Source organism: Primulina eburnea, chromosome 9, assembly GCF_022965805.1.
Source record: "Primulina eburnea isolate SZY01 chromosome 9, ASM2296580v1, whole genome shotgun sequence".
NCBI lineage: Eukaryota > Viridiplantae > Streptophyta > Magnoliopsida > Lamiales > Gesneriaceae > Primulina > Primulina eburnea.
Window position 1 is genome coordinate 7,478,744 of NC_133109.1, and position 72,089 is coordinate 7,550,832.

The 72,089-nt window shown below is 37.4% G+C and overlaps 2 protein-coding genes and 1 long non-coding RNA gene across 4 annotated transcripts; all 3 read left to right on the plus strand.

Moving 5' to 3' along the window:
- Positions 1 to 44,251: 44,251 nt before the first annotated feature.
- On the plus strand, positions 44,252 to 46,225 carry LOC140841258 (cytochrome P450 71AP13-like). Its single transcript, XM_073208537.1, has 2 exons — positions 44,252 to 45,239; positions 45,501 to 46,225. Exons 1-2 carry the CDS (start codon positions 44,313 to 44,315, stop codon positions 46,116 to 46,118), a joined length of 1,545 nt encoding a protein of 514 aa, XP_073064638.1. The 5' UTR covers positions 44,252 to 44,312; the 3' UTR covers positions 46,119 to 46,225.
- A 3,532-nt stretch (positions 46,226 to 49,757) lies between these two features.
- LOC140840420 (uncharacterized) lies at positions 49,758 to 51,108 on the plus strand. Of its 2 annotated transcripts, XR_012119969.1 has the most exons (4): positions 49,758 to 50,032; positions 50,138 to 50,255; positions 50,429 to 50,785; positions 50,862 to 51,108. It is a non-coding gene; the product is annotated as an uncharacterized lncRNA (long non-coding RNA). The 2 variants fall into 2 exon arrangements; XR_012119968.1 differs by having other exon boundaries at positions 50,429 to 51,108.
- Positions 51,109 to 52,773: 1,665 nt separating this feature from the next.
- Positions 52,774 to 55,104, plus strand: LOC140840707 (uncharacterized). The gene is made up of 3 exons (XM_073207881.1): positions 52,774 to 53,116; positions 53,379 to 53,584; positions 54,856 to 55,104. Exons 1-3 carry the CDS (start codon positions 52,774 to 52,776, stop codon positions 55,102 to 55,104), a joined length of 798 nt encoding a protein of 265 aa, XP_073063982.1.
- Positions 55,105 to 72,089: the final 16,985 nt, after the last annotated feature.

The window sequence follows — 72,089 nt, forward strand, 5'->3', positions numbered from 1 at the left end:
CCGATCGTGAAAGCTAGAGAGGAATTTTGTGCAAGAACCAGACAAAGCGATGGGGTCACTTGCTGTGGATGATGAAAACGATGGAAGTAATGAATTCTGAGAGTGTGTCGGCTGGTTGGTGGAGTAAAAGACTAGGTTTAGGGTTAAATGGGTGATTAGGGGTCTAATTATATAGATAATAAATTAATTTATGGGCCAAAATTGTTCAATTTAACTATAAACTCAAAAGTAGGTCCAAACAATTTAAAAGTAGGCCCATTAAATTCAAACATGCTCCCGAAAAATATTTCGTGTTGGAAAGATTTTGAAAATATTACCCGAACCATTAAAAAGTCCACCGATTGGGTAAAATTTACGCACCGTAAAAATTAAAGATTCTGCGAGTAAAAATATCCAAAAATTCTCATTTTTGACAAATACCCTTAGAAATGTTTTAACTTAATTTATAAAAATAAAGCATGTAATAAAATAATTTTCCTGAACTTTCTCCAGTCTCCGGTCCTCGTTCGAACGTGAAATGCACCTAAAAACCCTAATGCGTGAACTTTAAAGATTTCAGAATTAAATCCTATCATGCGTGAATTATGCATAAAATGCATAAAATAATTAAGCACACATTTAAAAATAAAAAATCCTAGATTGCATGCACTTAGATTACGCGAATTAAATTTCTGGACCTTACAGAAAATAAGCTCAAGTGGCTAAAAGTTGGGAGTACACCGATCATTTTCATTGTGCAATCGTAAGACTTTTCGTCTGACTTTCTTCGTCTCCTTACATCTCCAACTTTTAGCCTAGGAATAGAATTTCATTCCTTTTATTTCGGCTCCCCCTCACCTTACATCTCCTTCTTTTTTTTTTTTAATATTTTTTTAATTGCACAATTTTCACACATGTACTCCCTAGGCTAAGAATATAATACTTTGGATCACGGCTGGTTAGGTGTATGACATTGTAATTCAGTGCAATGGAAAAGAGGTAAATGTAAAGTTCAAGGCAAATCAAATTTTCTCATTCAAGGTCCCAATTAGCGACTTGTTTTCACGAGTTTACATGCCAAATCAACTCATAAATGGTGCCGTTCAAGCTAACCTCACAAAATTTTCAAATTTCACCCTTATTCCTACAAAGTTCTAGTCCCCACACATGTGTGCTTAAAAGGTTCAAATTTTGTACCAAAATTCATGCTTTAACAATCAAGAGTATCATTCACGACATGACCCAATCAACTCTTTTGTAGCCTATCAATTCAAATCATCATTGGCTCATAAACGATGGCTTCTCACCATAAACGACACCCAACAAAAGAAACCAACATAAACGACATCAAACAACAGAAATGCAACGAAACTAAACCAATTAACTAAACAATCAAAACAATAACCAATTAACTAAACAACCAAAACAATCGACCCACCCCCTCATACTAGAGTTGTGTCATGCCCTCATAGCACAAAACGAAACAAAGACTAAAAACATAAAAACGAATGAATGCAAATGCAATGACAAAACAAACAAAATAAAAATAAAAAGAAAGGGGAAACAGTGAACTCCCCTGATCAGAACTCCTCATCCTCGTCATGCTCAGGTGGTGGGACTCCCTCGTCAGCTGGTGGCGGCATAGGATAATGGTACTGGAACTGGAAGGGTGGCGGGTATGCGGGTGGTGGTGGCAGGCCGGATGTGTCGATGCCCAAATGCGTTGAGATCCCCTGTACCAAGTACTCGACGTTCTGAATATGAGCTTGATTGACGGCCTGATACTCAGTCTGGTAAGTGGCCCAAGCGCCCAATTCGTTGATGCGATCTCGCATGGCACGGCGGCGTGGCTGCGGAGGAGGCAGTGCATGTCCTAAAGCCGGAGGTGGTTGAGCTGCGCCCCCATACTCGAAAAATACATCCTCGGGCAGCTCTGCCTGCCTCTTCTCCCTCTTGGATCGATAAAGAGCGTCATCAATAGCTCTCATCGGTGGTAGCCACTCATCATCATCGGCAAATATCACCCCCGCTCGGGCACATAACTCAGTCACGATCGTCGGAAAATAAAACGCCAAATTGCTGCTGTGTATGCACATGTTGAGCTGTCCAAAGATGAGTCTGCCCACATCAATCGCCATCCCAGTCTGGATGGCATACAGAACAACCGCCCGCTCACGCTGGACATCACTCGTATGCCCGACCAGCATCAATCTCTTAGATAGAAACGCATACCACATTGCCGCGTCCACTCTCAAAAATTTTTCAAGAAAAACCGTATACGTCCCCGGCTGTTTCCACGTGGTGCCCGGATAGCAGAGCGTGCGAATAATTAAATCATAGTCCGGGTTGAGCACCCACGCCTGAAACTCAGAGTCATCGACCGACGGTAAACCCAGCAAGTCATTGATAGTTCTCGAATCATACGGGACTAGACGCCCCCGCACAGATGCCTTAGGCTCACTCAGCTCCGGAGCATTGGCATAGAATTCACGCACAACCGGAATCACCGCGGCATTCGGTTGTGCTAAGAAATTACTCCACCCTCGTCCCTCTACTAAGACTTCCGGAAAATCACTAATAACAGATGTAGTAAACCCTCGCTCAGGGATTGGTTTTCTATGTAGTTTAGCATGCTCAAACCGCTCCCGAGCTTTCTCATTAACAAAATTAGACGGAGTCGAGCGAGAACTAGAGGCACCGTGAGTTACCTTAGACCGTTTAGGTGCCATGTCGAGATGGGAGTGCAAAGAGTCTGAAGTCGCCGGAAAATTTTCGAAGTTCGCCGGAAAAGCTCGCCGGAATCCTTGGAAGATGACCGGAGTAGAAGAAATTGTAGTGTAAATGCGTCCCGGTGGAGTGTAGCAACCAAGATCGAGTCTTTTCCTGAAAATATCACAAAACAAGAAGATTTGAGCTTCAAAGACGGAGGAGGCGCCGAAAATCGAGAAGGGAGGCGAGGGTTTGCGAGTGGGAAAGAAAAAAACGCGATGCAGCTTTTTAAATATGCGCGACTCGCTAGGGCGGTCAAAAGTGTCCGCCCTAGCGAGTGGTTTTCGGTGACAGACTGTTTGAAAAATATGAGGGCGCGCTGGGGCGGTCAAAAGTGACCGCCCTAGCGAGGAGTGTTCGCCAGGAAAACCAATTTTTAAAAAAACTCACTCGCTGGGGCGGTCAAAAGTGACCGCCCTAGCGAGAAGTGTTCGTCAGGAAAACCAATTTTTTTTTAAAAAAATTCACTCGCTGGGGCGGTCAAAAGTGACCGCCCGAGCGAGGCTTTCTCGGTGGCTATGTTTTTGAAAAAAAACGACGTCTCGCTGGGGCGGTCGGTTTTTGACCGCCCTAGCGAGATACTCTCGAAAAAATAAATAAGAACAATGAATGCCATGCCATGCAACTACCTAAATGCAAATGATACGATGAAGGAATAAAGGAAAAAGAATAAAAAGGAGAAGAAGCAGTTCTCAATTTATAGTCTAGAGCTCGACTTTTCACCCGTGTCCTCAACGACTGTCATGGAGCCGAGTGACTCCAATTTGTGGCTCAATTGTGCCACCAATATAGTGCTTTAATCTTTGGGCGTTCACAGTAAACGTCCCTTCCTTGCCATCATGCAACACCACTGCACCTGATGGGAACACCTCGGCTATGATGAATGGTCCTGACCATCTGGACTTCAGCTTGCCCGGAAAAAGTCGCAAGCGAGAATTGTATAACAGCACCGCCTCACCCACTTTGAACTCCCTTCTTACAATGTGTTTATCATGGGCTCGTTTGGTGCGTTCCTTGTAAGATAGTGCAAGATCATACGCCTTTCCTCGAAACTCGTCTAACTGATTCAACTGCAGCAACCGTTTTTCACCTGCAAGAGCAAAATCAAAGTTTAGTGCCTTGGTCGCCCAGTATGCTCTATGCTCTAATTCTACGGGTAGATGACATGCTTTACCAAAAAGTAACCTATATGGTGTAGTGCCTATAGGTGTTTTAAAAGCAGTACGATAAGCCCACAAAGCATCATCTAACCGAATGGACCAGTCTTTTCTATTCACATTCACTGTCTTCTCTAGAATCCTCTTAATCTCTCGATTGGACACTTCAACTTGTCCACTAGTTTGGGGATGGTATGGAGTGGAAACTTTGTGGGTGACACCATATTTGCCCAATAGTTTATCAAAAATTTTATTGCAAAAGTGGGTGCCACCATCACTTATGATTGCACGTGGTGTACCAAATCGATTAAAAATGTGTTTCTTCAAAAATTTTAACACCACTTGTGCATCATTCGTGGCACAAGCCTCTGCCTCCACCCATTTCGACACATACTCCACTGTCACCAAAATAAATTTCTTTGCAAAAGAAGCAGGAAAAGGACCCATAAAATCAATCCCCCACACATCAAATATTTCACACTCAATAATATTATTCAAAGGCATCTCATGACGGTTAGAAATATTACCTGTGCGTTGGCATCTATCACAATTGAGAACATACAAACGAGCATCCTTAAAAAGAGTTGGCCAATAGAAGCCACATTCAAGTACCTTAGATGCCGTCCGTATGGGTCCAAAGTGACCACCTACCTCACGGTCATGGCAGTGGTTCAGAATTTGACTGGTTTCCTCCTCCGCTACACATCTCCTTATCATGGCATCTGCACAAATCTTAAACAAAAATGGTTCCTCCCAAAAATAATATTTCACGTCAGAAAAGAATTTCTTTCTTTGGTGAAACGATAAATTTGGGGGAGGTGTGCCAGTGACAAGAAAATTTGCAACATTGGCATACCAAGGGCACGCATTCACCTCAAACAATTGCTCATCAGGGAACCAGTCATCTATATCAGTATCAACGCCATTAATTCTAACATCCTCAAGCCTAGACAGATGATCAGCAACCACATTTTCTACACCCTTTTTATCTCGAATCTCGAGATCAAATTCTTGCAATAGTAAAATCCACCTAATTAACCTAGGTTTCGCATCTTTCTTAGCAAGCAAGTATTTTAGGGCAGAATGATCTGTATACACAATCACTTTAGACAGAACAAGGTATGAATGAAATTTCTCAAAAGCAAATACTATAGCAAGTAATTCCTTTTCAGTAGTAGCGTAATTCAATTGAGCATCATTTAAGGTCTTACTTGCATAATAGATGGTATGAAATACCTTGTTCTTCCTTTGACCTAGCACCACACCAACAGCTGTATCACTAGCATCGCACATCACCTCAAACGGTAACTCCCAATCAGGGGCAGTCAGAACAGGTGCTGTCACCAAGCTCTCCTTGAGTATTTCGAATGCCTGCAGACAAGTAGAATCTAACTTAAACTCAACATCTTTCATCAACAAAGAGGATAAAGGCTTAGCAATTTTAGAAAAATCCTTAATAAAACGCCTATAAAAACCCGCATGGCCTAGGAAACTTCTGACTCCCTTTATCGATGCAGGTGGTGGTAGATTTTTGATTACTTCCACCTTGGCCTTGTCTACCTCGATTCCATTCTCCGACACCTTGTGTCCTAACACAATCCCCTCTTGCACCATGAAATGACACTTCTCCCAATTTAACACCAGATTGCTTTCTTCACATCTAATAAGCACCAAGTTTAAATTCTCTAAACATTCATTAAATGAAGAGCCAAAAATGGAGAAATCATCCATAAAAACTTCAAGAAAATTCTCAATCATGTCATGAAAGATAGCGGTCATGCATCTTTGAAATGTAGCAGGTGCATTGCATAGACCAAAGGGCATACGTCTAAACGCAAAAGTACCATAAGGGCAAGTGAAAGTAGTTTTCTCTTGGTCCTCGGGTGCAATTGTGATTTGATTGTATCCCGAATATCCATCCAAAAAACAGTAAAATTCATGACCGGCTAATCGTTCAATCATTTGATCAATAAATGGCAACGGAAAGTGATCTTTACGGGTTGCATCATTTAATTTCCTATAATCCATGCACACACGCCAACCCGTAACAGTTCTAGTGGGAATCAACTCATTTTTTTCATTGGTAATAACAGTAATCCCACCCTTTTTCGGCACACATTGTACAGGACTTACCCACGCACTATCAGAGATAGGATAGATAATACCTGCATCCAGAAGTTTGATCGTTTCAGCTTTTACTACCTCTTGCATCTTTGGATTGAGTCTCCTTTGAGGTTGTGCTAGGGGTGAGTATTTATCCTCCATCAGAATTTTGTGCATGCAGATCGAAGGACTTATCCCCTTGATGTCCGCAACTTTCCAAGCGAATGCTCCTCTATGCTCCTTAAGGACTCCTAAGAGCTTACTCTCCATATCATCTGTCAAAGAAGAGGAAATAATAACAGGCAGTTTATTATTTTCTCCTAGATATACGTACTTGAGATGTGGAGGTAGTGGTTTGAGCTCCAAAGTAGGTGGCTCCTCTAGGCTCGACTTTTGAGGCATTAAATCTTTTCTGTCTCCCAATTCCTCTAGTCGAAGCCTCACTTGCTTTCTCCAAGGTGGAATGGCATTCAAGTGAGCTACCATCTCCATCTTTTCCTCGTCTAACTCGTCCTCCTGCTTTTCCGTAGTGAGAGTGGCCTCCAATGGCTCTTGCAATCCATCCTGCACAAAATCACAAACGAGAGAATCTAAGACATCAACACGAAAACAACTATCATTGTGCATTGTGTGCTTGAGAGTATTAAAGACATCAAAAATAATTTCTTCTTCTCCAACTCTCAGTCTCAATTTTCCCTCGTCAACATCAATCAGTGCTTTCCCTGTAGCCAGAAATGGTCTCCCTAGGATTAAAGGCATCTCTAAACCTTCCTTCATGTCAAGTACTACAAAATCTGCAGGAAAAATAAACTTATCCACTTTCACCAAGACATCTTCGATAATCCCACGTGGATACTTGACAGATCTGTCAGCCAGCTGCAATGACATCCTAGTTGGCTTGGGTTCACCCAATCCCAGTCTCCTAAACACAGAATAGGGCATCAAATTAATACTCGCACCAAGATCACATAGAGCTTTATGAAAATTAATATCACCAATAATGCAAGGTATAGAGAAACTCCCTGGATCTTTTTTCTTTGGAGGCATCTTGTTTTGAACTAAAGCGGAGCAATTTTCAGTCAAGTTCACAGTCATATGATCTTCTAGCTTCCGCTTATTCGCCAAAATATCTTTCAAGAATTTTGCATAACTTGGCATATTCAATAAAGCATCAGCAAACGGAATGTTAATATGCAGTTTTTTGAATATCTCAAGAAATTTACCAAATTGTGCATCTATCTTAGCTTTTTTCATTGCTGCAGGAAAAGGTGGGGGGATAACAATTTTATTCGGTGCAATAGGTGTAAATGTAGAGTTAGAAGACTTACCTCCTTGATGTTCCACCTCATCCTCACCTTGCTTGTTTTTTTTCTCATTAGACTCAAGTGCTTTTCCACTGCGCAATTCCACCGCCTTCACATGTTCCTTCGGGTTAGTTTCCGTGTTGCTTGGCAAAGCTCCTTGCTCCCTGTTAGCAATCAACTTAGCCAATTGCCCAATTTGAGTCTCTAACCCCTTTATGGATGCATCCTGGTTCTGAAATCTCGTCTCCGTCGCAGAAATGAATTTAGTCATCATTTGCTCTAAATTATATTTCTCCTCCCGAGGCGGTTCTTGCTTGAACCCTTGGTTCATCCCATATGGTGGACCTCTTTGCTGGCGATTCTGGTTGTTTTGACCTCCCCATGAAAAGTTTGGGTGATTCCTCCATCCCGGATTATATGTGTTTGAATACGGGTCATTTCTTGGACGGTTCTGGAATACCACTTGTTTTACCGGTGCTCCTTCAGGCACATAGAATGGATTTCCGTCTTGGCAATCCTGCACGTCATGCTCACCTCCACACTTATCACAGAAAATCTCTTGCAGACGCATAGCCGATCCACTCGCACTCATCCCATCAATCTTTCTGTTCAAAGCCTCTAACTGTGCTGACACCGCAGACAAATCAGTAACTTGATTAACTCCAGCACCTCGTCTCTGCCTATCAGACTGAGGCTGATAGCTACTAGCAGCCATCTCCTCTAATAACTCATATCCTTCCTCAGCCGTCTTTCTCAGTAAGTTACCACAGGCAGCAGCATCTATCATAGTACGGTTAGAAGTAAGCAGACCGTAGTAGAAAGTTTGAACAACTAACCCAAGAGGTAGCTCGTGGTGGGGACATCTCCTCAACAAGTCCTTATAGCGCTCCCATGCCTCGTAAAGTGACTCTAGCTCATATTGAGCAAAAGTAGTAATGTCGGCTCTCAGCTTCATAGTCTTCGACGGAGGAAAGTACTTGATCAGGAATGCCTTCGCCATATCCTCCCATGTAGTGATAGACCCTACAGGCAAACAGTTTAACCACGCCTTAGCTTTATCTCTTAGTGAAAATGGAAATAAACGCAAACGAACAGCATCATCAGACACAGCATTAAACTTAAAAGTATCGCAAATTTCAAGGAAATCAGCTATATGAGAATTAGGGTCGTCAAGTGCACTTCCCCCAAATTGAACAGTGTTTTGAATCATCTGAATGATAGCTGGCTTGATCTCAAACTGGTTAGCTCGGATGACTGGTCTCACGATGCTTGGACGTGCTCCATCAAGAGACGGTTGTGCATAATCCAACATTGGAATGCGCCGTGGTATCTCAACTTGTCTATTGTCACGCTGTTCCTCTCCACGTTCTTGCTCGTGTCTTTCCATCTGTTCTTTGAGTCTTTGTTGCTGTCTTCGCCTGCGGAAAGTTCTTTCGATTTCAGGGTCAAATTCAAGCTCCACGTCAAGTGATCTTGGCATGCACCACAAGAAAAATCTGCAACACAATGAGAGTATCAAATAATAATGAAATAAATAATACTAAAGAATTTAAATGAAAAATAAAAAATAAAAAATTGTGAATCAACAGTCCCCGGCAACGGAGCCAAAAACTTGATCGAGCAAAACTTGCACAGTGAATAGTCCCAAAATTTGTTTTATAAATGAAAGCTCGATTTAAAATATCGCAAGTGCACGATAGTCAAGTTATAATAAACGTAAGTGAATACGAGTATCGATCCACGAGGACTGCGTTACAATATCTTTATTTTCAAGTAAATTTCTTCAGCAACGATAGATTGAGTTGGTGATTAAACTAAAGTGAATTCAATAACTGAAATAATTAAAGTGCAAGAACAAATAATCAAGAAATCAATGATTAAATTGGATGAAAATCAAATGAGAGACGAATTTGTTGGGAATTATCAGTTCACCTACCACTCGTGTTTAAACAATTATACTCGACTTTTACTCGTGCCTTCGACGGAATTCCCTAGACTAATCAATATACTCTGTCGAGCTATATTAATACTAATCATAAACATGCATTAATCAAGTATCCTCAATTATTTAACAGTTCACGATTGCATTACGTTCTATGGAACCCGCTAGCTTTCATCCGGGTGAATTATCACTATCGACACGTATCCAATTCCGTATATCTACTAAAATTGTAAATCCGTGGTCTATACTATTCGATCCTATTGTCAATTATTCTATCGAAATCATCAACAACATGAAATAATCAAAGGAAGTTAGCTAGACTCCAATTGAAATAAGAGAGCACAAAAGCATAAACAAATCACTCATAAAAACGTCGCTAAATAATGTTCAACAACGAGTACGGGGTAGGATCCCCTCAAATCCCAACAAATCTAGAGTTTAGCCACTAAAATTCATGCTAGAAATCAACAACAATCTAAGAAATAAAAACTGAATAATTAAAATACTAAGGTTGACGATGGATGACGGCCACGACGCTTGGAAATCTCGATGTCTTCGAAATCTCTTTGCTCCTAGCCTTCCTCCCAAGAAAAGTGATGGAAAAATATGGTGTCCGACTGAAAAAACGGCGCCCAATCTCGTGTATTAGGTTAGGTGTAGAATAGAGTCCACAAAACTTGGAAACAAATCTTCTTTGATCTCGTCGCTCGCTAGGGCGACCACCTTTTACCGCTGGGGCGAGTGGTTCTCGAATTAAAATCCTTGGCCATGTCTTTGGTCTCGCTGGGGCGGTCACTTTTGACCGCCCTAGCGAGAGGTTCGCGCAAATGCTCCTCGGCTGGATTAAAATTCTCGCTGGGGCGGTCACTTTTGACCGCCCTAGCGAGATCTCTTCGCTGCTGTGCCAAATAAAATCCCACTTTTCGGTCCAATTCCTACAAAACAACTACAAAATACACGAAATCAGCCATATGCTAAATAATGATAGAAAAATGCTAAATTAAACTAAAACAAACTAATATGATGCATGAATGCGACTCGAAAACAACACTAAAAACACGTAAAAACGAGTCCTATCAATATGCCTTATTTGTTGATTGTTGTCGCATACATGACATTGAGATTGAGATATCGATGTATAAAATAAATGTTTTGTTAACACACATCATTTGATGCATACATCGATACATGACATGCACGTTGAGCTATGATCCTTGGATACCCTGATATGATTTTATTGGATTCTGGGGTTTGTGAACACAATTGCTATGCTGGTATTACATGACCCGTAAAGCATAGACATTTGTGGCCCCGATGATTGGATATGAGATTTGGGATTTGATGTCGCTTTGTCGACGCTATCATACGAGTATCCCTTATTGAGGTCGGTGTGTCAGCTCGAGCATTGATTTGATAGCGATTCGTTTGATTCTGACATGTGCTTAGTGGATGGGCATTTGACCTGATATCTCCACGACATACATGAATCGCATATCATATATCTTTATTTAGATATATGTGGTATATATGATTGGTTGTTCCATACGGAGCTTTGCTCACCCCCAAGGGGGGCTGTTGTTGTCTTTGTGTGTGGACAATGACATGTACTCCAGGATATCAGGAGACCGGAGAGGGTACTTCTGGAGGGAGCCACAACTTGGGCTGAGGTTTTATGTTTATGTCTTGTTCCCAGTATATATGTATATGTATCTATATACCGGGGCATGTCCCGAGAATATAAGATGTTTGTATGTGAATGGTTTTGATTACGTGTGGGCATGTCCCGAGAATATGAGATGTTTGTATGTGAATGGTTTTGATTACGTGTGGGCATGTTTATGACATGAGATGAGATACTATTTTTAGTATTCAAATAAAAAGATTCGGGCTCATCGCAAAGAAATTTTAAACTCGTTTTCCGCTGTAATTAGTTAACCCTAATCTGATTGTATTGTAATAACGATTAGGAGCTAAGAGCCCCGCACAGAGTGGTATCAGAGCATAGCTGGGAAGGCTCGAGTGAGTCTTGTGTACACTTGAATAAGCACAAATGAATTGTGCGTATGTGTTTGATTTATTTGTATTACTTGCTCCTACTTGATTTGATTTGAGTAATTATCTGATGAGGATTGATGATATGAGACGATGATGATGTGAAATTGATATGAAATTGTGATATTCATCTTTTGATTTGTAGATGGATCACACAAATGAAACTGCGAGTAGCAGTACTGAGAGGATAGTTGGACAATTTGAAGGATTGTCCATGGATGTTGTGATAGCTCGATTCCAGGATCTGAAACCACCGAGGTTCTTTGGAACTGAGAGTGCTGAAAGAGTTGAAGCCTGGTTAAAGGATATCGATCACTTATTTAATATTGTGGAGTATTCCAAGGCTCGGAGACTGAAACTTGCTTTGTATCAGCTGAAAGACCGAGCAAAATCTTGGTGGGAAGCCGCTGAGATTGGATTGAAAGAGGCCGGGATTGAAGTCACATGGGATGTCTTCAAGGTCCAGTTTTTGGAGCAGTATTCCCCTACTTCCTATTATACTGCCCAGGAGAATGAATTCAATAATCTGCAGCAGGGAACGATGTCTGTTGCAGAGTATGCTTCGAAGTTTTCCATTCTGTTGAATTATGCACCTCACATAGCTGGGAATGCAAGGGCAAAATATAACAGGTTTGTAAATGGATTACATCCTGCTTTATATACATATGTTGTTTCTGGATTGCCTACCAGCTACGCAGAGGTAGTTGAACGAGCTAAGGCAGCCGAGGCTGGACTTAGGCGAGGAGGTCCACAGTATACTCCTCCACCACCAGTGTCAGCTCAGCAGCCTGCATTGCGTCTAAGGGGTAAGAAGTTCAAGAAGACTGGTTCTGTTTCTTCGTCTTCTTCGAGTTCGAGTGGATCCCAGAGAGGGAGTCCTGTAATTGCTCCCTACTGTAGCCATTCTGGGGGTAAACATACTTTCGAGTAGTGTCGAGGTATGTTTGGCACTTGTTATCAGTGTGGGCAGGAAGGCCATTTCTCTCGAGTGTGTCCGAACAGGGGTACGACTTCTTCCCAACCCCAGCCAGGATTTAGAGGTGGCCCCAGTATGATGAGACCTGTTGTTCCTGTTCCATCCTTTCAGCAGTCGAGTGTCCCACGATATCGAGGACCGGGTGGTCAGAGTGCCCAAGTTCTACCTCAAGTGAGAGTATATGCCATGACTGAGGATCAGGCGAGGGAAGCTCCTGGTGGCGTGATTGCAGGTATTTGCACACTTTGCGATTATCCTGCACGTATTTTATTTGATACATGAGCATCTCATTCATTCATATCTCATGCATTTTTTGCATCTCACGATATCGAGTGTCCCATGTTGTATGATACTTTGTCGATAGCCACGCCAGCAGGGAAGATTATTATGTCTGAGAAAGTTGTGCATAATTGTGTATTGATATATGAGGATAATGTGATGTTCTTGAATTTGATTGTCCTCCCAATGCACGACTTTGATTGTATTGTTGGCATGGATATCTTGATGACGAATCGAGCTACTGTGGATTGCTGTCATGGAGTAGTTCGATTTCGATCGATTGATGGACCCAAGTGGAATTTTATGGCAAGGGTTCCCAAGCCAAAATTCCATTGGTATTTTCCTTGAAAATGTCTCGACTTTTGACTAGCGGAGATGAGGGTTATCTTATCTACGGTATTGATGTATCTAAGAAGGAGCCTTCTTTATCTGAGATTCCTGCAACGAAAGAATTCCCGGATGTATTTCCCGATGAGATTCCTGATTTTCCTCCTCATTGAGAAGTTGAGTTTAGTATTGATATTATGCCGGGGACTGCTCCTATATCGAAAGCTCCTTATCGCATGGCACCATTGGAATTGAAAGAACTGAAAGAACAATTACAAGATCTTCTCGATAAGGGATATATTCGACCGAGTGTATCACCTTGGAGAGCTCCAGTGTTATTTGTTCGAAAGAAAGATGGTACGATGCGAATGTGTATCGACTATAGGCAACTGAATCGGGCTACTGTGAACAACAAGTACCCACTTCCTCGTATTGATGATTTTTTTGATCGGCTTCAGGGTACTTCTGTATACTCGAAGATGGATCTTCTTTCAAGATATCATCAAGTACGAGTTCGAGATGAAGATGTGCCCAAAACTGCTTTTTGTACGAGGTATGGCCACTATGAATTCTTGGTCATGCCTTTTGCTCTCACGAATGCTCCTGCTATCTTTATGGACTTAATGAATCGTGTCTTCCGAGATTACTTTGACCGATTCATTATTGTATTTATCGATGAAATTCTTGCCTATTCGAAATCGAAAAAGGAGCATGCTGAACATCTGAGACTGGTACTTCAAACTCTTCGTACTAGTCATTTATATGCTAAATTGTCCAAATATGAATCTTGGATGGACAAAGTGATATTTTTAGGCCACGTCATTTCGAGACATGGCATATCTGTTGATCCTGTGAAGGTCGAAGCTGTATTGAATTGTCCAAGACCTACGAATGTTCCTGAGATCCGTAGCTTCATGGGTTTAGCTGGTTATTATCGTCGTTTTATTGAAGGATTTTCGAAGATAGCTAAACCTATTACTCAACTGACACAGAAGAATCAGCGATTCATTTGCTCAGATGAATGTGAAGCTAGTTTTCTTGAATTGAAGACGAGATTGACCACTGCACCAGTACTTACTATTCCCTCAGGTACCGGAGGATTTGTGGTATGTACAGATGCGTCTGGTAAAGGTTTGGGCTGTGTTCTGATGAAACCTGGCAAAGTGGTTGCTTATGCGTCTCGTCAATTGAAATCTCATGAAACACGTTATCCTGTTCATGATTTTGAATTGGCCGCCATTGTATTTGCTTTGAATATTTGGCGCCATTACTTGTACGGAGAAAAGTTTGTTATCTATTCGGACCATAAGAGTCTGAAATATCTCTTTTCTCAATCTGATTTGAATATGAGGCAACGCAGGTGGATGGATCTCCTGAAGGATTTTGATTGTGAGATTCAATATCACCCTGGATCGGTGAATGTTATTGCGGATGCACTGAGCCGTAAAGTTCATGATTCTGTATTAGCTTCTGTCAGTGTCGCCAAAGTACACGAGGATATATGTACTTCTGGCTGGACTTTTCACTCGAATTGGAATTCTGTCACTGTCTCAGCATTGCAAATTGAGCCGAATTTGATATCGAAAATACGAAAGGCCCAACGAAGCGATGCTCAGATCCAAAATTCGAAAGAACTTGTATCTGCTGGACATCAGTCTGGATTCCAGATTTCTTCTGATGGTTCTTTACGACTCAATGGTCGGCTGGTAGTTCCTAATGATTCTGATTTGAAATCTGCCCTTTTTCGAGAAGCGCATTGTAGCGAATACAGTATTCACCCTGGAGGCCGGAAGATGTATTTGACATTGAGACCTCAATTCTGGTGGAAAAGTATGAAGAAGGACATTGCTGAGTTTATTTCTAAATGTCTTGTCTACCAGCAAGTGAAAGCCGAGAGAATGAAATCGGGAGGATTGCTCCATAGTCTTGAAATCCCGAAATGGAATTGGGAACATATTGCTATGGATTTTGTGACTCATTTACCTCGTTCACCCAAGAGCTGTGATGCTATTTGGGTTATTATTGATCGGCTTTCGAAATCTGCGCATTTTATTCCGTATGAACGGACTTATCCCTATAAGAGAATGACCCGTTTATACATTGAGAATGTAGTGAAACTGCACGGTGTGCCAGTCTCAATTGTATCTGATCGTTATCCCAGATTTGCTTCTAAATTTTGGGGTAGTTTCCAAGAAGCAATGGGTACGCGTTTGGCTATGAGTACTGCTTATCATCCTCAAGCTGATGGTCATACTGAGCGTACGATTCAAACTTTAGAGGATATGTTGCGTGCGATGGTGATGCACTTCAGAATGGGATGGCAAAATGCCTTACCATTGGTTGAATTTTCTTATAATAATAGCTTTCATATGAGTATCAGTATGGCACCGTTTAAAGCTCTATATGGGAGACGATGTAGATCACCGTTATTCTGGGATGAAATTGGTTAGAGACAATTGACTGGACCTGAAATGATACAGGAAATGAACGATAAGGTTCAGTTGATTCGGCAGCGGATGAAAGCTGCTCAGGATCGTCAAACGAGTTATGCGAACAAACGAAGACGACCCTTGGAATTCCAGAAAGGTGACAGAGTGTTTTTGAAAATATCTCCCTTTAGAGGCACTGTTCGATTCGGCATACGAGGGAAGTTATCTCCTCGATATGTTGGTCGATATGAGATTCTTGATCGAGTTGGTGATCTTGCGTATCAATTGGAATTGCCACCAGCTCTGTCTGCCATTCACGATATGTTTTATGTTTCTATGCTGAGGAAATATGAACCAGATCCCTCACATGTACTTGCACCTGATGAAGTTGAACTTGATCCTTCTCTTTCCTATGTCGAACAACTTGTTCGTATTATGGATCGAAAGGAAAAGATATTGCGTAATAAATCAATTCCGTTGGTTCGAGTACAATGGACACGACATGGTGTGGAGGAATCGACGGGGGAATTGGAGAGCAAAATGCGAGATTCATATCCGCATTTATTTGATTCTCTTCCATCTGTTCCATTGTATTCAATGTATATTGATCTGTTTACTGATTTTAGTTTTGATATGTACTATAACTGGTGACATATTATATGTTTGCCAATGTTATGTATATATGGACACTTGAGATTTCGAGGACGAAATCTTTTAAGTGGGGGAGAAATGTAAGACCGTGTATTGTATTATCGTAAATCATATGGTGATTATCGATAATTCATGAATTTGTTGTGTGATTACGTGTATGATGTATATCATGACAATTAAAGTGAGAAAATAGGTTGTGATAATGAAAATTTATATTAGAAATTGATTTTTGTTTGAAACGTGTGCTGAACTGCGACAGAAAAATTACACATGTTACAGTTTTTAGCATAATTAATTGAGTATTGGTCCAAATGACATGAGGCCAATTTCATTGGAAAGCTAATACATTGTACTAAAACTTTCATGTTTTGAGTTTTGTCCAAATCCATATGGAAATAGGACAAAAAGCATCCCGAAGTGTATCGTGTGCGTTGCAGTTCCTATACTGACACAGTTTGGGAGAATGAGCATAACTATCGCATACGATATCCAAATTGAGTGAGGTTGGTGGCAAATGAAAGCTAATACATAGGCTACAACTTTCCTATTTACCACTTTTGCAAATTCGAAGTCTAAAATAGCATTTTGAACAGAAGAAGTCGCGCTAGGGCGTAGAAGTTTGCGCGCCCCAGCGCGAGGCCAAGCCAAAACGTGTTCGGCAGTACCAGACGCGCTAGAGCGCCCAAGTTTGACCACCCCAGCGTGGTTACCTCTACTACACAGTATTTAAGAATTATAAGGATGAGTTTAACGATTAAATTTCTCCCTTCTTCCTCTGAAATTCGAAAAAACACAAGAGAAATTGATTTCTTTTGTACGAATCAACCTCGAAACGTTGTCCAAACTTGGAACAAATTATATAACCGGAATCCTCGCGTCGAGAGCTTCCTTTTGAGGTAAGTTTATTCGAGTTTCAGCACCTTTAATTATTGAAGTACTTGAATAGCATGTATTTGAAAGGAACGATTTAGGGAGCACGAAAATAAGCAACGGAAGCATAAAATTTTAAAATTTTCGGCCCCTATACATTTGTGTAGCAAAAATACAATAAACACCAAAAACTCATTCATAGGGTGTTCAAGTGATTTACCTATCAACCCCTTAGAGTTGATGAATGGCACCAACTAAAGTGTAAACACTTTAGCTCTTGTATGGATGAAAAATCTACAAGCTTCCACCTCCAAAATTAAGCCCACCACAAGCTATGTAAATCCCTTCTTGCTTTGCACTAGAAAAGCAAGAAGATTTTTCAAGGAGAAGACTTTTATTCTTCAACACTTGAAGAACAAAATGAGAGAATATTTTGAGAGAATTTTTTTTAAAAAATTTCGGCCAACACTTGGAATGAGGGAGGGAAGATTAGTCTTGGTTATGCCAAAAGTTGATCCACATGCCATGCATTATTATATTAAAAAGTATTCAAGACCCTTCACCTCCCAAGCATGCAAAACCTAATGGGCTTGTAACCTTTACAAGGCCCATGGACTCTTTTAATTGTCTCAAACATTTTGGGCCCAATTAAACTTTACTTGATTTTACTCAAGCCCACTAGTTAAATAATTATTTCCAATTGGGCTCTACATGGCCCAATGTTATTTAATTAATCGAACACTTGAATTAATATAATTATTTGGACTCTACTAGGCCCACTAGTGTTTACTTAATTCAACACTTGAATTAATTTAATTTAGTCCACAATAATGTTTATGAAAATCACAATTTTCAAATACATTATTCACTTGGCCAAATTTTAATCTAGGAACACTTCCATAAATTAAAATTTATATTTCTCTCATAGAAGTCATACTTCTATTTTTCTTTACGCTTATAAACACATTTATAAGCCGTTCAACACATTGAACTATTTTACTTCTCATCGGGATTTACAAAGCTAGTACTTGTGTGGCCCTCAATGGTTCATTGATACAACTAGCCGTGGGTTCACATCTCTATGTGATTCGGACTAAACATGTCCTTATTCGAGCATACCCCAATTGCTCCATTCTTACTTATCAACTCCTTGATAATAAGAACGTCAGAACTCAAGTCTGATAGTACCCAACCAATCACGTTAAACGCCTAGCAGCATCGCTTACGTGATTCCCTAGGTATCACATGATAGTGCCTGCAAGAACCAATCAATTATGGTTAGCGTACAGTACGGTCCCTTCAACTCATATATCCCGACCGATTCGACAACTATTGGTATATCGAGAGTTGTCAATGAATCGATACTATGTGTCATGTTGTGGTTGCATCGATGGTGTAATCTATGAAACCCCTTTCATAATTACCACCATACTCTGATCAGAGATTTCAACCCACACATTCATGAAAAACACATAGGATATCCATACCCGTAGGTAAGCGGTGAATCCCCAGCTACAATGCATCGACTCCTATATGTTTCGCCGTAACACCCAACCTTGCCACTGATGACCCCATAAGAGTCGGTAAACAAGTCAAAGTGAAACGCTAGCACATAGAGTCTCAATGTTGTCCCGGGTCATAAGGACTAATGGTGTACAACCATAAACTAGGACGTTTCCACTCGATAAGTGAGAACCACTTGGAAAGTCCTTTATAGAGGGTTGTTCAGTGCACTCTACCTGGAGCACCTATCTGCATGCTCGGACATCACAATGTCCCCTACCAATGAAACATGGTACTCACATCGCAGATACTAGTCTCTAACTCGAGCGGCCTATATCCTTCTTAGTGGCGGATGAATCGACTAGGAACAGTTTAGAATATACAGTATTACAAATATGAGTTTCATTATACTCATCATATGAGCATCTCATATTCTTTCTACTATTTTTATATTCAAGGACTTTATCTATGCAACTCGCATGGGTATAAAGATAAAGATGCGCCAAATTAATAAATTCAAATATTATTAAAAATAAAGATCGTTTATACAAAGAGTTTCATCGTGAACAGCCGGCCAACACTTGGCTCGACGTGCACCTACTCTAACAATCTCCCACTTGCACTAGAGCCAACTACCCATATACTTCAGACCCATTGATTCGCGATGCTTCTCGAATGATGGTCCTGGTAAAGGCTTAGTTAGTGGATCAGCAACATTATCTGCGGAGCCGACTTTGTCAATCGTGACATCTCCTCTTTCCACGATCTCTCTGAGGATGTGGTACTTTCTCAATACGTGTTTGGACTTCTGATGAGACCTTGGCTCCTTCGCCTGAGCTATGGCTCCCGTGTTGTCGCACATCACCGGGATAGGAGCAACTCCATTTGGAATGACGCCCAACTCTTGGACAAAATTCCTAATCCAAACAGCCTCCTTTGCTGCAGCCGATGCAGCAATGTATTCTGCCTCAGTGGTGGAATCCGCAGTACTGTCTTGCTTGGAACTCTTCCAAGAGACAGCACCACCATTGAGCATGAATATGAATCCGGAGGTTGACTTCGAGTCATCATCGCTTTGGAAGCTAGAGTCGGTATAGCCTTCCAATTTCAGTTCTCCACCCCCATAGACCAAAAACAACTTATTGGTCCTTCTCAAATACTTGAGGATGTCTTTCACAGCTTTCCAGTGTGGAAGACCAGGGTTGGATTGATATCTACTTACTACACTTAGTGCAAATGCCACGTCAGGACGTGTAGATATCATCCCATACATGATACTACCGATAGCCGAAGCATACGGAATTCGTGTCATCGCCGCTATCTCTGCATCAGTCTTGGGAGACATAGACTTGGATAGGGACACGCCATGACACATTGGTAGATGTCCTCTCTTGGACTCATCCATCGAGAACCGCTTCACGATGGTATCAATGTATGTGGACTGGGTGAGACCAAGCAACCTTCTTGATCTATCTCTATAGATCTGTATTCCCAATACAAAAGATGCTTCACCCAAGTCCTGCATTGAGAACTTACTTGCTAACCATATCTTTGTTGATTGCAACATTCCTACATCATTCCCAATGAGTAGAATGTCATCAACGTAAAGAACAAGGAATGTCACAGCACTCCCACTGACCTTCTTATACACACAGGGTTCCTCAGGATTCTTAGTAAAACCAAACTCTTTGATTGTACTATCGAATCTGAGGTTCCAGCTCCTCGATGCCTGTTTAAGACCATAAATAGATCTTTGAAGTTTGCATACCATATGCTCACTTCCGATGGATGTAAACCCTTCAGGTTGAGACATGTAAATTTCTTCCTTAATATCCCCATTAAGGAAGGCTGTCTTCACATCCATCTGTCATATCTCATAGCCATACCATGCAGCTATGGCTAGCAATATCCTAATGGAATTGAACATCGCAACTGGAGAAAAGGTTTCCTCATAGTCAACACCTTGTCTTTGAGTATACCCTTTTGCTACCAATCGCGCTTTGAAGGTCAATACCTTCCCATCCGCCCCAAGTTTCCTCTTGTAAATCCATTTACATCCTATGGGAACAGTTCCCTCAGGTGGATCCACAAGATTCCACACTTGGTTCGAATGCATGGAATTCATCTCAGATTCCATTGCTTCAAGCCACTTGGATGAATCAGCATCCGATAACGCTTCCTTGAAGGTCCTTGGATCACATCCAAGATTAGGCTCATCATGGCCCTCTTCAAGAAGCAGACCATACCTCATAGGTGGTCTAGAGATCCTCTCGGATCTCCTAGGAGCTTGTATCTCCTCACTTAGCTCATTGGGTGTGGGTTCTACAACTGTGGGTGCCTCTCGAACCTCTTCGAGTTCTATCATCTCGCCCTTTCTATCCAATAGAAATTCCTTTTCCAAAAAGGTTGCATTCCTAGAAACAAACACCTTTGTTTCTTGGGGATGATAGAAACAATATCCAACGGAATTCCTTGGATATCCCACAAAGTAGCATAAAATGGATCGACTATCCAATTTATCTCCCACTGTCTGCTTCACATAAGCAGGACACCCCCATATTCTAAGATAAGAATACTTGGGAGGCTTACCCATCCATATCTCATATGCAGTCTTGTCAACTGCCTTTGTATGGACATTGTTCAACAACAGTGCCGCTGTTTCAAGCGCATATCCCCAAAAGGATGGCGGCAACTCCGTGAACCCCATCATAGACCGAACCATGTCCATCAAAGTCCGGTTACGACGCTCCGAAACACCATTCAACTGTGGTGTAGCGGGCGGAGTCCACTGCGAGAGAATCCCATTCTCTCTAAGATACTCTTGGAACTCGGCACTCAAGTACTCACCACCTCGATCCGATCGAAGTGTCTTGATGCTTCGTCCCAATTGTTTCTCTACTTCACTTCTGAATTCTTTGAACCTTTCAAAGGCTTCAGACTTGTATTTCATCAAATACACATACCCATATCTCGAAAAGTCATAGGTAAAGGTGATGAAGTAGGAATGTCCATGCTTAGTGGTGATGCTAAGCGGACCGCACACATCGGTATGGATCAAATCCAATAACCCTTTGGCTCGCTCCGCATGGCCCTTAAAGGGAATTTTGGTCATCTTTCCTTTTAGACAGGATTCACAAGTCGTGAGAGCATTAATATCGGACATATCAAACATGCCAACTCCCACTAGCTTGTTCATCCTTCTTAGGGAAATATGACCTAATCGAGCATGCCATAATTGTGCCGAATTAAGGGTATCTTGTTTGCGCTTATTTGTTGTTGTTATCGTTTGGACATTGTTAAGTGGATATCTTTTAATTTTAAGGTGTAGAGATGGTTTTCAAGTTCACCGGTACCAACTAAACATTCATTCTTGTAAATATTGCAAACACCTTTGCCAAATAAACAAGAAAATCCATTAATATCAAGCATAGGAATGGAAATAATGTTTTTAATCAAGTCTGGTACAAATAAAACATCTCTCAAAACCAACTTAAAATCATTGTTTAAACATAAATAAACATCTCCCACAGCTTTGGCAGCAACCCTTGCTCCATTGCCCATCCTCAAGAAGGTCTCACCTTCTCTGAGCTTCCTACTTCTTCCCATCACCTGCAAATCATTACAGAGATGTGAGCCACAGCCGGTATCCAATACCCAAGAAGTAGAGTTAATGGAGATATTTACTTCAATGTAGAACATAACTTTGCCAGAACCCTTCTGAGCAAGATATTCCCTGCAGTTACGCCTCTAATGTCCAGGCTTCTTGCAGTGGTGACAGATGTCAACTGTCTTCTCAGCCTTGGCTGGCGCGGCTGCCACTACGGGACTCGGAGTCTGCCTCTTCAAGGGCTCGCTCTTCTTGGGGCGCTTGAAAGAACGCTTCTTTCCCTTCCCAGGTGGACCGGTCTTCGTGCCAGATGAAGAGCCCACATAAAGAACCGGCTTCTCCTTCTTGATGGTGGACTCAAAAGTCACAAGCATGTTCACCAACTCTTCAAGGCTGGGCTCGAGCTTGTTCATATTGAAGTTCACGACAAAAGGATCGAAAGAGCTAGGCAGCGACAGCAGCAGCACATCCGTGGTCAACTCCGATGGCAATATCAAATCCATGCCAACAAGCTTGTCCACGAGCCCAATCAACTTTAGGCCATGCTCATGGACCGAAGTCCCATCTCGCATGCATAAAGTGATGAGCTCCTTTACTGTGGCATGCCTCAAAGGCCGAGTTTGCTCACCGAAGAGCTCCTTGAGGTGCATATGAATGTCAGCAGCATTCTTAGCATCCTCGAATCGCCTTTGCAGCTCATCGTTCATCGAAGCCTGCATGTAACACCTCGCCTTCAAGTCATGGTCGCACCAATCCTTGTAGGTCTGCAATTCCTCAGGAGTGCAGCTGGTCGGAGCCTCAGCAGGGGGCGACTCAGTCAGTGCGTATGCAATTTTCTCCGAGTTTAGGACAATCTTTAGATTTCTTAGCCAAGTGATATAGTTAGGTCCGGTTAGAACGTGTTTTTCGAGAATAACGGAAAACGGGTTGCGAATTGATGACATTGTCAAAGATTTGTACTGAAAAGTAAAACAGATAAATGTTAATGACTATTTTAAAATATTTAATAAGATATAAAGTTTGGACTTTTACTTTATAAATTATCGCTCCCACTGTTTTGACATTTTCACTACCCTCTAGTGAAAACGGGAAACACTTTCCTCAGTAGGTACATAAGGTCCAATTAGCGAATTGTGATCCCGAATAATATCGGCCATCACAATTCCTAAAAAGGTAGTTTCCAATTGCATCGCCATGCAACCCTCTACGTATACTTTTGTCTCACGTTTGATTAGGACCCAATAATATGACGTCGTTCATCTTTACGTGTCAAGCCTAACCCATCGATATTGAACTTTAATGGACGGTCGCCATGAGTTCCCTCAATAATATGAGCCGAAATCATGGGAGTTCCACGTAGTTCACATCACCATGTCAATGGATGTCACAGCTTTCCGGCACCCAGGGCCCCCTCAATAATATGAGCCGAGCCCCGAGTACGGGTAGCGTTCATCATGCATCCATTGTCGATGGAAGACAAGTAAATTATAAACAAATTTATAATTCCCCTTTTCGGACTTGATATTAATTTTGAATCTTATTCAAAATGAGGGTTTTTAATTTTGAAAGGTCTCATCATTAATTTTATTTTAAAAGCTCGCCATGTTTGATCGTATGTTTGCCGGATTCATGCAACTTTGTTATTATAATAATAATAACGCACATACTCATTATTTATAACATATCATGCATATATTATAAATAGAAAACAGTACAAGGATGATCAATTGCCCCAAAACTAATGGCCCGTGTGAGCTAAACACGGGCCTAGGTCCAATCCTAGGGTAAATGCACGGGATGCAAATGCAACTACATTATTACATTAGCATCCAATATTACATGTCTTCGATCTTCATAATCACCAAGGCCACCATCTTCCAATCTTGATCTTCCACTATTCTAATATTTACAATTAAATATCCATGGCACATAGGGATACATCTCATGGGGTGGGAACGGGCCATAAACCAAGCCCACTTTAAATTGATAATTATTACAATCATTCAACACAAATATTGTAGTAGCCCGAATTCCAAATTGGGTAATTAACGGATTAATGGTGATTAAGAAGGTTTAATGTGTAAGTTTGACCGAGTCATGATCGGACGGACCGAAGATGGTTCGGAAGCACCGAAGAGTTCGGAAGGTCCGAAGTGGGTTCGGTGGATCCGATCATGAGGTGTCAAGAGCAGCTGGACACGTGCATGTTCGGACGGTCCGAAGTGTATGATCGGAGGATCCGATCATGAGCTGTCAAGAGCCAATGGACACGTAGCGTTCGGACGTTCCGAAGTGTTGTTCGGAGGATCCGAACATGGCCTATAAATAGTGCTCGGATTTCTCATTTTTGACTTGCCAATTTCTTGAGTTTTCTCTCATTTTGGAGAGTTTGGAAGGTTTCTAGGGTTAGTTGTTGGTCGAGCGATAGCCAAGAGCTGCCAGGAGTAGTAGCGTAGCGGCGCCTGAGTTACGAGGCAATCGACATCAAAGGGCTGTCGACGGACGAAGGTAAACCCTAAACCTTTGGTAGTACTAGGGAGTACTGGTTTTGCTAGTCGAGCATGGTAGTATTGATTGAGTATGCTTTTGATGCGTAGGCTTGTGCTAGACCTGATTAGCGGTGTTGCGTAAGGCTAGGCTTGCTGTGATAGAGGTACGAAAGTACTATCCGAGATATCCTGGTTGAGTATACATTCATATATGTGTTGCATGAGTATTTGCTGCATTGTTATATGTCATATGATGCATGCTATTATGTCACGAGTTATGATGCATATTGCATATCATGTTGAGCCGTATCTCCTTCGAGATAGCCTTTACTGTTGAGCTGTATCTCTTTCGAGATAAGCTATATCTTGGGGCCGCTCAGCCCTGTCTTGTGGACGCATGGACACCGAGAGTACACAGTGGCCGACGGGTCGGGAGGGCTTCGGTGGTCCGGGACATTTTAGGTCCACGTCTGTCTTGTAGTGGATGCAGTGACCCAGAGGTGTACCGCGCGGCACTATCCACTTGGCGCCTCTAGACTGAGCATTGTTGAGATCCTTTTGTGACTCCTGTTTCTTGACTACCCCGGTATCATGATCATAGCATGTGCATTTCATATAGGTCTGTATACTCATACTTTTGTACTGGGCGTTCTTATCGCTCACGTCCTCGGTTTTGTTTATTCTTGGACACCCCATTCCCACGGGGCAGGCCTCAGGTTGGATGGCTCAGGAGGAGCAGGAGGAGGACGTTGAGTAGCTGGTTGGTTTAGTTTTCAGTGTTTTCCATTTGATTCGATATGGTTGTACTGGATATTTCATTTTGAGTTAGTCTAGACTTCGATTTCGATTGGGTTGTATAACTATTGTTGTTGGCCATATTTCCGCTGTTATCTCTGATTATAATTAATTAGGTTAATTGCATGCTTAGTTTTTGATTAGTAGGTGATTCTGGAACGGGTCACTACATTTATGGTATCAGAGCATGCGTATGATTTTGGGATATAGATTCTGTTTTGGGATTTCCGTTGACCAATTTACTAGTTCCTCATTCTATGTTGTAGCGATGGCTGACCACTTTGGTGACGGGAGTAGTCAGGGGAGTGTAGGTCGATGGGGTGATCAGGACGATAGTAGGCGTCATCGTGATCGTGAACATCGTCATCGTCGGGATGGTCCTAGGCGTTTCGATATGCATCGTTTCATGCAGATGGGGCCTAAGCCTTTAGTTGGTGGTGAGACTCCTGATGATGCTGAGGATTGGTTAGAGCGCATGGAGAGTTGTTTCCGCGCATTCCAGTGCACCGATGAGCAGAAGATGGAGACCCTTAGTTTTCTTCTCGAGGGCCGTGCTCGCAGGTGGTGGCGATCGACTTCTGCGCCGATAGTCCAGTCCCAGGGTAGAGCGACTTGGGTCGATTTCCGTGCAGCGTTCATGCAGCTGTACTTTCCTCCAGCCCTTCGCCAGGCCAAGACGATTGAGCTCCTGAACCTTAAGCAGGGGAGTATGTCTGTTGATGAGTATCAGCAGAAATTCTTTGAGTTGTTACCCTTCGCTCCTCATATCAGTGGCAGTTCTGAGGCCAAGTATGATCATTTCCTCCAGGGCCTTAATCAGGAGATCTTTGATCGAGTCACTGTCTGTGATAATCCTACTTCGTACGATGGGTTGGTGAACCGGTGTCGTCAAGCAGAGATCAGTCTCCAGCGTGGTAGGGCTATTCTTTCTTCTAGACCTCCGAGTGTTTTGAGCCCTCGACCTCAGTCTTTCAAGAAATCTGGTTCTTCTTCTTCTGGATCTGGATCAAGGTCTAGCGGTGTTGTTCGCTTTGGTGAGAAGAAGGATTCTTGTGCGCATTGTGGGAAGAACCATCCATCGGAGCAATGCCGATTAGCAGCAGGAGCTTGTTTTCAGTGCGGAGAGATGGGTCATCTCAAGAAGAATTGTCCTCAGCTGCGAGGTGGAGCAGGATCTGGTTCTGGATCCCAGACGACTGTTCAGCAGAGGAGACAGGGTCAGGCAGTGGGGAGTTCGAATCTTCGACCTCGTGCCCAAGGTCAGGTTTTTGCGCTGAACCAGGATCAGCCTGGGATGTAATTGTTATACAGTTGTAATGAAGAATATTTGCAGTGTATTACAATGGTGTTTTATTCTCTTGCCTAGATTTCGAGGACGAAATCTTTTTAAGGGGGGGAGAATGTAGTAGCCCGAATTCCAAATTGGGTAATTAACGGATTAATGGTGATTAAGAAGGTTTAATGTGTAAGTTTGACCGAGTCATGATCGGACGGACCGAAGATGGTTCGGAAGCACCGAAGAGTTCGGAAGGTCCGAAGTGGGTTCGGTGGATCCGATCATGAGGTGTCAAGAGCAGCTGGACACGTGCATGTTCGGACGGTCCGAAGTGTATGATCGGAGGATCCGATCATGAGCTGTCAAGAGCCAATGGACACGTAGCGTTCGGACGTTCCGAAGTGTTGTTCGGAGGATCCGAACATGGCCTATAAATAGTGCTCGGATTTCTCATTTTTGACTTGCCAATTTCTTGAGTTTTCTCTCATTTTGGAGAGTTTGGAAGGTTTCTAGGGTTAGTTGTTGGTCGAGCGATAGCCAAGAGCTGCCAGGAGTAGTAGCGTAGCGGCGCCTGAGTTACGAGGCAATCGACATCAAAGGGCTGTCGACGGACGAAGGTAAACCCTAAACCTTTGGTAGTACTAGGGAGTACTGGTTTTGCTAGTCGAGCATGGTAGTATTGATTGAGTATGCTTTTGATGCGTAGGCTTGTGCTAGACCTGATTAGCGGTGTTGCGTAAGGCTAGGCTTGCTGTGATAGAGGTACGAAAGTACTATCCGAGATATCCTGGTTGAGTATACATTCATATATGTGTTGCATGAGTATTTGCTGCATTGTTATATGTCATATGATGCATGCTATTATGTCACGAGTTATGATGCATATTGCATATCATGTTGAGCCGTATCTCCTTCGAGATAGCCTTTACTGTTGAGCTGTATCTCTTTCGAGATAAGCTATATCTTGGGGCCGCTCAGCCCTGTCTTGTGGACGCATGGACACCGAGAGTACACAGTGGCCGACGGGTCGGGAGGGCTTCGGTGGTCCGGGACATTTTAGGTCCACGTCTGTCTTGTAGTGGATGCAGTGACCCAGAGGTGTACCGCGCGGCACTATCCACTTGGCGCCTCTAGACTGAGCATTGTTGAGATCCTTTTGTGACTCCTGTTTCTTGACTACCCCGGTATCATGATCATAGCATGTGCATTTCATATAGGTCTGTATACTCATACTTTTGTACTGGGCGTTCTTATCGCTCACGTCCTCGGTTTTGTTTATTCTTGGACACCCCATTCCCACGGGGCAGGCCTCAGGTTGGATGGCTCAGGAGGAGCAGGAGGAGGACGTTGAGTAGCTGGTTGGTTTAGTTTTCAGTGTTTTCCATTTGATTCGATATGGTTGTACTGGATATTTCATTTTGAGTTAGTCTAGACTTCGATTTCGATTGGGTTGTATAACTATTGTTGTTGGCCATATTTCCGCTGTTATCTCTGATTATAATTAATTAGGTTAATTGCATGCTTAGTTTTTGATTAGTAGGTGATTCTGGAACGGGTCACTACAAATATCCTAGCATACACCTAGCAAATTGGGGTTGGGCTTTTGATCATCCTTCATGCATAATATCACATATCATACACCATCAATTAATTATCACAATAATTAATTGATCCAATATTATATATCTTGATCCAATCACTAACCGCCACAATTATAAATTAAATTAACAAAGTATACAAACTCCTTTGTCTACTTTCAAATTAATTTATTTATAATCGAATTTCTGGTAAATCACAATTTACTATAAATAATTAAAGTCCAACTTCAATTATTTATTTTATGAGAAAATATGTGCAACAATTGTAAATTTAAACTTAAGGGCCCAAAAACCATTTTTCACAAAAAATGTTTTGGCCCATTTAAATTTCACAAATTATGTTGGCCATCCAATGGCCCAACATCTCAAGGCCCATGACACTAAGATTGTCCAAAACACTTTTGGAAACCCTAGTCGTCATCGCCGTCGCCGGAGCTCCGTCGCCGGATTCCGGCAACCAAAAAAAATTTTTTTTTTTTGTTTTAAAATCTGCACTTTTTCGGGCAGCCCCTCGGGTGCCCGAAAAAGTATTTTTTTTTTGTTTTGATTCCAAAAATTTTCGGCCTTATGGATTTTCATGCACAAAAATTCTCAAGCGGTTAGAAATCGATCTCAACATAATATTATTGTATTATGCTACACAAAATGATAACCATAGCTCTTGATACCACTTGAAAGGAACGACTTAGGGAGCACGAAAATAAGCAACGGAAGCATAAAATTTTAAAATTTTCGGCCCCTATACATTTGTGTAGCAAAAATACAATAAACACCAAAAACTCATTCATAGGGTGTACAAGTGATTTACCTATCAACCCCTTAGAGTTGATGAATGGCACCAACTAAAGTGTAAACACTTTAGCTCTTGTATGGATGAAAAATCTACAAGCTTCCACCTCCAAAATTAAGCCCACCACAAGCTATGTAAATCCCTTCTTGCTTTGCACTAGAAAAGCAAGAAGATTTTTCAAGGAGAAGACTTTTATTCTTCAACACTTGAAGAACAAAATGAGAGAATATTTTGAGAGAATTTTTTTAAAAAAATTACGGCCAACACTTGGAATGAGGGAGGGAAGATTAGTCTTGGTTATGCCAAAAGTTGATCCACATGCCATGCATTATTTTATTAAAAAGTATTCAAGACCCTTCACCTCCCAAGCATGCAAAACCTAATGGGCTTGTAACCTTTACAAGGCCCATGGACTCTTTTAATTGTCTCAAACATTTTGGGCCCAATTAAACTTTACTTGATTTTACTCAAGCCCACTAGTTAAATAATTATTTCCAATTGGGCTCTACATGGCCCAATGTTATTTAATTAATAGAACACTTGAATTAATTTAATTATTTGGACTCTACTAGGTCCACTAGTGTTTAATTAATTCAACACTTGAATTAATTTAATTTAGTCCACAATAATGTTTATGAAAATCACAATTTTCAAATACATTATTCACTTGGCCAAATTTTAATCTAGGAACACTTCCATAAATTAAAATTTATATTTCTCTCATAGAAGTCATACTTCTATTTTTCTTTACGCTTATAAACACATTTATAAGCCGTTCAACACATTGAACTATTTTACTTCTCATCGGGATTTACAAAGCTAGTACTTGTGTGGCCCTCAATGGTTCATTGATACAACTAGCCGTGGGTTCACATCTCTATGTGATTCGGACTAAACATGTCCTTATTCGAGCATACCCCAATTGCTCCATTCTTACTTATCAACTCCTTGATAATAAGAACGTCAGAACTCAAGTCTGATAGTACCCAACCAATCACGTTAAACGCCTAGCAGCATCGCTTACGTGATTCCCTAGGTATCACATGATAGTGCCTGGAAGAACCAATCAATTATGGTTAGCGTACAGTACGGTCCCTTCAACTCATATATCCCGACCGATTCGACAACTATTGGTATATCGAGAGTTGTCAATGAATCGATACTATGTGTCATGTTGTGGTTGCATCGATGGTGTAATCTATGAAACCCCTTTCATAATTACCACCATACTCTGATCAGAGATTTCAACCCACACATTCATGAAAAACACATAGGATATCCATACCCGTAGGTAAGCGGTGAATCCCCGGCTACAATGCATCGACTCCTATATGTTTCGCCGTAACACCCAACCTTGCCACCTGATGACCCCATAAGAGTCGGTAAACAAGTCAAAGTGAAACGCTAGCACATAGAGTCTCAATGTTGTCCCGGGTCATAAGGACTAATGGTGTACAACCATAAACTAGGACGTTTCCACTCGATAAGTGAGAACCACTTGGAAAGTTCTTTATAGAGGGTTGTTCAGTGCACTCTACCAGGAGCACCTATCTGCATGCTCGGACATCACAATGTCCCCTACCAATGAAACATGGTACTCACATCGCAGATACTAGTCTCTAACTCGAGCGGCCTATATCCTTCTTAGTGGCGGCTGAATCGACTAGGAACAGTTTAGAATATACAGTATTACAAATATGAGTTTCATGATACTCATCATATGAGCATCTCATATTCTTTCTACTATTTGTATATTCAAGGACTTTATCTATGCAACTCGCATGGGTATAAAGATAAAGATGCGCCAAATTAATAAATTCAAATATTATTAAAAATAAAGATCGTTTATACAAAGAGTTTCATCGTGAACAGCCGGCCAACACTTGGCTCGACGTGCACCTACTCTAACAGTATTTGAAGTTTAGATTCATATATGTGGTAGAATAACCGACAAGAAACTAAGTTTCTAAGTCAGAATTGAATTATGATATGATTATGATTTGATATGAATTTTTGAAGTTTCAAAAGATATTTGAAACTCATATTAATGATTTTGAATGATGTTATTGATTGAAGTGAGTATGTTATTGATGTAGATAAAGTATTATACCGATATCTTCAGGCTACATCAATTGGAACGAGGAATTGAGGTATGTTGCGACCGGGTAACATACGACAGGTATCTGTATTATATGATATATGTGGGATTTATCGGGATGAGATTATGTGTCTATATGCCTTATTTGTTGATTGATGTGACATACATGACATTGAGATTGAGATATCGATGTATAAAATAAATATTTTGTTAACACACATCATTTGATGCATACATCGATACATGACATGCACGTTGATCTATGATCCTTGGACACCCTGATATGATTTGATTGGATTCTGGGGTTTGTGAACACAATTGCTATGCTGGTATTACATGACCCGTAAAGCATAGACATTTGTGGCCCCGATGATTGGATATGAGATTTGGGATTTGATGGCGCTTTGTCGACGCTATCATACGAGTATCCCTTATTGAGGCCGGTGTGCCAGCTCGAGAATTGATTTGATAGCGATTCGTTTGATTCTGACATGTGCTAGTGGATGGACATTTGACCTGATACCTCCACGACATACATGCATTGCATATCATATATCATTGTTTAGATATATGTGGTATATATGATTGGTTGTTCCATACGGAGCTTTACTCACCTCCAAGGGGGGCTGTTGTTGTCTTTGTGTGTGGACAATGGCAGGTACTCCAGGATATCAGGAGACCGGAGAGGGTACTTCTGGAGGGAGCCACAGCTTGGGCTGAGATTTTATGTTTATGTCTTGTTCCCAGTATATATGTATATGTATCTATATACCGGGGCATGTCCCGAGAATATGAGATGTTTGTATGTGAATGGTTTTGATTACATGTGGGCATGTTTTTGACGTGAGATGAGATACTATTTTTAGTATTCAAATAAAAAGATTTGGGCTCATCGTAAAGAAATTTTAAACTCGTTTTTCGCTGTAATTAGTTAACCCTAATCTGATTGTATTGTAATAACGATAGCCCCACATGGATTGTGTTGAATGTTGATGTATGATTTTGGGGATTGACATTATGGATTTTTATGCATTTAGGATTTTGGAAATTTTGAGTTATTTTAGTATGAAAATTTCGAATTTTAGAAAAGAAAAAAATTAGTAGGATTTTAAAATTAAAAAGTTGTGGACGTTTCAAAATGAATATGAAATTTGTTCATCATATATTTCATTGAAAAATTGGGGAATTTCACGTAATTTTTGCTTCGGTGTAATAGAAAAGTTACGTGTAAGTGTTGCTCTAGAGATAGGGCACACACGACAATGTGCCGTCATTTACATTGTCAACATTTTCATCATCTTCTCCATCAATCAAGGGAGCATCCAAATCATCATTGCTACTCCTGACATGACACGAACTATCCCCAACACAAATCCTCTTGTTCAAGCATGTGTTCTGTAATTGAGGCGAAAATATTTGCAACCCTAGTAGAACTATCGAAAGGTCTAACATTTGTGGTATTTTCTTCATGAGCTCATGAATTTAAATCACATTTGTTAGAACATTTCATGTTTTCAATCCTGATTTTGTTGTTAACAAAACTTGTTATTGTGTTTCTAACATATTTACTCAAGCACGATAAATAAATAAAACAATATATTGATGATTTTTAAAATTAGAAAATAGATGAATTTAATATTTTATAAATGAAAGAAGAATGCTAACAACTTCGATCTGACGGCGTGCAATATGCGCCGCGGAAAGGTATCCGCAGCGTGCAATGCACGCTGCGACGCACGCTGTAAAGTTGAAAGCCGTCTTAAGTTTGACACTATTGACGGCGTGCGATTTACGCTGTGGTTTAGTCTACTAACGGCATGCAGAGTATGCTGTTGATAGTTAAACTATTGACAGCGTGCATATGTACGCCGTTAATACACTATCTGCAGCGTGCAATGAATGCCGTTAATGTTAAAAAAACATATAAATCTTAGCGACGGTTTGTGACAAATCTGTCGCTAAATATTAGCGACGGTGTTTAAATGTAGCGACAGTTTGCAACTGTAACGACGATATTTAAATTTAGCGACGGTTTTATAAACCGTCGCTAAAATCTGCGTAAAAATAAAAAAAAATTTACTTTTATAATTTAGAAATTTTTTTTTAAAAATACAATACACCTATGATAAATAAACTCATTATCTTAATTAAAACACTTAAAAATTAACCAAAAATCGAAACAAAAAAATGTACCTAAATCGAAGTTAAAATCGTTTAAGAAAGAAAAATTCTAAGTGTTGTAAAATAGTGGGTAAGAAACTGGAACGGAAATCGGATATTTATACACAATTTGCGACTATTACCGACGGTTTTCCAAAATAACCGTCGCTATGAGCGACGGGTTAATTATAATCGTCGCTGATTTATGGCACGAAGCGACGGTTTACTGATAACAGTCGCTAACCGCGACGGTGTTTTATTGTACTGTCGCCGATTTAGATCGGCGACGGTTTCAAAACCGTCGCAATATTTTATATCAGCGACGGTTTTTATAAAACTGTCGCTAATTGAAAATTTCGTAACATTTTCCACAGCGTGCTATCAATGCAAGCCATGAATGCATAGGGTATTAACAGCGCACATTATGGCACGCTGCGGATAGTATATAATATTACTTTCTGCAGCATGCTTTTAATGCACGCCGTTAATGTATATGTGATTAACGGCGCGCATGAAACGCACGCCGCGGAAAGTATATAATATTTACAGCACACATAAATGCACGCCGCAGATATTACTTTCCGCAGCGTGCTTTTGATGCACGCCGTTATTTCTGTCAAGTACAACAATATTAACAGCACACATATTATGCACGCCGTTAAAAGCACTATTCGCAGCGTGCTTTTAATGCACGCTGTTGATAACGTGCTGCAGAAAATCATTTTTCTTGTACTTGATGTTCTAAATGTTACATTTTGTTTAAACAAATCTCATTTTATAAATGTTTAATTATATTTTTTTATTTATGATGTTTATTGCGTTTAATTTTTTAATAATTTATGCAAATGAGATTTGTTTAAACAAAATGTAACATTTAGAACATCAAGTGTATTAAATAGTTTCGTCTCAGATCGAAGTTGTTAGCATTCTTCTTTAATTTCATTGCTACTTTTATTAAAACCCAACTTTTAGCACGTTCACTTTTAAGAAAAACTTAATAGCACTTTTAATTAAACTAAAACTTTTAAAACTGAAAAAAAAAAAAGAAAAAAGAAAATAAGTAGTTACATAAATAATTTATATAAAGGAAAATCCAAAACCTCTTAACCCCATCTTTCACGTAAACCCGTCAGAATAGAAAAGAGGAGCTCTGCGGCTGCTAGGTTTCCTTTATGTTAAAATAATTTGTAATTTCTATAGTCGTTTTCTAGAATATTTACTAGTACTTTGAAAGTCATCTAGGAAGTTTGAATAGCTAGTCAAAGAGTAGATTAATAAGTCTTGAAAATTGTGAGACTTGATTTATAAATATGCTTATGTAATCTACATAGTATTAAGCCAAAATATATAATCAAATGTATTGCATCACTTGAATTTCTACTTCAAAATTTAGTCCGATGTGCCCCTTCAAATTTGGTATCAGAGCTTCAAAAGTAAGCATTGTTTGTACAAGCAATTTGTTTGTTCTCACGTAAACAATTTTCTTGCACTGGTTGCCTCCTTACACAGGTCCCCCAGAGAAGAAATTACTAAGTCCATTTTGTTTTCATTTGTTACACTAGCAATATCGACATATTTCAATGGCTGGAAATTTGCAAATCACAATGTTTAAATATTCTTCGACAGAGCTACCCATATTTGAAGGAAAACATAATGATTATTGGAGCGCCGAAATGATGGATTTCTTCATCTCCGAAGATTTATGGGATACCATTGAAAATGATTATCCAGAACCACCTAACGAAGATGGTGCAGATTGGAGCCAAGATCAACAAACTAAATACAAACAAGATCAGAATAAATATGCTACTGCACTTCGGTATTTAAAGCAAGGGGTTAGTAAATCTATCTACCCTAGAATATTCAACAAAATAAAAACAAAGGAAGCATGAGAAGTCTTGCAACAAGAATTTCATGGAAATGATAAAGTTGTCTATCAAGCTTCAATCTCTATGGAGAGATTTCGATAATTTCTTGATGAAAGAAAACGAAAATATCAGAAGTTTTTTCTCCAGAGTTGCAGAAATTGTGAATAATATTCAAGACAAACGAGTGGTCGAGAAAATCTTGCGAAGTTTACCACCAAAGTTCAATCATTGTGTTGCAGAAATCGAAGAATCGAAAGATCTTTCCAACTTGTCGATGTTTGAATTAATGAGCTCTCTTCAAGCACATGAAGAAAGAATTAATCGGTCATCAAAACAACCTTTGGAGCAGGCATTTCAATCCAAAGTTTGATTTTCTGATAAGAAACCGAATAATTTTGGGACTTCAAAGAATTCATGGCAGAATAAAAATCAAAGTGGCAAAGGAAAGTGGGAGAGAAATGATCGAGGAAAAGATGAACAAAGAAGTGGGGTGCGAAAAAATTCTCATGATGGTCCTTATTGCATCATATGTAAGAAGGATAATCACAATTCGAAAGATTGTCGTTTCAAGTGTACAAGATGTCAGATTCCTAATCATTCTCAAAGGATTGTTGGCATCAAAATAAACAAGGAAAAGAGCATGCCAACATTTCAAAGGAAAAAAAAGAAGATCTCATGTTCTACAATTGCATGAGTGCTGAAATTGAAAATCAAAATGTTTTGTATATTAACAGTGGTTGTAGTAACCACATGACGAGTAAGCTTGACAGCTTTGTGGAACTTGACAGAAGTTTTTCTTCTGAGGTAAAGCTTGGAGATGGCAAGATACAAAAGTGGAAGGCAAAGGCGCCATCGAGGTTTACTCCAAGCAAGGTAACAAAAAACACATCTCAGATGTTCTTTATGTGCCAAATCTAGCTCAGAATCTGCTGTGTTGGTCAACTTATTCAAAAGGGTTATTCGGTTCATTTAGGTGACGATGCATGCATGATTTTTGGTGACGATGCATGCATGGTTCATTTCCATTTCCCAAATCTGCTTCGCGTGCGAAAACTCCATTAGAATTGGTTCATGTCGATATTTTTGGTCGTACTCGGACTACTTCGGTAAGCAACAAGAGGTATTTCTTATTGTTTGTCGAAGATTTTTACTCAATGATTTGGATATATTTCTTGAGTGAAAAAGCAGAGGTTTTCTCAGTTTTCCTCCAGTTTAAGGCTCTTGTTGAACGTCAGAGTGGTTATTTAATAAAGACTCTAAGGACAGATCGTGGTGGAGAATTTATATACAATTCATTCATGAATCACTTTAAGGAGAATGGAATTCAAAGGCAGCTCACAGTGAAATACACTCCACAGCAAAATGGTGTCGCAGAAAGGAAAAATCAAACAATTGATGAAATGGCCCAAAGCATGCTTGAAAAAAAAGGTTTGCCCAAAAAATCCTGGGCAGAAGCTGTTAATACAGGAGTATATATTCTTAATCGTTCACCCACGAAGGCGGTTTTGAAAAAAACACCAATTGAGGCATGGAGTAAGAGAAAACCACAAGTCGATCACTTGAAAATTTTTGGGTGCATTTCAGCGCCCCAGGGGCTTCAGAACCCTCGATCTATGAATTTTGATGAAATCTCTATATGGGTTCAATGTTATAACCTGCCATTAATTTACATGCATGAGGATGTTCTTCAGAAAATGGGAAATCAAATTGGTATAGTGGAGGAGATTGATACTCGGGAAAATGGCTTCGTCTTGGGACACTTTGCTCGAATAAAGGTACGTATCAATGTTTATAAACCTCTTAAAAAATCTTTAAGGATCTCTGTTAACAAAGAAGATGAGGATATCATTGTCATCTTGGCATATGAAAGGTTACCATATTTCTGCTACAATTGTGGTTGTCTCGAACATACTTTTCGGGATTGTACATCTCCTCTGGAAGAGTTAGGTAAAATGTCGTATGGCAGTTGGTTACGTGCTGGGAATTTGAAGGCGGGTAAGCGGAAATTTTATTTGGATAAATATAATAAGCCCAATGAAGATACTCGGAGTGGCGAATCGGACCGTCAGACGGTGACTGCTGAGAGCACTACCCTGGCTGCCAAGAACAAAGGTCATGCTGGCCTGCTAGCCCCTCTCCCCGAGGGATGTGTTTTTTCTCCCACTGAGAGTCGGGTTTTACTTCCACTGGAAATTCCCCAAGCTCCTCTCCCGGTCAATCCCATGACAATTATCCCCATTGATGGCGGCACCAGTAATAAATTAGCCTTAGGTGATCTACCTAGTATGCAACCTATTGATATTGGCACCACCCAGACTACTAATGGACAGAAAAAGTGGAAACGTCGTGCTCGAGACCATGGGTCTAATATTAATAACATTAACAGTGTGTCTACTGCTCCATATATGATATCTCTTGGTGTCAATCCTATCACCTTTAAGAAACGAGGGCTTGAGGAATCTACGGATCAGATCGATACTAATGCAGCGGCGGTGGTTGCTAAGCAATCCCGCCGATACCAATGAGTTGTATAACTTGGAATGCTCGAGGGTTTGGGAAACAACGAGCATTTCGGGAACTAAGGCGACTTGTCCCAGAAAAGAACCCAACCCTGATTTTCATTTGTGAGACGAAAATGATGGGTTTTAAATGTCAATGGTGGAAGCATGTTCTGGGGTTTGACGGTTTTTTTGTAGTAGATTGCAAAGGAAGAAGTGGGGGACTAATTTTGTTGTGGCGTACTCCTTTTGACGTTAGTATTCACTTTTACTCTTCTGTCCATATTGACTGCTCTATTCAGCATGAGGAGAAGCTATGGAGATTCACAGGTTTTTACGAGAACCCAGATACTAGTCGTCGACATTTCTCTTGGGACCTGCTTCGGCGTCTTTGCTCAGTCCCAGAACTCTGCACTCTTCCGTGGTTGGTAGGGGGTGATTTTAATGAGATATGCTTTGACCGAGAAAAAGTTGGGGGTAACCCTCGGCCACTCTCTCAGACTAGAGCGTTTCGGGATGTTCTGAATGATTACTCTCTTCAGAATCTCCATGCAGAGGGCGAGTTCTTTACATGGGTCAACCGACGTTCTTCGGACGCCCTTATTTTTGCTCGCCTCGATCGGTATGTGGGTTCTCTTGAATGGAGGCTTCTCTTCCCAGCATCTCAAGCTCATTCATTGGAATTCTTCCATTCCGATCACAGACCAATCTCCATTGAACTTCGAGGACCGCAGCAACAATCGTCTAGAAAGCACAATGTGTTTCGATTCGAACCCCACTCGCTTACTGAATCAGACTGTCGAGAGGTAGTGGAACGGGGATGGCGCAAATCTGATAGTTCTATCTCATACCTAACCGTCTTTTGAGTTGTAAGGAATCGTTGCGGATTTGGATAGGAGATCGCTTTCATAATCTTCCTCGCCAAATTAAAAGAAAACGACATCAGCTGAATATTTTGAAATCGCATAAACACCGGCAAGACTCGGCCATTCAAATTGGTGATCTAGAACGCGAGATTGAGAAGCTAGCGTACAAAGAAGAATTATATTGGCGACAAAGGAGTAGAGTTTCCTGGCTAGCTCATGGAGATCGGAACTTCAAATTCTTCCATGCTCGTGCCTCGACTCGCCGAGCAAAGAACCATATAAAGGGTCTGGTTTCTCCTAATGGAGACTGGTGCAAAGAGCATAACAGAATGTCTGATATTATATACCAATATTTTGTGAATTTATTCTCGACAAATAATCCCTCTCAGGACGATCGCAGTATGATTCTCGATTGTGTGACACCAAATATTGATGGACATTTGAATGAGATTTTATGTGGGCCTTTCTCGGCTCTTGAAGTCCGCAAAGCCCTCTTTGATATGCACCCTGACAAAGCCCCAGGCCCCGATGGCATGTCAGTCTTTTTTTTTCAGAAATTTTGGGATGCAATCGAATGTGAGGTAACGACTGCTGTTCTTAGTGTTCTTAATGATGGGAGAGACATTGATGAGTGGAATGCAACTTTTATAGCTCTTATTCAGAAAATTAAGAATCCTATGACAATGAAGGATTACAGGCCAATCAGTTTATGTAATGTCTGCTATAAAATAGTTGCTCGAGCTCTAACGAACAGACTGGTCCAGTTCTTGGGAAGACTGTTAATGAGATTCAGAGTGCATTCATCCCTGGATGCCTCATTTCAGATAATATTATTCTAAGTTTTGAGACACTGCACTAGATTAGAAGTAGAAAACAAGGCCAAAAAGGATATGATGCGCTGATATGAGCAAAGCGTACGATAGAGTAGAGTGGTGTTTTCTTGAGGATATGATGATTCGACTAGGTTTTGCGCCATCATGGGTGGAGAAGATCATGCGGTGTGTGAGATCTGTTAGATACTCTGTCTTACTGAATGGCGATCTGATTGGAAATATTACTCCGAGTAGAGGGTTGAGACAAGGCGACCCACTTTCCCCCTACCTGTTTGTGCTATATTTTTTTTCTGATGACAGCCTCTTGTTCTTTAGAGCGACAATGGAATATTGTATGGCAATTAGCAACTGTTTGTCGTTATATGAAAGGGCTTCGGGGCAACTTATTAATTTTGAGAAATCCTCTTTATCGTTCAGTCCTAACAATACTGACCAAATGAGAGATCAGATAAAATCGGCACTAGCGATACCTGTGGTTCAGGAACACGAGGTGTATTTAGGCCTTCCAGTTGCTTCTAGTCGTAGTAAAAAGCTGCAATTCCGGTACCTGGTGGAAAGGGTTGTTATAGAACATGGTGGGGAAATAAATATTTTTCAGTGGGAGGCAAGGAGACCTTGATCAAATTTGTGCTTCAAGTCATACCTACTTATGCAATGTCGTTCTTTCGTATCCCAAAATCTATTTGTGAGGAGATTGAATGAGCGCTAATTTCTGGTGGGGAATGGAACAAGGGAGGAGGCGCCTACATTGGAAAATTTGGAGTGCTCTTTGTCGACCAAAGTGAATGGGGGGCTTGGGCTTCCTCCATCTTGAGACTTTCAATAAAGCTTTAGTGGCCAAACATGTTTGGCGTATTGTTACTGATCCGGGCTCCCTGCTTGCTCGAGTATTGAAAGCTCGGTACTTTCGACACCTTGATATCATGGAAGCACCTCTTGGTAGTAACCCATCCTACATCTGGCAATCGTTGTTATGGAGCAGGACACTGCTGGAAAAAGGTTTATGCTGGAAAGTAGGAGATGGTTTGAAAATTGCTACTTTTGGGGAGCATTGGATTCCAGGAACGGTGAGCCGGGTGCCTCTCCAACCTAATTCTGAGAATTTTTCTACAGTTAGCTCGCTCATCAACGGCGAGAATTGGAAAGAGGACATTATCCATAATCTGTCCTCTTCACATCTAGTCAAGGAGATATTATCGATTTCTCTCTCCCCAACTCAAAAAAAAAGATATTCGGTTTTGGGCTCTTGATCCGAAAGGTATATATTCAGTTCGGAATGGCTATAAAGCAGAGATCGGTTTGTTTGATTCTCTTCCCTCGAGCTCGAGCCACCATACTCTAGATGGCTGGCGGTTTCTATGGTCGCTTAACACCCTCCGAAGGTCCGAGTGTTTTGGTGGAGAGTTTTACAAAATATCATTCCCACAAAGAACAATTTATTGGTTCACCATGTTCCAGTCATTGGGTCGTGTCCTCTCTGTAATCATGCTCGCGACTCCACTACCCACGCTCTGTTCACCTGCTCGGCCATAAAGCATGGCTGGAAAGGAACTGGTTTTTGGCACATCTTAAAACAATCCCGACATCTGGATGCTTCAGACATATTACTCTGGATGAAAGATAAGCTAACTAAGAAATATTATGAAGTCTTTGTGATGCGTTCGTGGGCAATTTGGAGTGAGAGACTTCGACTTACTCATCTCCGTAATGGGAACCCTCATGCGACCTATGTGGAGTGGTGCACTACCCTATTGGAAGACTTCCAAGCGGCACGCCAGGCTCTTTCGCTAGCTCTAGCCCATGAACCTTTATGCTCTCCGAATTCCTGGATTGCTCCTCTTCTGAATACTCTACGCCTGGACGTTGATGCATCTTATAATGAAGGTACTAATAGATTCGCACTTGGTGGGACAATCCGAAACCATGAGGGTCAACCAATTCTTGATTTTGGAAAAAAGATTGCGATACCCATATCGGTTATGTTTGCTGAACTTATTGCTATTCAAATTGGAGTCAATATCTCTAGGGAACACAACATTGAGATTCATCTTATCACCTCAGACTCTCTCTTTGCTGTGCAAGCAGTCACAAGTGGATATGAGAATCGCAGCTACGCCGGGACCTGACTTCAGATATCCGAGGCCTCTTGCCTCTTCTGGGAAATCCATCTTTGAGGCATGTGCGGCAAACTGCTAATAATGTTGCACATAATATTGCCTCTTTTGCTTGTTCTACCCTTTCTTTCTTTGTTTGGAAGCGTGGAGATTTTCTTTTTCGGCTTATTAATCTTGTAATTAAGGATCTCTTTCTTATTCAATAAATTACAAGAGCTTTCACCATCAAAAAAAAGAAAGCACAATGCTCGTCTCGTAGCCTAGGTTTATGCTCAATAGCCTTGAGTGGATTTCAATGAAACTTTTTCTCCTGTGGTTCGAATGGAGACAATAAGATCAGCTCTTGCAATTGCAGCTCAATTAGAGCTCAGTGTGTTTCAGTTAGATGTTAAATCAGCTTTCTTAAATGGGGAAATTGAAGAGGAAATTTATGTTATCTAGCCACAGGGTTTCATAATTGAAGGAAAAGAAGATAAGGTTTATAGACTATGAAAGGCCTTGTATGGTATGAAGCAAGCTCCTAGAGCTTGGAATTGCAAAATTGATGGGTATTTTCTCAAGAATGGTTTTGAAAGAAGCAAGAATGAACCAGCTCTATATGTGAAAAAATATGGGAATGATTTCATTGCGGTATATTTATATGTTGATCATTTGATTTACTTTGGAATTAATACGGTTTTTTCGAAGGAGTTCAAGGAGAAAATGATGCCATATTTCGAAATGACCGACCTTGGAACGATGAAGTATTTCCTTGGTATTCAAGACAAGCTAATCGAGAAAATTTTCTGTCACAAGAAAAGTACGTAAAGCATTTGCTCAAAAAATTCCGCATGACAAATTGCAAACATGTTAGCACTACAATGATGTCGAGGAAATGTTTTGAAACTTAAATTTTTAAGAGGAAATGTGAGTGGTAAACGCATGCAGAGTTATAATAATAATAATAATAATAATAATAATAATAATAATAATAATAATAATAATAATAAAATTCCTTTATTTTATTCCAAAAAAATTTTTTCCAAATATTTTTAATGCCAAAAATATTTGGGATGAAGTTATGACTGATTTAACGGATTTGGATGTCAGTATTCGTGTTGGGTCTTCATTGCCAATTTGACGGCTTTGGACGTCGGCCTTCGGGTCCAGGTACCTCTGCCAACTTGAATGTTGACGGCGTATTGATGTCGGCCTTCGAGTCCGGATGTCTTGCCAAATCTGGATTCTTGTATGCTTGATTAAACGCCTGTGATTGATGATTGAATAAGTTTCCGAGCCACACTTCATAAAAGTATTTTTGAAGATTTTTAATTGATGATTTTGAGATTAAGGAAGATCTAAGGAAAATGTTGAATGTTGATGCTATGGATAATGGTTCATTTTTGTGGTTAAAGTGATGATATTTCATGAGTTTTATTATGGCACTTTTGAAAATGTATGTGTACTCGAGTGTTATTTTAATATGCAAAAGGATTATGTTATTATAAAAATTTGAGATGAGGAAAAAAAAGAATTATGTTAAAATTTTGAAGAAAATGTTTAATGCATGTACTATTTTTATTATATGGTATTCGTTATTTCTGAAGGGACTTACTTAATTAGCTTCTAGTTCAATAGTTTTCATCGATGCAGGTATAGATGACCGAGTTAGTGCTGACTGACGAGTATGGGCGGTTCATGATAGGATTTTTATTCTTGAGGGTGACGATGAAAATTTTTATTTTATGGTTTATGAAGGTATTCTAAAATTTGAAAGTTAGCTGAATTTTATTTACAAGTTTATTAAAAAAAAAATCGCATGTTTATAAGAAATGTTTTAGGATGTTTCATTTTGGATATATAAAATATGAGATTTGGAATTGGATTTGAAAATTAAAAAAATTCTTATATTAAATTTTTTTTGCTTATTTTTTATTAATAATATTTCTATAAATATTCATACTTTTTTTATCAAAAACAAATAGTTTTTGCTTATTTTTAAATTTTTTATTAATAATATTTCTATAAATATTCATATTTTAATTAAAAACAGAAAAAATTATTTTTAACATATAAATTTTTTTTTATTAAATATATTTTTTAAGAAATGAAAATATGTAAAATTTATCAAGATGAAACTAAAAAAGGTACCAAATTGCGCTTTTATCCCATCAAATTAATTTGAATTCCATTTTTTCAAACACACGATAAAGAATCGTAGTTCGAATGTCTATTCATCTATTGTTTCCTATGCAATTTTAAACATCGATTTAAACAATAATGTTTTCATAAAAAAAAAAAAGCAGGTTTAAAAAAGAGTGAGTGTACGTAAGTGTGAGAAGTGTGACAAAGACACTACAAATTTGATATTAGAAAACTCTCGACTCAATATGTTACCATCAATTAGTCAATTATAAATTTGTGAGATATTATATATGTAGATATTAACATATTGTATATCAGTAATTTCATCAATTAAAGATTGTCATCAGAAATCACAACCTTTTCTTTTCCAGATTTATTGGGAAATTAATTTTATTTTGAGTTTTGGTCTATTAAGTTTTTAAATTTGGTTGCAATACACAAACTTTTGATTTTCTATTATTTTGCTTTAATTACTGACATGCAGTTAGACAAGTGAGTAATTTTCGATGTAATATCCGCAAATTTTCAGTAGCTAATAAGTATTTTTCTGTGAAATAAAACTTAAAATAATTGAAGTGCAACGATGATGAAATATATATTTTATTCAGTAAAATCAAAATTTTCTTTTTAAAAATGTCGTACGAATCATTGTTGGAATTGGCTAAAAAATCAAAGATCTAAATCAAGGCTCGTGGCACAATCAAGATTGCAGAACATGTGATATTTTCTGGTCCAATAATTGATATACAATATATTATATATACCACTCATGAGACTTAAATTCAAATAATTTACATAAAAGATAGAATCTGTTACATTGAAATTGAACATAAAACCTCAGAAAACAACAGAGAAATGGATTCTCTCCAGCAATGGCTAGAACAAAGCTCCATCTTCCAAGCCTCCACACTAATCCCATCCATCTTACTTCTCATACTTTTAATATATCTTTCAAACAAGAAATTCAACACCCAAAACGTGAAACTTCCTCCAAACCCTCCAAAGCTCCCCATAATAGGCAACCTCCATCAACTCAGCAAACACCCCCACCTCTCTCTCTACTCTTTATCCAAGAAATATGGTTCCATTTTTCATCTTCAGCTTGGAGAAATCCCCACTGTAATCATTTCGTCGGCCGAGATGGCGAAAGAAGTTCTCAAAACACACGATCTTGCGTTTGTGAACCGGCCTCAGATATTCGGGGCCAAACATCTTTTCTACAACTGCACGGATATGGCATTTGTGCCATATGGCCCGTACTGGAGGCATGTAAGGAAGATATGCATATTGGAGATCTTGAGTGCCAAAAGGGTCCAATCCTATGAGTTTGTAAGGGAGCAAGAAGTTGTTAAACTGATTCATCGTATCGAAGAATCATCGTATCCTCAGACGTTAAACCTGACAAAGCTGCTGCATATGTATGCTAACGATGTTCTTTGCCGGATTGTGTTTGGGAAAGATTTCTCAGCAGGTGGGGAATATGAGAGGCTTGGGTTTCAAGAAATGCTTGAAGAGCTTCAAGAACTGCTCGGAGGGTTTGATGTCGGTGATTTCTTTCCTTCGATGGAGTTTGTTCACACTTTGACAGGCAACAAATCCAGGCTTCTGCGTGCTTTTAGGAGATTTGATGAGTTCTTTGATGGGGTTATCGAGGATCATTTGAACTCCAACAACATGAGAGAGCACAAGGATTTTGTGGATATCTTGCTTGAAGTGCAGAAGGATAATATTCAATATGGTGAGATTCCTCTAACCTTGGATAATGTCAAAGCAATCCTCTTGGTAAGTCATGCCGTTCAAACTTCTTATTTTTCTTCGGAAAATGTTTATATGATTTGAATTATTATAACTCAAACAGTTATTTAGCTTATATATGGTCTGAAAAACCCAATCTGCCTCAAAAAGCTTTTGCAACAAAATAGATTTTTTAGACATACGTGGTAGCTAGGCGCGCAGAACAATTTTTTTACAATTAAATGTTAAAATTAAGTACTCTTGATTTTTCGACCTTTGATCTTCTTCTTCATCGTATTTTGCATGCAGGACATGTTTGCTGCAGGAACAGACACAACTTTCATAACCCTCGACTGGGGAATGACAGAACTAATCACTCACCCAAAAATCCTGAAAAAACTGCAGTCCGATGTTCGAAGTAAACTCGGAGGCCGTAAATTCGTGTCGGAATCCGATATAACACAAATGAACTACATGAAAGCCGTTATCAAAGAAATCTTCAGGCTACACCCTCCTGCACCAGTACTACTCCCCAGAGAATCTATGGAAGAAGTCTCCGTTGGTGGGTACACAATCCCTGAAAAGACAAGAATTTACATCAATGCTTGGGCCATAGGGAGGAGCCAAGAATCCTGGAAAGACCCTGATATATTTGATCCTGAAAGATTCATGGATAATGAAATTGATTTTAGAGGGAAAGATTTTGAGTTGATACCTTTTGGTGCGGGGAGAAGAAGCTGTCCTGGGATTGCATTTGGTTCTGCGACAGTTGAGCTTGCACTGGCGCAGCTGGTTAACTGCTTTGATTGGGAGCTTCCGCCAGGAGTCCAGCCGGCGGATCTTGATATGACTGAAGTTTTTGGGATTACGATGCATAGGTTTTCTCCATTAATGGTGGTTGCGAAGCCAATTTTTAAAGGAATTTGAAGCCCACACAGGTTTCTGGTTGAGGAATTTTAGCGTGTTAAATAAATTATCACATGTATGTGTTAATCTCAGTGTCTGCAAACAGAACTGGATAATGTAAAAGATCTACAGCTTGAAATTATATCTTTTAACTAAAACTTTCTCCTTCATGATATTTCTCAAGGCAAAAGTTCTGTTGCATTGATCATAAAGCTCTAAAATTTCCTGCAAAAAGATCCCAGTGAAAAATGAAAAAATCTGATAGAGGAGGAGGTCAAAATATAAAAGGGTACTTTAATTAACTTGAAATTAAAAATTTCATACAAAAGAAAGTTTCTGATGCTAAAAAAAGGAAAGTTCAACATAGGTCAGTTTGGTTATATGGATCCAAAAGTGGGACAGATAAGTGAGCAGATAAATAATCCTAGGATATTATGGTGGATTTGTTTACATATAAAAATGTATTGACTATGAAACAAGTATAGCAGAGAAAAAGTTAGGATTGTGCCCAAGGCGAAGCTTATTAAAGCCAAAAAATATTAATAGTATTTTAAATATAAGTGGGCCAATTTTATTTTTTTTAAAACCTGCATACACATGACTTAGAACTTTCCGTTGGGTTTACGCTTTCAAAAGCAATATAAATTCGATAAAAACTTCTCTAGAATTTATAAAGTGTTGGAAAAACCATATTCTTTTTTCCATATTATATTTGGCATAAAATCATCATGTAAAATTTTCTTCTGATTACTTTGTGAAAAATAATTGGCAAAATATAATACATGTTGAATTAGGATTCCATGAAAAAGATCCCTTTGAAACACTTCAAAAATACTTTGGAAAAGGTCGATATTATAAACCTTGGAACGTAAATAAAACCCCTTATTTCTATCAAGCAATTCTAGAAACTACTGACTCAGCATTGTTTAAAAATTTCTTCTTGGATCAAAGCCATAATGATCCCGCTTATTCCACCTGTAAAATCCTAAAAGTCATTGCTCCAATTGACTGGGGCTATAATCTTTCAAAACCCATATTATTTCCAGCAAAATATAAAGAGGCATCATTTTTCGAAATACCTTTTGACTATTGGGACTATCAAAAGGCCTGGTACAATTCTTTCTTAATTCAAAACCAGAAACATATATATATATATATATATATATATATATATATATATATATATATATATATATATATATATATATATATATATAGACACACACAATGTGAGTATGTTTTTATTATATATCTGGAGATTTTCTTTCTTCGGTCATTGTTGGTTTTTTTAGACCATGATCTCATATCGTCTGGAATTTGAAGTCAATGAATTGATTTCAGGGGCGAAGTTTATTAGAGTTTTTTTTAGGCCGAAAACAAAAAGGAATGAGAAGACAACTTCAATTGATTAGTTTTAACTATCTGGAGTTAGGTATAAATTTAGAACTTTTAATTTTATGCTTCAATTTTCATTTTATTTTCCTTATCTATACATCTATACATATTATAAAAGTGTGAACCAGGGTCAAAGTTTTTCATTGTGTATTGTCAACTTTGTCCTTGTTTTGTACACACTTGAGTAATTTAGTAAGAATGTTTTAGTAAAATCAATTATTATGATAAGGTCAAAATTGTAAAAATACGTGTTTGTTGGATAAACATCAAATTTGAGAACATATTTTTTTCTATTAGTACTTTGATTTTTATTATTATAAATTTTTTATTTAATTATAGATAAAGTGAACATATTTTTTTCGACGAAAATCTACATATTTGTTGAAAATAAAAAACAAGGGTAACATATTTTTTTTTTAAAAAAATGCCAAAATACTTTGATTATTATTATTATTATTATTATATTTTTTATTTGGTCATAGATAAAATGAAAATAATTTTTCCCACAAATATCAACATATTTGTTGAAAATAAAAATTAAATTTGATACGTCATAGCTATAATATATCTACTTAAAACTTAATAAATGACCGACTGAAGTAGGACAACATAGGTAATTTGTATAATAATAAAATTTCACATGCTCCAATTATAATTATATTTTAAAATAAGTATGAAAGGTTATGAAAAACATAAACTTATTTTAACATGATTATAATAGTTTATTAAGTAATTTTAAATAAAATTATATTATCTTTAATAATTGAGTTATTATTTCGGTAGAACTCTAAATAAGATGGATTCTTTTTAACACAAGATAAGAAGAACTCTAGATAAGAAGGATTTATTTAACACAAGATAAGAAGGATTCTATTAAGACTCTATCATTATATTAATAATTATATATATAGTGTAATACTTTCAAATGTATTCAACAAAAATACACAGAAATTTTCTCTACAAGTTTGCATAACCGCGTTTCGAAATTCGGAGAAGGCTGGGGATTTGGAGGTAGGCTGGATATTCATTCAAAGTTGAAACTTCTTAAATAAAAAATTGACAGGTATTGATCTTTAATCTTCGTGCGTTCTATTAAACTTATTTGTATTGAATATACTCGATGAATTGAACTAAAAACATGGAGAAATCAAAGCATCGAATTTTGTAACCCAAGGTTCCATTGCTTTTAAATAATTGTATTTATTTCATTTTCCAAACATTTTGAATTAAGAACCCGTTCGATTTGTGTACCATGCCAAAATATTATATTTCAATCACAATGTGGTAGACCAATATCTATCAATTTCTATTATTTCCAATATACTTATTATTTATTTAAATTATTGTTGTTTAATATATTTCATTCTCAAAATTTTTTGTGTCATGTCAATTAGAGAGTACAAAATCATATAGTTCGAATGGACACACCTTGCACATATGTCCTATCATCTCGTTGCAACCGAGTCAAAAAAATGCTTCCATAAAGGTTAAAGTAGTACGACAGGGAAGCCAAATACCCGCCAAATCAAATTCGAAGCCTATAAGAAAACTGATCTTTGTGGACGAAGAGGTACTTTCTTCTTATCCATATTCATCTATATTTAAATTGTTGTTATAATAATTAAATAAACATATTCCGTTTTCATTGAAGGGAACAAAAATACATGAAATAATGTTTTCGAACACAATAGATTTTTTTCAAGATCAGTTGAAGATAAACAAAACTTACATCATCTCCGATCCAATTATTCAAGAAGTCAACAACAACTATCCGAATATCAACAAACGGATAGAATTGATTATCCAAACGAAGACGAAAATTGACGAACTACAAACTCAATTCACTTGTTCCAATGTGACTTCTGAACTTACAATGTTTAATGATACAAGCAAAGAATCACATACTAATGAAGATATAGGTATCGATTTATGCGACCAATAAAAACTTTCTAGATTTATGTAATGAAATTATCAAATGTTGTAAAAAATTTGCAGATATAATTGGTGTTCTGAAGGAAGTTCGGCAACTTAATAAATTTCACAAAAAAAGATATGAACATCATCGGATATAGAATAGAGATAGTACTTATAAATCTTTCTTCAGTATTTATTCTATCTTTATGTCTTTATAAAAAATAAAAAGCAAACTAATATTTTTCAAAGACTTATTTTAGTATTAAAATTTGCGATATATGATTGGATAAATATATTTTTAATGATTTTAACTATTTTTCCCTCTTCTTAAAGGCTAGATACTATAACAATTACTTTATGGGATGATTTTGCTATTAATGAAGGACTATTTTTACAAGAGATAGAGATGGATAAACCGGTTATAGCTTTCTGTAACTTGAAAAGACATATATTTGAAGGTAAATTTTTTAAAAATTTTACAATCAATATTTACAAAAATTATTCATTAGCATTACTCACTACTTCTCCTTATAACTGATAATAAGAAAGTTTCGGTTCAAATCAACAACAACAACAACAATGTTCACAAATCCATCTTGCATAGAAAAAGAAACAATAAATATATGGTATTATTATTTTCGATTTTTTTTTTAACAAAACTATAATATTGATATTATTTCTTTTTACTATTCAAGTTTGTAAATATCTTTATGTTAATCATTCTACTACAGGTTAGGTAACAACTTCAAAGAAAGAAGTCTAGAAGAATTATGGATGACATATCAAATTAAAGATGCTGAAGAAATTACTTTGAGGCAAATTCTCGATCAGATTAATATTCTACCAAAGGTTACGTATCATTTATTATTCAATTTATTTTTATTACTTCACGATTATTTTTTTGAATATTTATTCAATGGAACAAATATTTTATTAATGACATTTATAAAAAAAAATTAGATAGGGAATCATAAATTGATATTTAATTTGATGTTATGTATCTCAGTTATTAACAAATACAGAACAAATTCTATTGCTTCAAGGCATACATATATGAGGTAGAAAATAAGGCGAATCCATGGTACGAAGCATGTAGTAATTGCTCAAAATCAGTCAACGAAACAATGAAAATCCGGAGCTGTAATAATTGCATAGAGTTCAATATCAGTATTGTGTCAAGGTAAAATTACATTTAAACATTATATTTATAAGTTTACCTGAGTTGATAATAATGCCTTACATTAAATTGTTATTGTAGATATAGAATAACGATGAGCGTAAATGATGGCACTGCCACTGCAAGTGTTACATTGTTCGGAAATGTCGCAAATGTTTTTATTGGCTGCAGCGTTGAAGATTATATCGATTCCATCACAAAGGTATACAAATAATGATTTTTTTTCCAAAGAATATATGTAATTACCATTTACTAATAAAAATATTCTTTTTCTATAGGATGACAACACTTCAATATACTACAAGCTTTTAGAGACACCAAATAGAGAAGAATATACATTTCTTCTCAAAATGGACAAGTCGGTTGAAATAAAAGACGGAACATTAGCATTTGTAATTGAAGGCATTCAAAATCCAAGCACAAATTTCAACAACAAAAATGTTGCAAGCAAAAAGAGATCTGTAGATTTCGAAAAAGAAGATATTAAAAAGAAAAGAGGATCTCCAACAAATATCATTAATGATATTGGCATACAAATAATAGAAGATCACGACAATACAAATATGGAGATTAAGGATGATGAAATTATAGCTTCTCCTAGGGGTGTTCAAACTTCGGATAAAACCGAAAAAACCGAAAATCCAAACCGAAAAAACCGAACACTAAACCGAACCGAAAACCGAATTTTATAATTCGGATATAAATGTTAAAACCGAAATTAATTTGGTTCGACCGAAAAAACCGAAATTTAATTAAATTAATAATGTTATTTTTATTTTATATTATTTATTGAGATGATATTAGTAAATGAAGAATTATTTTGAATAATACTTAGTTGATTATTGTTTATGTAATTCATTTGTACTTTATATTTAAATATTTTACTAATAAATCATTTAAAAAGATAACATATTATAATTATAATATATTTATATTGTTAATTTAAACAATTGTATCAAAACCGAAATAACCGACCGAAATAACCGAACTATTTCGGTAGAAAACCGAACCGAACCGAAGAAAAATGGTTTGGACATCGGATTATATATTTGTAAAACCGAAAACCGAAAAAACCGAAATAAAAAACCGAAAATCGAACCGAACCGACCGATGAACATCCCTAGCTTCTCCTGCAAGGAAAGATTTTCAGCATAAAAAAATACAGAAAAAAGAGAGATCGTCCAAGAAAAGAATCATTAAAGAATAAAGATATGAAAATGCAAATGATTGATGACGATAAGACCACCAGAATAGTTATTGAAGATGATGATAATATTGCTTCTTTCATGAAGAAGAAAGGGCGAATGAAAAAGGAAAAACTTGTGAAAGATAGAAAATTCCAAAATATAAAAGAAGAAAAGGTTGACACAATTATTTGATTTAAGTTTTAGAATGCATTATCTACGTTATATTTTTATTTTTCTTGAATTAAATAAATAATGGTAAAATAATGTGATAAAATAATGTGATCAACACTATAGATTATATTTTTTCTTTATCTCATATTTATTTTAATACTTTTGTTATGACATCAATTCTATGTTATACTTTTTGATTGATTACTAATATATTTTGCAACAATTATAAATTCATTTATGTTTGAAATACATAACATTTTTTTAACAAATAAGATTTTCACTTTATAATACATGTTGTATAAATTATATTACGTACATTTAATTTTAGTGTTTGACTAAATAAAATAGATGAAAATTATTAATTATTTGCAAACTTATAATATCTTCTTAACTCATTTCTTTAACACCATTTATCAATAATAGAAGTGTGTTTCCACGTGCAACGCACGTGTCTTTTCCTAGTAATATCAAAAGTGGTGTGTTTGTTATTTTAATATTTTTTCGATGTTGTTTTTCCACTATTTAGTGTGTTCTATTTGTTCCTAATTTGCGCCTCTAATAATTTTATGTAATCTATTTGTTGTTATTTAATACCGTGGTGATAGATATTGATTATGATTTATATTGATAGCTTTGTAATTATTTTAATCTTACATTTTCTCATCATCTAGGCACATTTTGTGAAGTATTATATAAGAAAAACAATACATTAAAAAATATAACGACTTTGAAAAAGAAATCAATGTGAGTTGTTATATAAATAAATATATATAAAGCGTGCTTAAAATAATATAATTTTTTTTTTAATTTTATCATGAAATCAATATTTACAATGCATAGATTTTTTAAAAGAAAAGATCCAGAACCAGAAGTACAAAGCATTGGAGATCTTAGGGTTGAAGAATTTGATTTCTCACAACTACCGGCGGATCTTGGACTTAGGACTCCAATTTCTGCATATAATGTTAATATTAGGGATCAAGTTCGAAGGCATATTTGCCAAAAGTTCCATGTCAATCTTCAGGCTATGAATTCCCCAAAAAAAAAAAAATTTGGAGTAAGCCAATGTAGCCGGTTCAATCCTACATGGTTTAATAAATTTGGTGATTGGTTAAACAAGCGGAAGTGGAGGCTTTTGTTGGTGAATGATTCACAAATTGGAAGTGTAAATATAAGTTAAATATTCATGTTGGCCAGCATGAAAACGAACATCATAAAGCCCGAATGAATTGTAAAGCTTTGATGAATCAAGATGAGCACATTCAATCACGTTTGCACAAATAGTCAAAGCAAATGGGAATGATTATCGTATCCATCTCAATGCTTCAATTAATTGTATTAGAGTTTTGTTGCGACATGGGGATTAATTTTGAGGTCACAATGAAACCAAAAGTTATCTTAATCCAAGTAATTTTCTTATCCAATTGGAATTTCTAGGTGCTCATAATAAAGAGATTAATGATGTGATATTGAAAAATGCTCCTAAAAATTGCAAGTCAACATCACCTGATATTCAGAAGGTCATAGTGAGTGCTTGTGTCAATGAAACGATTAATGTTATTATCAGGGACGATGGTGATTCATTGTTCTCTATTTTAGTGTATGAATCTCGTGATGTGTCAACAAAGGAGCAAATTTCATTTGTTATCACTACAACAAAAAAGCTAAACGACAACGAATTTTATCCGTTGTCGTAGGTAATATAAAACTGTTGTAATTGGTAGTGTTGTCGAAAGTGCGCTCAACGACAACGGTTTTAAACTGTTGTTGCAGCTGTCATATTGCGACGATTTTCAAAAAATAGCGACGGTTTATGATATATTGTCGCTGAAATTAGCGACGGTTTTTTGACTAATTAACGATGGCTTAAGATATACAGTCACTAAACTTAGCGACGGCTTATCTAAAATTAGCGAGGTTTTTGACTAAGCTAGCGACGGTTTTCGACTTAACCGTCGCTAAGAGAAACATCGTCGCTAATTAGCGACAGTTTAGACATAATCTGCCGCTAATTTTTTCAAGTGAAATAAAAAAAATTACTTTTAGAATTTAATAAATCTATCAAAAAAACTTAAAATCTGACTAAGCTAATAATATTCATGATCTTATCTAACACTTAGAAATTTACCAAGAATTGAAGCGGAAAAACTTACCCTAAATCGAAACTAAAATCGTCCAAGAGAGAATTTTTTTGTGGACGGTGTGGAAGAAAATGGATCGAAAACGCGAGTATTTATAGACAATTTGCGATGGTTTTTGGTAATTAGCGACAGTTGTTTATTAAACCGTCGACGATTAAGCAAAAACCGTCGCTATTAGCGACGGATTTAGTTTAAACCATCGCTATTTTAAAAATAACAAAAATTCGCTAAAATTGTTGTCGTTTCTCCAAAAAACATGTTAATCCACAACGATTTTCTAAAAAAATTTCCGCTTGTCCAAAAAAACACACTAATAGACAACAGTTTATAAAACTATTGTCTTTGACAGAAAATCGTTGTCTTTTAGCATGTTTTGAGGGTTAAAAACTATTGTCTTTGCTTAAAAAATGGTCAATAACAACAGTTTTCATTAAAATCGTTGTTAAAAAGTAAAAGACAACGGGTTTTTTGTATAACCGTTGTCTTTTAAGTGTTGTGTATTCAGTATTTTCTTGTATTGTATCCGTTATGTGCATATTAATGGACATGTAAATGAACGCTTTATCGAGATTGAACATCTTACCAGTACTACATCACTCTCACTTAAAGCTGCTATTGACAAGATGTTTTCTAGATATAATTTGAGCATGTCTAAGTTGAGAGGACAAGGTTTTGATGGAGCAACTAATATGCAGGGTAAATCTAATGGTTAAAATGCACTCATTTTAAAGGAGAACCCGTGTGCATTTTACATACAATTTTTTACTCATCAGCTTCAACTAGCTCTTATAGTTGTGGCCAAGAAAAATCTTCCGATTTATAATTTATTTCGTGTTGTTGGTGACATGTTAAATGTTGTTGGAGCATCTTGCAAACATTCTGATCTTCTTCGAGAGAAACATTCAGATTTTATGGTCGAGGCATTGGAGAGGGGTGAGATTTCAAGTGGCTGGGGACATAATCAAGAAACTACCCTTCAACGTCTTGGGGATACACGTTGGGGTCACATTACCATTCTTTGATAAGCTTGATTGCCATGTTTTCTGCTGTCATTGATGTGCTTGAAATAATTTTAGAAGATGATTCCAGTTCTCCAGATCAAAAAACTGAAGCATTTAATTTATTGGAGTCAATACTTTTATTTGACTTTTCATTCAATCTACACTTGGTGAAACATGTCTTAGGAATTTCAAGTGAAAAAATATCAGGATATTGTGAATGCAATGGATTTGGTACAAATATGCAAAAACCAACTCCAAATTAAGAGAGATGATGGTTGGGATTCATTTTTAGAAAATGTTCTCCGATTTTGTGAGCAACATTACATTGATGTTCTCAAAATGGATGATATGTTCACATGTTAGGCACCACGTGGTCGTCCCCATAGTAATCTACCAGAAGTGACAAATTTGAATACCTATCGTGTGGTCTATGGTTTTAATATTGACGTTCTACTTTTGACCCATAAGTTAATCGTGAATATTATGAATGTTTTTGGAGACACGTAGATTTTCTAATAAAATATTTATGATTCGTGGTTAATTGTTGAATTAATTTTTGCGAATTACTCATAAGGAATAATGATTTGAAGACTGCGATTATCTTTGGAAGTAAGTGAATATATAAATTGAGATTTTAATTTTGACGAAAAGGTAGATTGGTTATGAAAATTGATTTTTGGGTGAATAAGTTTAAATTTATCGAAATTTATGTTATGGAAAACCCATATAAGGAAATTAAGAATACCAAGAACTTAGGGGTTAATAGTGAAAATTTTCGAAATTAAGGACCAATTGGATAATTTTGAGGAAATTAAGAATTTATTTTCCAATTATTACGGAATTTAAAATAATCGAGAATTGAAGGGTCTAAATGCTAAGAATTTTTTGTTGATTTGGGCTCGAAAGTATATTTAGAACCTTGGGATATCTTAGGTTATAACGTTACAAGGGATGCTAATCAAAGGATTAATTATAGGATGAATCAATATTAAGCTTGAGAATCTAAGCGTCAGTAGGTGAGTTTGAGATTTTAATATTGAAATTTGATATGTTGATGAACATTTTAAGTATAAAATAAAGAAAATAATATACGATATGTATGGTCATCCATATTTTTATATTGAGAATTTTAAGAAAAATTGAAATTCGAGTTTATAATAGCACATCACTAAGTCATTATGAGTCTTTTTAACTTGCGAATTGCAAATAAGGATTTAGAAGGAAAATTTAATTGGGATCAAGGAGACGTAAGGACATTCTAGAACTTAAGTCTTATCAGAGTAGCGCAGCGGAAGCGTGAATTTTTGGGATACTAGAACCGAATCTAAACTTTGGGTTATCAAAGATAAGCAAATTTCGAGGAGGAAATTCAATTTAAGGGGGGAGGGGGGAGATTATAACACCCCGAAAATTTAAAAGTCCTCACGAACCACATGCACCCAAGTTATTAAATTCTCTTGTATTTTAATTACTTGTTTTAATTGCATACATTAATTATGTTGTGCATATTTGCATGTTGAAAATATATTTTCCTACATGATTACATTAAAATGTATTTTTAAAGGTTATTCAAGTTGCGATCAAGAAACGGAGACCGATCTTTGAAAAATATAAAATGTTTTTATTGGTTGATGTATTTAATTATTTAACTTAAGGGTGATGCTTTTTCTTATTTTTGAAAATATGGGGTTTTTAAGTGATTTTATACGTCGAGATGAAATTTTATCTGTGTTGGTTTTTCAACAAAAACACGAACTTTTTGGCGACCCGACTAATAAATTCACAAACTTTATTAAACAAAATAATTTCTAATATTTTAATTGAGCATTAATGGACCTAATTAACTTTCTTAATGGGTCTAAGCTTGATTAGTGTTTAATTCACAAAAAACCTTCCCTAAATCCCATATCATCACACGCCCCCTTCCCCAAACAAATTAACAAGGATTCTTTTCTCCCCAAAACCACCCCACGACACACACACAAAAAATCAAGGGAAAAGCATCAAAGTTCTTCAAGGAAAATCAAGCTAAGGTCGTCATCGTCGTTCTTCGCAATCGTCAATGTAAAATCGTGCGTTAAATATGCAAAGACACGCCTTAATCTTATTTTTTCTCATCTATCACACCATATTATATGTTTGATGCATGTTTGCATTTTCGTTTTAATGGCTTATTATGCATAAAACTAGTGTTTTCTTTTTTTTAAACTCTTCATAATGATGCACAAAGGAGCTGCCATGGTAGGGGTACTTGAAGGGATGTTTTTCCACATGTTTAAGGGTCCCTAGGTGTATGTTTAAAGGCTGGAAAATATAGGACACCATTATGGACGAAAATTGTATGTTTTAGAGTCCTAGGGTACGGTTGAAGGGCTAGGGGTGTTTGGGGCTGGTAGGTTTGGTCCATCAGCATGTCATGGGTTTGTTCTAGGTCCTAGGATGGTTGGATAGAGGATGGACATGGTGGTTAAGGGCTGGAGTCGATATTTGCCTAGGTTCGAATCATATTAGGACTAGAACTCTTGGTGCAGAAAAATTCAGTAGCTTCCTAAACGTGTTCAATGGACTTAATGGGATTGATTTGGGTAGAATATGGTTTAATTAGGTGTTGTTAAGCTATGGTTCAAGTTTGGTAAAAGTTGGTTAAGTTTCGAGTCCATACGAGTCAAAACCGGGAAGTACGCCTAAGTTTAAAAACGAATCGGGGAATCTATCAAAAAGCTAAGTTTTAAGCATAAAGAATATTTATGCGAGTGTTTTAAGGTTATATGTTAAGTTTGGAATGATTTAGGATGTCATTTCGATGTCTAAGAATAAATACGAAAAATTATGCTGCTAGGGGTAAAACGGTCATTTTACACCCAAAAATTAGTAAACGTCATGACAGTGTCCTGAATGGTGTTTTATATGTTAATATGATAATTTTAATGTTTATGGATTTTTATGATGTTTATATGATAAAGTATGTATTTTTAATGTTTATGGATTTAATATGTCAAAATGTTATTTTTAATGTTTATAATTTAATATGTCAAAGTGTTATTTTAAATATTTATGATTTAATATGTTAAAATGTTGATTTTAAAACGTTTATGGTTTTTTTATGATTTTTATATGTTAAAACGCTTATTTCAAATGTTTACGCATTTTTATGATTAAACGATAACGTTAAAAGATATGTTGCATTCTTGATTTAAAAGAAAAACGTTATATGCATATTTAAATATTATAAAGTGATGATAATATGAAATGTTGAAGGAAGTGAAGTAATTGTGACTAATACGATGATATGTTGGAGATATAGAGAGGGTTGTGGTCCAAATGGGAGTCTGGCGATCGTATTTTTATTGATACAAATATGATGATATAATGATATGAATTGGGATGTCGTGAGGGGAGAAGGCCCCAGAGGAAGCTCATTTACGGGAGAAGACCCCAGAGGGAACTCATACATGGGAAAAGACCCAGAGGGAGCCCGTCTATGAGAGAAGGCTCCCGAGGAAGCCCCAACGATCGTATTTCCATTCAATGAGGATAGGCCAAGGCCCTGTTGACCGGTGAGAGTGCTGCTGGTGTCCATACTGCCCAGTACTGTAGTTACATGTAGATGGATCCATCGCCCAACACGTAGACGTAGATGAACACGAAAGTCACAATTAACGATCTCAATTCAAAAAAAGGAAAAAAAGATTACGTATATGTTGATGATAATATGTATATGAATATGTTGAAGATGACATGAAAATGTTTATATTTAAACATGATGCATCGTCATGAAAATGCTTTTATTTAAATTTATGCATCATGAAAATGTTTATGAAAACGTTTATGTCTAAAGTTTATGCATCATGAAAATGTTTATGAAAATGTTCATGGTTAAAGTTTATGGATCTTCATAAAAACGATATTTTAAGTACAAGTATTTTCGCTGTTGTATGTGATCTGTATATGTAGTACTTGTTATCAAGATTATGATGTGTTGAGTCTTTAGACTCACTAGGTGTGATTGATGCAGGTGATTATGATAATAATGTTTATGGAGGTCTTGATGGTTGACTTTGCTGGACTGAAAGTGCACATAACCCGAGGACCGGCGCTAGTTTCCGCACTAGTTTATGATTGATGATTTTAAGTAGGTTAAATATATTTTATGACTTTTATTTATGGTATGAGAGATTTTTGAGAGATTATAGTATGAGCTATACTTTTCAAATAATGTCTTTAGTTTTGGTAAATGTTTGGCGATTTTACGATTAAACTAATTTCATTTGAGTTGCAAGTATTAGTTGGTTGTTCTATTTTAAAAATGGTGTCATGGTATTTTAAAGTATATATATGTATATTTTGAATTATGAGGATTAAGGAGAAAAAAAAATTATTGGTACGTTTTAAGCAAAATAAATAGCAGACGTTTCACAGGACCAAGTGGTGATGGACCACAACCACGTTTTCCTCCGGGATATCAAAAGTTTAAGATTCCTCGACAAAGATAAGTGGACATGTCACCATAATCACTTTTCTTGGGGATAAAAAAAGTTAAAGATTCTCCGACAAAAGATAGTGTGCATGTTACTAACCGATTGAATTAACAATAGAACTTGGACCCAATTACACCTATAAATAAAGAGTAAATGAGAACCAATAAAATACACAAGAACAAAGACGGAACCTAAAGAAAATTTAACATACATATTGTAAGGTTTTTAAAAGACACATCAATGTAATAAGAAGACAGCTGATAAATTTCAAAGCTTTCTACAAACAGCTAAAGGAAGCAGAAAATAAGATATCAGCCGACATAATCTAGAAGCATATATACTATTTATGCCAGGAGATAAAAGGAAAAGAACAAGCTGTTTCTAGATTGATAATCTAGAAAAATAAAATTCAAGAAAAGTAGAGTGACCGCTCAACCACTCCCTCAAACCCACTCAAAAGAAATAGCAGACGTTCCGCAGGACCAAGTGGTGATGGACCACAACCACATCTTCTTCGGGGACATTAAAAGCTTAAGATTCCTCGACAAAAATAAGTGGACATGTGACCCTAATCACTTTTCTTGGGAATAACAAAAGTTAAAGATTCTCCGACAAAAGATAGTGGGCATGTGACTAACCCACTAAAATAACAAGAGAACTTGGACCCAATTACACCTATAAATAAAGAGTAAATGGAACCAATAAAATACACAAGAACAAAGTCGGAACCTGAAAAAAATGTAACATAGATATTGTAAGGTTTCTAAAAAACACATCAATGTAATAAGAAGACAGCTGATAAATTTCAAAGCTTTCTACAAACAGCTAAAGGAAGCAGAAAATAAGATATCAGCCGACATAATCCAGAAGCATATATAATATTTATGCCAGGAGATAAAAGGAGAAGAACAAGCTGTTTTTAGATTGATAATCTAGAAAAAAAAATTCAAGAAAAGTAGAGTGACCACTCAACCACTCCCTCAAACCCACTCAAAAAGAATAGCAGACGTTTCACATGACCAAGTGGTGATGGGCCACAACCACGTTTTCCTCGAGGACATCAAAAGTTTAAGATTCCTCGACAAAAATAAGTGGACATGTGACCCTAATCACTTTTCTCAGGGATAACAAAAGTTAAAGGTTCTCCGACGAAACATAGTGGGCATGTGACTAACCCACTAAAATAACAATAGAACTTGGACCCAATTACACCTATAAATAAAGAGTAAATGGAACCAGTAAAATAAACAAGAACAAAGTCGGAACCTGAAGAAAATGTAACATACATATTGTAAGGTTTCTAAAAGACGCATCAATGTAATAAGAAGTCAACTGATAAATTTCAAAACTTTCTACAAACAGCTAAAGGAAGCAGAAAATAAGATATCAGCCGACATAATCTAGAAGCATATATACTATTTATTCCAGGAGATAAAAGGAGAAGAACAAGCTGTTTCTAGATTAATAATCTAGAGAAAGAAAATTCAAGAAAAGTAGAGTGACCGCTCAACCACTCCCTCAAACCAACTCAAAAGGAATAGCAGACGTTCCGCAGGACCAAGTGGTGATGGACCACAACCACATTTTCTTCGGGGACATTAAATGTTTAAGATTCCTCGACAAAAATAAGTGGACATGTGACCCTAATCACTTTTCTCAGGGATAACAAAAGTTAAAGGAAGTCCGACATAAGATAGTGGGCATGTGACTAACCCACTAAAATAACAAGAGAACCTGGACCCAATTACACCTATAAAAAAAGAGTAAATGGGAACCAGTAAAATACACAAGAACAAAGTCGGAACCTGAAGAAAATGTAACATACATATTGTAAGTTTTCTAAAAGACGCATCGATGTAATAAGAAGTCAACTTATAAATTTCAAAACTTTCTACAAACAGCTAAAAGAAGCAGAAAATAAGATATAAGCCGACATAATCCAGAAGCATATATACTATTTATGCCAGGAGATAAAAGGAGAAGAACAAACTGTTTCTAGATTGATAATCTAGAGAAAGAAAATTCAAGAAAAGTAGAGTGACAGCTCAACCACTCCCTCAAACCCACTCAAAAGGAATAGCAGACGTTCCGCATGACCAAGTGCTGATGGACCACAACCACATTTTCTTCGGGGACATCAAAAGTTTAAGATTCCTCGACAAAAATAAGTGGATATGTGACCTTAATCACTTTTCTTGGGGATAACAAAAGTTAAAGATTCTCCGACAAAAGATAGTGGGCATGTGACTAACCCACAAAAATATCAAGAGAACCTGGACCCAATTACACATATAAATAAAGAGTAAATGGAAACCAATAAAATACACAATAACAAAGTCGGAACCTGAAGAAAATGTAACATACATATTGTAAGGTTTCTAAAAAACACATCAATGTAATAAAAAGACAGCTGATAAATATCAAAGCTTTCTACAAACAGCTAAAGGAAGCAGAAAATAAGATATCAGCCGACATAATCCAGAAGCATATATACTATTTATGCCAGGAGATAAAAGGAGAAGAACAAGCTGTTTTTAGATTGATAATCTAGAAAAAGAAAATTCAAAAAAAGTAGAGTGACAACTCAACCACTCCCTCAAACCCACTCAAAAAGAATAGCAGACGTTTCACATGACCAAGTGGTGATGGACCACAACCACGTTTTCCTCGAGGACATCAAAAGTTTAAGATTCCTCGACAAAAATAAGTGGACATGTGACCCTAATCACTTTTCTCAGGGATAACAAAAGTTAAAGGTTCTCCGACGAAACATAGTGGGCATGTGACTAACCCACTAAAACAACAATAAAACTTGGACCCAATTACACCTATAAATAAAGAGTAAATGGGAACCAGTAAAATACACAAGAACAAAGTCGGAACCTGAAGAAAATGTAACATACATATTGTAAGGTTTCTAAAAGACGCATCAATGTAATAAGAAGTCAACTGATAAATTTCAAAACTTTCTACAAACAGCTAAAGGAAGCAGAAAATAAGATATCAGCCGACATAATCCAGAAGCATATATACTATTTATGCCAGGAGATAAAAGGAGAAGAATAAGCTGTTTCTAGATTGATAATCTAGAGAAAGAAAATTCAAGAAAAGTAGAGTGACCGCTCAACCACTCCCTCAAACCAACTCAAAAGGAATAGCAGACGTTCCGCAGGACCAAGTGGTGATGGACCACAACCACATTTTCTTCGGGGACATTAAATGTTTAAGATTCCTCGACAAAAATAAGTGGACATGTGACCCTAATCACTTTTCTCAGGGATAACAAAAGTTAAAGGTTCTCCGACATAAGATAGTGGGCATGTGACTAACCCAATAAGATAACAAGAGAACCTGGACCCAATTACACCTATAAAAAAAGAGTAAATGGGAACCAATAAAATACACAAGAACAAAACCGGAACCTGAAGAAAATGTAACATAAATATTGTAAGTTTTCTAAAAGACGCATCGATGTAATAAGAAGTCAACTGATAAATTTAAAAACTTTCTACAAACAGCTAAAGGAAGCAGAAAATAAGATATAAGCCGACATAATCCAGAAGCATATATACTATTTATGCCAGGAGATAAAAGGAGAAGAACAAGCTGTTTTTAGATTGATAATCTAGAGAAAGAAAATTCAAGAAAAGTAGAGTGACCGCTCAACCACTCCCTCAAACCCACTCAAAAGAAATAGCAGACGTTCCGCAGGACAAAGTGGTGATGGACCACAACCACATTTTCTTCGGGGACATCAAAAGTTTTAGATTCCTCGACAAAAGAAGTGGATATGTGACCTTAATCACTTTTCTTGGGAATAACAAAAGTCATAGGTTCTCCAACGAAACATAGTGGACATGTGACTAACCCACTAAAATAACAATAGAACTTGGACCCAATTACACCTATAAATAAAGATTAAATGGGAACCAGTAAAATACACAAGAACAAAGTCGGAACCTGAAGAAAATGTAACATACATATTGTAAGGTTTCTAAAAGACGCATCAATGTAATAAGAAGTCAACTTATAAATTTCAAAACTTTTTACAAACAGCTAAAGGAAGTAGAAAATAAGATATCAGCCGACATAATCCAGAAGCATATATAATATTTATGCCAGGAGATAAAAGGAGAAGAACAAGCTGTTTCTAGATTAATAATCTAGAGAAAGAAAATTCAAGAAAAGTAGAGGGACCACTCAACCACTCCCTCAAACCCACTCAAAAGGAATTACAGACATTCCGCAGGACCAAGTGCTGATGGACCACAACCACATTTTCTTCGGGGACATTAAAAGTTTAAGATTCCTCGACAAAAATAAGTGGACATGTGACCCTAATCACTTTTCTTGGGGATAACAAAAGTTAAAGATTCTCCGACAAAAGATAGTGGGCATGTGACTAACCCACAAAAATAACATGAGAACCTGGACCCAATTACACATATAAATAAAGAGTAAATGGAAACCAATAAAATACACAATAACAAAGTCGGAACCTGAAGAAAATGTAACATACATATTGTAAGGTTTCTAAAAAACACATCAATGTAATAAGAAGACAGCTGATAAATATCAAAGCTTTCTACAAACAGCTAAAGGAAGCAGAAAATAAGATATCAGCCGACATAATCCAGAAGCATATATACTATTTATGCCAGGAGATAAAAGGAGAAGAACAATCTGTTTTTAGATTGATAATCTAGAAAAAGAAAATTCAAAAAAAGTAGAGTGACCACTCAACCACTCCCTCAAACCCACTCAAAAAGAATAGCAGACGTTTCACATGACCAAGTGGTGATGGACCACAACCACGTTTTCCTCGAGGACATCAAAAGTTTAAGATTCCTCGACAAAAATAAGTGGACATGTGACCCTAATCATTTTTCTCAGGGATAACAAAAGTTAAAGGTTCTCCGACGAAACATAGTGGGCATGTGACTAACCCACTAAAATAACAATAAAACTTGGACCCAATTACACCTATAAATAAAGAGTAAATGGGAACCAGTAAAATACACAAGAACAAAGTCGGAACCTGAAGAAAATGTAACATACATATTGTAAGGTTTCTAAAAGACGCATCAATGTAATAAGAAGTCAACTGATAAATTTCAAAACTTTCTACAAACAGCTAAAGGAAGCAGAAAATAAGATATCAGCCGACATAATCCAGAAGCATATATACTATTTATGCCAGGAGATAAAAGGAGAAGAATAAGCTGTTTCTAGATTGATAATCTAGAGAAAGAAAATTCAAGAAAAGTAGAGTGACCGCTCAACCACTCCCTCAAACCAACTCAAAAGGAATAGCAGACGTTCCGCAGGACCAAGTGGTGATGGACCACAACCACATTTTCTTCGGGGACATTAAATGTTTAAGATTCCTCGACAAAAATAAGTGGACATGTGACCCTAATCACTTTTCTCAGGGATAACAAAAGTTAAAGGTTCTCCGACATAAGATAGTGGGCATGTGACTAACCCACTAAAATAACAAGAGAACCTGGACCCAATTACACCTATAAAAAAAGAGTAAATGGGAACCAATAAAATACACAAGAACAAAACCGGAACCTGAAGAAAATGTAACATACATATTGTAAGTTTTCTAAAAGACGCATCGATGTAATAAGAAGTCAACTGATAAATTTCAAAACTTTCTACAAACAGCTAAAGGAAGCAGAAAATAAGATATAAGCCGACATAATCCAGAAGCATATATACTATTTATGCCAGGAGATAAAAGGAGAAGAACAAGCTGTTTTTAGATTGATAATCTAGAGAAAGAAAATTCAAGAAAAGTAGAGTGACCGCTCAACCACTCCCTCAAACCCACTCAAAAGGAATAGCAGACGTTCCGCAGGACAAAGTGGTGATGGACCACAACCACATTTTCTTCGGGGACATCAAAAGTTTAAGATTCCTCGACAAAAGAAGTGGATATGTGACCTTAATCACTTTTCTTGGGAATAACAAAAGTCATAGGTTCTCCAACGAAACATAGTGGACATGTGACTAACCCACTAAAATAACAATAGAACTTGGACCCAATTACACCTATAAATAAAGATTAAATGGGAACCAGTAAAATACACAAGAACAAAGTCGGAACCTGAAGAAAATGTAACATACATATTGTAAGGTTTCTAAAAGACGCATCAATGTAATAAGAAGTCAACTTATAAATTTCAAAACTTTTTACAAACAGCTAAAGGAAGTAGAAAATAAGATATCAGCCGACATAATCCAGAAGCATATATAATATTTATGCCAGGAGATAAAAGGAGAAGAACAAGCTGTTTCTGGATTAATAATCTAGAGAAAGAAAATTCAAGAAAAGTAGAGGGACCACTCAACCACTCCCTCAAACCCACTCAAAAGGAATAGCAGACGTTCCGCAGGACCAAGTGCTGATGGACCACAACCACATTTTCTTCGGGGACATTAAAAGTTTAAGATTCCTCGACAAAAATAAGTGGACATGTGACCCTAATCACTTTTCTTGGGGATAACAAAAGTTAAAGATTCTCCGACAAAAGATAGTGGGCATGTGACTAACCTACAAAAATAACAAGAGAACCTGGACCCAATTACACATATAAATAAAGAGTAAATGGAAACCAATAAAATACACAATAACAAAGTCGGAACCTGAAGAAAATGTAACATACATATTGTAAGGTTTCTAAAAAACACATCAATGTAATAAGAAGACAGCTGATAAATATCAAAGCTTTCTACAAACAGCTAAAGGAAGCAGAAAATAAGATATCAGCCGACATAATCCAGAAGCATATATACTATTTATGCCAGGAGATAAAAGGAGAAGAACAAGCTGTTTTTAGATTGATAATCTAGAAAAAGAAAATTCAAAAAAAGTAGAGTGACCACTCAACCACTCCCTCAAACCCACTCAAAAAGAATAGCAGACGTTTCACATGACCAAGTGGTGATGGACCACAACCACGTTTTCCTCGAGGACATCAAAAGTTTAAGATTCCTCGACAAAAATAAGTGGACATGTGACCCTAATCATTTTTCTCAGGGATAACAAAAGTTAAAGGTTCTCCGACGAAACATAATGGGCATGTGACTAACCCACTAAAATAACAATAAAACTTGGACCCAATTACACCTATAAATAAAGAGTAAATGGGAACCAGTAAAATACACAAGAACAAAGTCGGAACCTGAAGAAAATGTAACATACATATTGTAAGGTTTCTAAAAGACGCATCAATGTAATAAGAAGTCAACTGATAAATTTCAAAACTTTCTACAAACAGCTAAAGGAAGCAGAAAATAAGATATCAGCCGACATAATCCAGAAGCATATATACTATTTATGCCAGGAGATAAAAGGAGAAGAACAAGATGTTTCTAGATTGATAATCTAGAAAAAGAAAATTCAAGAAAAGTAGAGTGACCGCTCAACCACTCCCTCAAACCCACTCAAAAGGAATATCAGACGTTCCGCAGGACCAAGTGGTGATGGACCACAACCACATTTTCTTCGGGGACATTAAAAGTTTAAGATTCCTCGACAAAAATAAGTGGACATGTGACCCTAATCACTTTTCTCAGGGATAACAAAAGTTAAAGGAAGTCCGACATAAGATAGTGGGCATGTGACTAACCCACTAAAATAACAAGAGAACCTGGACCCAATTACACCTATAAAAAAAGAGTAAATGGGAACCAGTAAAATACACAAGAACAAAGTCGGAACCTGAAGAAAATGTAACATACATATTGTAAGTTTTCTAAAAGACGCATCGATGTAATAAGAAGTCAACTTATAAATTTCAAAACTTTCTACAAACAGCTAAAAGAAGCAGAAAATAAGATATAAGCCGACATAATCCAGAAGCATATATGCTATTTATGCCAGGAGATAAAAGGAGAAGAACAAACTGTTTCTAGATTGATAATCTAGAGAAAGAAAATTCAAGAAATGTAGAGTGACAGCTCAACCACTCCCTCAAACCCACTCAAAAGGAATAGCAGACGTTCCGCATGACCAAGTGCTGATGGACCACAACCACATTTTCTTCGGGGACATCAAAAGTTTAAGATTCCTCGACAAAAATAAGTGGATATGTGACCTTAATCACTTTTCTTGGGGATAACAAAAGTTAAAGATTCTCCGACAAAAGATAGTGGGCATGTGACTAATCCACAAAAATATCAAGAGAACCTGGACCCAATTACACATATAAATAAAGAGTAAATGGAAACCAATAAAATACACAATAACAAAGTCGGAACCTGAAGAAAATGTAACATACATATTGTAAGGTTTCTAAAAAACACATCAATGTAATAAGAAGACAGCTGATAAATATCAAAGCTTTCTACAAACAGCTAAAGGAAGCAGAAAATAAGATATCAGCCGACATAATCCAGAAGCATATATACTATTTATGCCAGGAGATAAAAGGAGAAGAACAAGCTGTTTTTAGATTGATAATCTAGAAAAAGAAAATTCAAAAAAAGTAGAGTGACCACTCAACCACTCCCTCAAACCCACTCAAAAAGAATAGCAGACGTTTCACATGAGCAAGTGGTGATGGACCACAACCACGTTTTCCTCGAGGACATCAAAAGTTTAAGATTCCTCGACAAAAATAAGTGGACATGTGACCCTAATCACTTTTCTCAGGGATAACAAAAGTTAAAGGTTCTCCGACGAAACATAGTGGGCATGTGACTAACCCACTAAAATAACAAGAGAACTTGGACCCAATTACACCTATAAATAAAGAGTAAATGGGAACCAGTAAAATACACAAGAACAAAGTCGGAACCTGAAGAAAATGTAACATACATATTGTAAGGTTTCTAAAAGAGGCATCAATGTAATAAGAAGTCAACTGATAAATTTCAAAACTTTCTACAAACAGCTAAAGGAAGCAGAAAATAAGATATCAGCCGACATAATCCAGAAGCATATATACTATTTATGCCAGGAGATAAAAGGAGAAGAACAAGCTGTTTCTAGATTGATAATCTAGAAAAAGAAAATTCAAGAAAAGTAGAGTGACCGCTCAACCACTTCCTCAAACCCACTCAAAAGGAATATCAGACGTTCCGCAGGACCAAGTGGTGATGGACCACAACCACATTTTCTTCGGGGACATTAAAAGTTTAAGATTCCTCGACAAAAATAAGTGGACATGTGACCCTAATCACTTTTCTGGGGGATAACAAAAGTTAAAGATTCTCCGACAAAAGATAGTGGGCATGTGACTAACTCACTAAAATAACAAGAGAACTTGGACCCAATTACACCTATAAATAAAGAGTAAATGGGAACCAATAAAATACACAAGAACAAAACCGGAACCTGAAGAAAATGTAACATACATATTGTAAGGTTTCTAAAAAACACATCAATGTAATTAGAAGACAACTGATAAATTTCAAAGCTTTCTACAAACAGCTAAAGGAAGCAGAAAATAAGATATCAGCCGACATAATCCAGAAGCATATATACTATTTATGCCAGGAGATAAAAGGAGAAGAACAAGCTGTTTTTAGATTGATAATCTAGAAAAAGAAAATTCAAGAAAAATAGAGTGACCACTCAACATCTCCCTCAAACCCACTCAAAAAGAATAGCAGATGTTTCACATGACCAAGTGGTGATGGACCACAACCACGTTTTCCTCGAGGACATCAAAAGTTTAAGATTCCTCGATAAAAATAAGTGGACATGTGACCCTAATCACTTTTCTCAGGTATAACAAAAGTTAAAGGTTCTCCGACGAAACATAGTGGGCATGTGACTAACCCACTAAAATAACAAGAGAACTTGGACCCAATAACACCTATAAATAAAGAGTAAATGGGAACCAGTAAAATACACAAGAACAAAGTTGGAACCTGAAGAAAATGTAACATACATATTTTAAGGTTTCTAAAAGACGCATCAATGTAATAAGAAGTCAACTGATAAATTTCAAAACTTTCTACAAACAGCTAAAGGAAGCAGAAAATAAGATATCAACCGTAATCCAGAAGCATATATACTATTTATGCCAGGAGATAAAAGGAGAAGAACAAGCTGTTTCTAGATTGATAATCTAGAAATTGAAAATTCAAGAAAAGTAGAGTGACCACTCAATCACTCCCTCAAACCCACTCAAAAGGATAATGCCAACCACAGCTAGAGGGCATTAAAAAAAAGTTATGGCAAGAGTTTGAAGTCCGCAATACAAATCCGCAAGGGATTTCTATAAATAATTAGGCAGAAGAAATATAAAGGCATCACTCAACCTCTTCATTTGTTTCAAACATTATAATATTTCTCTTTCAAGTTTATGTGTGTTTTCATTTTGACTACTATAGGTAGCTAAACAGGTTTCTCCTCCTCTATAGGAGGTTATTATGTAATAATATTTTTAAATGTTTGAATAAAAGAACCAAGGCTTTTGCCCCTCTCATGTATTAGTTTCAAATTGAACTATTTTACTATACACCCTGAGGTAGGAAACGAAACAGAGTTGTGCTAAGTCCTGTTGAAGAAATCTGCGTCAGGAACCATCTATTGCGACTGTGTGGTTAGGCTGGGAGGAGCACTCTGTAAAACCCGATTGATATAACCCGACGAGATTCAGGTCAAAGAGGTAAATAGTTTAATTTATTATATGGAAGCATTATGGGCCACTTAAAAAAAATCGATCATTTAAGCTTGGTATATAGGTTGGAAATCTTGCGTAGCTGTATGTATTGATACTATAAGCTTTTAAGAACAAGCTTTATAGATCAAATAATGCCACGTACCATAAGTATGAAGAGTAAGGGTAATTTGGGAAATTTTAGAAAATTAAGGAGTTAAAACAAAGAATTGTAGAGATAAGAGTAAGGAGAAAGTTGAGAGGGGAGGCCGTGAGTTATTGCAAGTTTGCCCATGATTTAAATTTGAGATGATTTAAAGTGCGAGAATATTTATATATAAAAAAAGTTGTTTTGAAATTTAAATTTTGAAGAGGAAATGTGAGTGGTAACCGCATGGGGAGTTTATATAATAATAATAAAAAATTCCTTTATTTTATTCAAAATTTTTTTTGCCTGCATGAAGAAAGAAAAAGAAACCAAATATTTGTAATGATTTGTGACGAAGTTACGACTGATTTGGATGTCGGTCTCATCGTCAGTTTGATGGCTTTGGAAGTCGGGTTTCGGGTAGGGATGCATCTGCTAATTTAACGGCTTTGGACGTCTGCCTTCGGTTCGAGATGTCTCTGCCAACTTGACTGTTGACATTGTGTGGATGTCGGCCTTCAAGTCTGGATGTCTCCCAAAAATTAGATTCATGTACGTTTGATTAAGCATCTATGACTGATGATCGCATAAGCTTCCGAGCCGCACTTCATAAAATTATTCTTGAGTATTTTTAATTGATTATTTGAGGTTAAGGAAGATGTACGCAAAAATGTTGAATGTTGATGTTGTGGATAATTGTTCATGTTTGAGGTTAAAGTGATCGTATTCCATTAGTTTTATTATGGCACTTTTGAAAATGTATGTGTACCGAGGTTGTTTTAATATGAAAAAAGATTATGTTATTGTAAAAACTTTGAGACGAGGAAAAAAATTCATGCTCAAATTTTGAAGAAAATGTTTAATGCATGCATATTTTTATTATATGATATTCGTTATTTCCGAAGGGAATTGCTGATCTTCTAGGCTCAATAGTTTTCGTCGATGCAGGTGGAGATGACTGAGCTATTGCCAACTGACGAGGATGAACGCTTTATGTTGGGAAGCATTTTTTTCGAGTTATTTTAGTATCTTCGCATTTAGGTTTGAGTTTATGAATAATAAAAAGTTTGAATTATTGCTTCTAGGTGAAATGTAATTTTATAATATAGTGAAATTGTCAAATGATAGATTGTTTTGAGGATTTTTATTCTTGAGGATGACGATGAAAAACTTTATTTTATGGTTTATGAAGGTATTCTAAAATTTTAAATTTGCAGAATTTTATTTACAAGTTTATAAAAAAAACGAATGTGATACCCCATGGCCCCCCTAGGCCCAGATTACATTTTGGAGACCCAGACCACATTTGGGTGGGAAGCCCATCAGGGCTCGGGTATTCTCCTGTAAATACCAGGTTTGAGCGTACAGTTGATTCATTACTTATATTGTTTTCAGCAGCACCCTTAGGTGCTCCCCCCATATATCCTCCGTCTCTGACTTGAGCTTCGGAGGGGCTACGCCAGGACACCCTCCTGGCCCCCTTCTCACGATCTTATTTGTGATTTCAGGCTCAGGGTAATTTCAAAATCTGCGTCTGGATTAGTGACACTTGCTGGAAGCGGACCCTAAATTTCCCGTGAGTATTACTTGGCGCCGTCTGTGGGAAACTTGAGTTGAGATGTAGAGATGGTAGGCAGGAGAGGGAGCAGAAGAACTAACACAGCATCTTCGCATCCTCCGATGGGACCCGAACAATCTTATGTTGAGATGAGACAGGAACAGCCGCATCTTGAGACGAGACATGAACAACCTCGTCGA

Coding starts and splice junctions, on each gene's coding strand:
- LOC140840707 (XM_073207881.1), top strand. CDS start 52,774: ATGCATAGATTTTTTAAAAGAAAAGATCCAGAACCAGAAGTACAAAGC. Junction 53,117..53,378: donor AATTGGAAGTGTAAATATAA/GTTAAATATTCA, acceptor TGGAATTTCTAG/GTGCTCATAATAAAGAGATT. Junction 53,585..54,855: donor CAAAGGAGCAAATTTCATTT/GTTATCACTACA, acceptor TTTACTCATCAG/CTTCAACTAGCTCTTATAGT.
- LOC140841258 (XM_073208537.1), top strand. CDS start 44,313: ATGGATTCTCTCCAGCAATGGCTAGAACAAAGCTCCATCTTCCAAGCC. Junction 45,240..45,500: donor ATGTCAAAGCAATCCTCTTG/GTAAGTCATGCC, acceptor TTTTGCATGCAG/GACATGTTTGCTGCAGGAAC.